Below are 72,089 nucleotides of genomic sequence, written 5' to 3'. Positions count from 1 at the left end.
TAGAAGTAGACGATATTCTCGTCGAATCTCGTAAATTTGGTGCGTTCTCTCCTTTATTGTTTTTATTCGGTTTTTTCATTGTGTTTCAATATCAACAGTTTGATGGTCCACTGTGCAACCTTTGGTGGTTTTAATCTTGACATTTTAGGTCAATTTTGAAACTACGTTTGTGTGGGAAACAACCTGGTTTCCCCAACACAAAGAGCATTGCAAACACGCAGCGAAGGTAACAACAGTATATACTCAGGATCTTTGGCGAATGATACCATGTTGAGAAGTTGAATAAGAAGAAATGAATAACATTTGTTTTACTATTCTCCACTGTAACTATAGCACAACTAGCTTATATAATAGTCATGACTTCAAGCTTACTCAATCTCACTACTACCTATAATAACATCCATAACAAACTTCATACGTCACTATTCTTAACAACCTTAACAACTCACACACAGAGTAAAGCTCACTCAATGCACACTCCAATAGACATCAATCTAAAATAAATTAATTAATTAATACAAGTCGGCTTACCCCGAACATGAGCTTGGAGAGGTGAAATTCTTTTTATTAAGCTCGAATTTCTGGGTGCACACCAATTATAATCAAAGACTTCATAATACTCGTTTAACCTAACGATGCCTTCTTTCACGTAATAGTTTCCAGTAAGTGTCCACAGGGCCCAATCTACCCCAAAGAAGCAGTTCAAGTACCTATTGCCATTGACATTGGCTCCTGTTTTATCGAACTTGAACTCACTAATGAGAAAAAGTATCCTTGATCAACCAAATAACCTGACGTCTTCAACATGTACGTCGCAACTCTGCCACAAACTTCATTTGGTTTTCCGGTCACTCACGTCTGTGGCCTATCGGAGAATCCATACCAATGAGACTAGAATACTAGTTTCCCACTAAACATGAGCTTTACGGGTTGAGTCTTGATGAATGACAAGTCTCTGTCGAAATCAAATCCTGACAGTATAACGAGAACATCCAAGTTTGCCGAGTGCACTTCTTCGGCTCCTTTCTGTATGTACTTGTACCAGTCGTTTACGTTCTATTTCGGGTACCTTAGCTCGTTCTTCAAGCTCATGTCGACCACGTCGGTGACACCATTGAATAAGGTGGCCATCTGAGTCACCCCGTTGATCCATTGATCCGAGTTGAAGTACTTGTCGCCGAAGAAACTATTGTCGTCTAATTTATTGCAACACCAATCGGGTTTGCTTATGTGATTATCAAGTATGACCATCAAATTGTTTTCCCCTAAGCTTCACACCACTGCCTGAAATATAAATACCAATCGATAAATTAATCAATGTTGTAAATTAAGTTTGAGCCATGTTATTTATTCAATGCTAATAGGAGAAAACAAGGACATGGAAAATCTATCATACCTGGTAAGCTTTGATGAGGGGGACATCGATGATCGAAGGGTTGTTGGCTTGGATTCCCGCGATGGATTCAATGAAGCCGAGTCGTTGAAACGATTGTCTAACCGTGAAGGATGCCAAAGTGTCATTGGTGACTAAATAGACTGGCCAAATGTAACTAATGCAATTGAACCCCATTGACACAATCCGTTTGGCGATTGTATCCATAGGCTACTTGCTAAGCCCCTCAGCAACCATCAATTCCAAGTGAGATGACCAATTCACACATGTCAGTTTCACGCGTCGTAGTCCCTCACCAACAATCCATCGAGAATTTGTCGATAGTGGGAGGGGCATGACGATGGGAAAGAATAGGAAGAGTAGGAGAATAGACGATGAAACGGAACATGCCATACTTTTGTTTTGACTTAAAGGAGGATAAGCAACTTTGAAGGTGAACTTACTTAAGTGGCTTATTTATACAGTGGTGCAAGTATAAGTCATTGTCCATCACCAAAGCAAACACACAAATCCTATTCTAATTACACTTGTTAATTTTAATCATATCTTTAACTCCCAACATATTTTATTTATATTTATTGAGCATAGCATAAGAGAATTCTACGGGCATGGGATTGTTTGAATCATATTCTACTTATAATTCTTAAATTTTATTATTTGTAATTACAAAATATGAATTTTATAAATTAACTTTGCCTTGAAATATATATTTTATTATATAAATTTTAATTTGAAACAATTATATCTGTAATACTTTGGTTGTGGTTCTAATATATTCGTTGCTTTTTAATTTTAATTCAATTATACACATTTAAAGAAATAAACAATTTTTTCTTGTTAAATAAATATAATTATTTGTACACTTAACATGTAAACATCAAACGGTATTACATCAACAATAGTGTTACGTGTTTGTTAAAGTTTAACCAAATTAAAGGTTTATGTACATAATTGTACAAAAATTCAAAATTTACGTACAATATTATAAACAATTTACATTCGGGCAATATTATATTCTACTAAACCCTATGAAATTCCAAACATTCTACTTCTCGATTTAATATGTAGACCCGTTATTTTATATTAATGTAATATATTAAGCATGCATCTAACATATTAGTATACTGTATGTGGACAATAAGCACCTAACCACCAGAATCGAAAATCCACAAGAGGGTTTAGAACATTTCTCATGAATTCCAATCTTACGAGGCAACAAAAGGAAATGTGTGTTAGAAATATAATATAATATAATATAATATAATATAATATAATATAATATAATATAATATAATATATATAATATAATATAATAATATAATATAATATAATATAATATAATATAATATAATATATAATATAATATAATATATATAATATAATATATATATAATATAATATAATATAATATAATATAATATAATATAATATAATAATATAATATAATTAGTTGGTATTGGGTTAGTTATAATTAGTTGAGTTTGTTAGAAGTTGAGTTGTTATGGATTGAACTACTTTTAATTCATTAATATTTTCATTATATTTCCTTTCCTTGTTATGCTCTAATGCACAAAACTAAGTCGAAGACAACTTTCGCCACTCGGAACGAAATATTGTCCCCCTATTGCTTCTCTTGATCGGAATGAAAGTGTTGTCCAAAAGCTCACCAGAGACACTTCCAATGCAAATAGGGTGTGGAAGGTTGTTCACGGAGAGTGTGAACAAGGTTTTCGCCTGCTCACCCATACTAGGCTAATTAATATGAAATAAATTTTGTGTTTGGTTTTCGCCTCTGTGGACGAATTAACGTTGGATTATTGACGAGGAAGGACGACGCGTGAAGTTGGCGTGTGTGAACTGGTCATCTCACTCAGAACTGATGCTTGTCGAAGGACTCACCAAGTAGCCACTGATATGATCGCCAAACGGATTGTGTCAATGGGGTTCAACTGCGATGGATTCAACGTAACTGAATCATTTAGCTTAATAAAATCATCTTACAAAGGAAAAAAATGTTGGATCCCTCCTTAATTGGAGAGATTCTAGAAAATTCTAGAGTTTTCTGGAGAAATGTAGAATTTTCTAGAACATTTCGGAGAACTCTAGAGAAGTGTAGAACTCTCTAGAAGCTTGTGGAAGAGTTTGGAATCCTCTGGAGATGTTTAGCCTTATGGAAGAGTATGGAAGAATATGGAAGGGATTGGAATAGTGTAGAGCTTCTTAGAGTGTGTAAAGCATTCTAGATAATTAAACTCCACCCATGGATGTAAGTAATCTACACCATTCATTGTGGAGGTGGAGTATTATAAATAGGGGTGAGAAACTTCATTCTTAACTATCCAATCCAAAATCCAAAAAACACTAAGAGAGTCCACTTCTTAGAGTGAGAAACTAGAGAGTTAGAGAGCCTCTTTGAGAGAGAAGAAATATAGCTTGGGAAGTCTTTATCCTCAAGCTTGAGTGAGCTACCAAGTGTGAGTCAAATTTTGTGAACATATCCTTGTAATCCTACTATTTTTTTGTATAGTGGAAGAATATCCAAATTGAAGAATTATACTCTTGTGCTCTCTTTACTATTCTTTAATCTCTAAGTACCTATCTTAACTTCACGAAGCGGGAAAGACCGTTATTCCCAACAAAAAAAATAGTGGAAATATTTGAAGAAGAAATTAATTTTCCCTAAATTTCATACCAGTATAATTACTTAAAGGTAGGTTTTTATATGTTTAGATGTCTTGCATTAATTCTAATCTGAACACTAGAAAAACAATAAATTTCATTGTAGGGCAGCCTTTTCTAAGAAATTTCCATTATGTCTAGAAATTTTAATCTGGAAACTGCAATGGCCCTAAGCTCTGAATGAACATGATCATTTATCTCAAGAGGCCTTCCAAAATTGAAAAGCTTAACATCTGCAAGAGCATTTGTTAGATATCAGATTCTTTGGAAACATTGTTAATTATCGCACTCCACCATATCGGTCTTATTAGCTTTTTGAAGTTCTACTTTATAGCTTCTCTTTTGATTTTATTATGTAAGTTACAACATTCCGATTTAATTTGTTCTTTCTTTTTACAAAAATAATAAGTTTATCTCGATTTAAAATTTTTGACTTGGCCTTGTCTTTAACTCTAGAATTGTGTTTTACTTTCTTCCGCTGATATTAGTCGATATATGCACTATAAGACCCTTTTTTTGGGACTTTGATCCAACTACAAGATGTTTTATCATTTCATATGAGGGTATGTTATCATACACTTCTCCATAAGTAATTAAGTGTTTCATGACTCTACATGATTGTAATGCCCCAAAAATTTATTTAAGGATTAAATTGAAATGATTTAAAAATATGAGGATTTATTAAATTAAATAATGAAAGACGAGGATGAATAGGATTCATAGCTTAGACTAAATTGTATGAAAGGATGATTAAAAGGATATTATGGTCATTTGGATTAAATTGAATTTAATATTCAATTAGTGGGGAATTATGATAAGAGATAAGATGAAGAGGGGAATAGGAAGTCAACCCTTTCATCTTCTTCTCTTCTTGCCGTGGAAAACTCTCCCCTTCAGCTCAAAGGTATGTTTTCAATTTAATGGTTATTTCCTTCGATTTTTATAGGGATTGAAGCTTTGTATATTATGGAAGCTAAATGAAGGTATAAATGAGATTAAAACTAAGTTATTGATGAGATATTAGAGATTAAAGAAAATGGGTTTTTGAGTAACATGATGAAATATGAAGGTTTATGAATGTTTTACGTTAGATTTGACTTGTCATCAACTTAATTAAGAGATGTGAAGTGTTAGAATTGTATTTAGAATATGTTGAAAATTGGGTATGATTCTTGAATCTCATGTAGAAGAAAAGATCTTGAGGTTAAGGATGTAGCAAAAATGTATAAATGATTTTAGATGAAGGTATTGGAGTTAAGGGTATGAAAGGGGTTGGAATATGGAGCATTTGAGCTGGAATTAAGTGATTTTCGTGCTCAAAATATAAATCATGGACAAAGTGCATCGATGCACACTTAAATAAATAAACATTGAATGCAGATAGTGCATCGATGCATAGGCTGTGTATCGATGCACCAGTGAGAGGATGCATCGATACACTATAAAATGCACCGATGCATACATTAAATAAATAAATGAAAATAGCCTTTCTTTTAGTTTAAGAAATGAAAGATTTCAATATACTAATAAGTGATATTGAATGTGTCTTTAATGGATGCTTGAGTAGATCGAAATCAAGCTCACGAGTCTAGCAAAATGAAAGGTAAAGACAAAGTAGCTGAGTAATCATAATTGCGTATTGGAAATAATAGCAAGGCGAATCAGGTGAGTGCATTTAATTATGTACGTACATGTGGTAATAGTTAAAATAGCATAATCTATTGATGTATGCATAGTGATTACCGAATGGCACTTTGTGTGCTAAATTGATAAGGAAACCATATTGAGTGTATGGATTTCCATATAGAGCACTGAGTGTGCTAAATTATAAGGAAATCATATTGAAAATATGGATTTCCAAATAGGGCATATTATGTGCTAAAATGGTAAGGGAGTCATATTGAAAATATGGATTTCCATATATGACATTTTATGTGCTAAAATGGTAAGGGAATCATACTGAGTGTATGGATTTCCAGATAAAGCACTAAGGGTGCTATAAAGATAAGGAAATCATACTAATGGTATGGATTTTCACATAGGGCATATCAGGTGCTAAAATGGTAACAAAACCATACTAAATGTATGAATTTTTGAATAGGGCACTTCGTGTGCTAAAACGAAAGGGGAAGCATACTAAGCGTATGATTTTCTAGATAGAGCACTGAGAGTGCTAATATTAAAAGGAAATTACATGAATTGTATGAATTTCCTAGGGAATGTATGGATTCTAATAATGTTTGATAAATGAGGTTAATGGCATCGGTAATGTAGATTATAGTATATGCATTGGAATTAAAGATTCCTTGGAGATTAATTATCAAAATATAACTTGTACGTAGAAATGTTATTTGTGATTAATTATGCCTCACTAAGTAATACTTAACATGTGTTTATTTCACGCGTAGGTTGAATACAACTTGTAAGGAGATACTGGGACATTCAGTTAAGGTCACCTCATCAGTAACCGTATGACATAATGAACTGATTTAGTTATATTTTAGTCGACATGTAATAGATTTTAAATAAAATGTTTTAAATAAATTTAAATGTATTTATGTAAATGGTAGTTGTATAGTGATGCACGGTTAAATTTTTATGAGTTTTATACATGTTTGCCGAAGTTACTGTAGCAGTGCATCGATACACATTTTTGATTCGAAATTTGGTGCATCAATGCACTATTCACGTTACTGTAGCAGTGTATCGGTATACGGTTCACTGTTCACGATACTGTTCATATGTATAGTATTGTTCATGAAAATGTATTTTTTTCAAATTTGTTATAACAAACATAATTCATCAACACATACTCGTATTTTATTAAAATAAGTTCAAAGGTGTTGTTATTTTGTAAGAACATTGTATTAAAAAGTCAATGTGATATCTCGAACTCTTATCCAGGTCGGGTATGGGTTGGGGTGTTACAGTTAATGGTATCAGAGCCATAGGTTTAGCTGATTCTCGACCAAAATCTATTGTATTTGATGTAAAAATAGTTTACATGCCACTAAAATGTCAAGGTTACTGATAGGTTATAGAAAGAATATAATAGATGTTTCTCCTTACTAACTTAAGTAATATTTGCATGTATGTTATAATAGATGTCGGATTCTACGAATTTGAGAAGAGCAGCTGGACAAGAGATTAGAGATGGATCCGGTAGCGAAAGTTATGAAGAGAATAGTGAACATCCGATTCCATCGAAGAATGCAAGCGCACATGTACCTTAGGGTATGCCTGTTTAGGAGTTTAGAGCTTTTATGCAAGCTCTAGATGCTATCCTAGCATGACTCCAACCTTATCCGACCCCTCCTGCTCCTTTAGTACCGAGGATGCTAATCCCAAAAGAGTTAAAAAGTTTTGGAGCTCCTGAGTTTAAGGGAGAAGAAAGTGAAGGTCCGATGGACGCAGACTTATGGTTGAATGATGTTAAGGCAATGATGGAAAGTCTGCAGTGCTCCGATCATGAAAAGTTAGGTGGAGCAGTATCATTACTCAGAGGATCAACCCGAGTATGGTAGACAAACACAATGATGTATGCGTCGCCAGAACAAGTGAACTGACAGTTCTTTTTGGACGAATTTAAAAACAAGTATATTGGGGAGCAGTTTATGAGATTGATGTTGTTGAAGTTTTTAAACTTAAAACAAGGTGATCGAGCAGTGCATGAGTATGAAGTTGAATACAACAAACTTTTATGATATGCTACTGAGGTAGTACCTAATGAAAAAGCTCGTCGGGATTGGTTTATTGAGGGTTTGAGGCCTAAGTTGAAAGAAATGATGTTGGCCTTAAACTTGTCCAATTTACAAGAGGTTATAAACAGCGAAAAGGTCATTGAAAGAGCTCAAGAGGAGACGTTAGCAACAGATCAGAGTATTCAGATGGGAAAAAGAATCGAAACGTCTTCATTTGCACAGTATACAAAAAGGGGCAAGGGCTTAGGTTCTCAATTCACAAATAGAACTGATTATTCTGCAGCTTCACGAAAAACTAAGTAGTCTCATTCCTATGTTGTTAGCTCAAGAGGAGCTCATAGAGAGAAACCTTTATGTCAAACGTATGGGAAGTCACACGGGGGAGCATGTAGGTTATTTTCTGGTACTTGTTTCAGTTGTGGTGAATATGGTCACTTTGCTCGAAATTGCCCGAAGAAGTATGATGATAAATCCGTACAGTCAGAGAGATCTGTGGCAACACCTAATAGAAGCAGAGGGAGAGGAAAATTAGGTGGTCAATCTGAGGCTAGCCAGAGAATAGAAACTTGGGGAGTGGCCCGAGCATATAATATAAAGACTAAAGATGATCAAGATGATCCGAAGATTATAACAGGTACATTTCATATTTTCGATGATCCTGTTTTTGTTCTAGTTGACCCTGGTTCGACACACTCATATATTAGTACCAGGTTGATTAAAACTAGAGAAATTCCTTTAAAACCAATCTATAGTGAAATGATAGCAGTAAACCCTCTGGGGCATAGTGCAAGGGTAACTCGAGTATGTAAAAAATGTCCAATTAAGATTCAAGGGGTTGTGTTCTTAGCAAACTTAATGGAGTTGCCTTTTGATGAATTTGAATTCATTCTGGGCATGGATTGGTTGTTTTCGTATCATGGATGGGTGGATTGTCGTAAGAAGTGATTATTTATGAAGGATGTGAAAGGTTCTGAAATAGTAGTGATTGCTGAAATAGCGAAATCGCCCTCCAGTGTGATATCAGGCATGACAGCTAAGAAAATGATGGAAAAAGGTTGTGTAGCTTTTCTAGCTAATATGGTAGATACTCGAATACCAAAAGTGGTGTTAAAGGACATTCTTACAGTTAAGGAATTTTCAGAGGTATTTCCGAAAGAGTTACCGGGTTTACCTCCAGTTCGCGAAATGGAATTTAGAATATAGGTTTATCCGGGTACTGAACCTGTTTCTATGGCTCCGTATAGAATGACTCCAACAGAGTTAAAGGAATTAAAAGCACAATTGCAAGAGTTTCTAGATAAGGGATTTATCAGACCCAGTGTTTCTCTTTGGGGAGCACCTGTGTTATTTGTGAAAAAGAAAGATGGTTCTATGAGGTTATGTATTGACTATCGTCAATTAAAAAGGGTAATGATAAAGAATAAGTATCCTCTTCCGAGAATTGATGACTTGTTTGATAAATTAAAAGGCGTATTATTATTCTCAAAGATAGATATGAGATCGGGGTATCATCATTTAAAGATTGAAAGAGAGGATATCTCTAAGACGGCTTTTCGGACTCGGTACGGATATGATGAATTTGTGGTAATGCCGTTTGGATTGACGAATGCTCCTGCAGCATTTATGGACTTAATGAACAGATTGTTTCAACCATTTTTGGATCAATTTGTAGTAGTGTTTATAGATGACATCTTGGATTATTCCAAATCAAAGGAAGATCATGATATTCATCTTCGAGTAGTCCTTCAGATACTTCGTGATAAGAAGTTATATGCCAAATTGTCCAATTTTGGTTATCTGAGATTTCTTTTCTCGGTCATATAGTGTCGGCAAAAGGCATTAAAGTGGATCATAAGAAGATTCAAGCCATAGTAGATTGGCAATCCCCAAAGAATATTACAGAAGTCCAGAGTTTCATAGGACTTGTGGGTTATTACAGAAGATTTGTGAAGAATTTTTCAATGTTATCTTTGCCGCTAACCAAACTGTTGCGAAAAGATGTACCATTTGTTTGGACAGAAAAGTGCCAAGAAACCTTTGAGATGTTAAAGAAAATTTTAACCGAGGTTCCAGTGCTTGTGCAATCTGAGTCGGGTAAAGAATATGTAGTTTATAGTGATGCATCCTATAATGGGTTGGGTTGTGTGTTGATGCAAGAATGAAAGGTTGTGGCTTATGCCTCTAGACAATTGCAGAATCATGAGCGAAATTACCTGACGCATGATTTAGAATTGGCTGCAGTAATTTTTACTCTAAATATTTGGTGACATTATCTGTATGGTGAGCGTTGCCATGTTTACACGGACCATAAAATTCTAAAATATTTGTTGACTCAAAAAGAGCTGAATTCAAGACAATGAAAATGGATTGAGCTCTTAAAGGATTATGATTTAGTTATTGACTATCATCCGAGAAAAGCTAATATAGTAGCAGATGCGCTTAGTCGAAAGACTTTTGCAGCTCTAAGGGCTTTAGATACACATGTGTTATTTAATAATGATGGTGTTTTAATTGTTGAATTAAAATTAAAGCCGATATTTCTAGATCGAGTTAAAGAGCTACAAGGTCAAGATAAGAAATACTTAATGAGGTTGAAGCAAGTTGAAAATGAGGAAATTAGAGACTTTGAAATAAGGGATAATGGATGTTTATATTATCGAGGAAGACTTTGTATTCCCGATGATGAGGAATTGAGGAAAGAAATTCTTTGTGAGGCGCATTACAGTCCGTTGACGATGCATCCCAATGGAAATAAGATGTATCAAGACTTAAAGAGTCGTTATTGGTGGCTAGGTATAAAAAGAGCTGTAACCGAGTTTGTAGCAAAATGTTTGACATGCCAGCAAGTGAAAGCTGAACATCAAGTACCTTCCGGATTACTACAACTAATTACTATTCTTGAATGGAAGTGGGAGCGAGTCATAATGGATTTTGTTTTGGGGCTACCTTTGTCACCAGGTAAAAAGGACTCGATATGGGTAATTGTAGATCGATTGACCAAAATAGCTCATTTTATTCCAGTTCGAGTAGATTACTCGATAGATAAGTATGCTGAGATATATATATAAGAAATAGTTAGATTGCATGGAGTGCCGATATTGATAGTGTCTGATCGAGACCCAAGGTTCACCTCAAGATTCTGGAAATCTTTACATGGGGCATTGGGTACTCGATTGAATTTTAGTACAACTTTTCATCCGCAGACAGATGGGCAATCAGAGAGAGCTATTCAAATACTAGAGGATATGCTGAGGGCATGTGTAATTGAGTTTATGGGATTATGAAAAATATTTGCCTTTAGCGGAATTTGCGTATAACAATAGTTATCAATCAAGTATTAACATGACTCCATATGAAGCTCTGTATGGGAGAAAATACAGAACACCATTAAATTGGTTTGAATTAAAAGATCGAGATCTGTTTGGGCCGGATTTGATGGAAGATATGGAGGATAAAGTGAAAATTATCCATAGCAATCTAAAGATAGCTTCGAATCGACTGAAGTCCTATGCAGATTTGAAAAAGAAAGAAATAGAACATCAAGTGGGAGACAAAGTGTTTTTGAAAGTATCACCTTGGAAGAAAGTATTATGTTTTGGGCGAAAAGGAAAACTGAGTCCGAGATTTATTGGACCGTACGAGATATTGAAAAATGTTGGACCTGTGGCTTATCAATTGGCCTTACCTCCAGACATGGATAAGATCCATAATGTTTTTCATGTATCAATGCTTAGAAGGTACAGATCATATCCTGCGCATATTATCACTCCTGATGAGATAGAGATTCGACCAGACTTGATTTATGAGGAAGAACCGGTAAAACTTTTGGCTAAGGAAATCAAGGAATTACGTAACAAAAGGATTCCTCTAGTCAAAGTGCTTTGGCATAATCACAAGGTGGAAGAGGCTGCTTGGGAAAGGGAGGAGGATATGGAAAAACTGTTTCCACATCTTTTTAATTCAGGTACTCCTTTAAAATTCGAGGAAAAATTTTATTAAGGGGGAGAATTGTAATGCCCCCAAAATTTATTTAAGGATTAAATTGAAATGATTTAAAAATATGAGGATTTATTAAATTAAATAATGAAAGACTAGGATGAATAGGATTCATAGCTTAGACTAAATTGTATGAAAGCATGATTAAAAGGATATTATGGTCATTTGGATTAAATTGAATTTAATATTCAATTAATGGGGAATTAAGTTAAGAGATAAGATGAAGAGGGGAATAGGAAGTCAACCCTTTCATCTTCTTCTCTTCTTGTCGTGGAAAACTCTCCCTTTCAACTCAAAGGTAAGTTTTCAATTTAATGGTTATTTCCTTTTATTTTTTATAGGGATTGAAGCTTTGTATATTATGGAAGCTAAATGAAGGTTTAAATGAGATTAAAACTAAGTTATTGATGAGATATTAGAGATTAAAGAAAATGGGTTTTTGAGTGACATGATGAAATATGAAGGTTTATGAATGTTTTATGGTATATTTGACTTGTCATCGACTTAATTAAGAGATATGAAGTGTTAGAATTGGATTTAGAACATGTTGAAAATTGGGTATGATTCTTGAATCTCATGTAAAAGAAAATATCTTGAGGTTAATGATGTAGTAAAAATGTATAAATGAGTTTAGATGAAGGTATTGGAGTTAAGGGTATGAAAGAGGTTGAAATATGGAGCATTTGAGCTGGAATTAAGTGATTTTCGTGCTCAAAATGTAAATTCTGGACAAAGTGCATCGATGCACAATGAGTGAACCGATGCACACTTAAATAAATAAACATCGAATGTAGATAGTGCATCGATGCATAGGCTGTGTACCGATGCACCAGTGAGAGGATGCATCGATACACTATAAAATGTACCGATGCATACATTAAATAAATAAATGAAAATAGTCTTTCTTTTAGTTTAAGAAATGAAAGATTTCAATATACTAATAAGTGATATTGAATGTGTCTTTAATAGATGCTTGAGTAGATCGAAATCAAGCTCCCGAGTCTAGCAAAACGAAAGGAAAAGACAAAGTAGCTAAGTAATCAAAATTGCGTATTGGAAATAATAACAAGGCGAATCAGGTGAGTGCATTTAATTATGTACGTACATGTGGTAATAGTTAAAATAGCATAATCTATTGATGTATGCATAGTGATTACCGAATGGCACTTTGTATGCTAAAATGATAAGGAAATCATACTGAGTATGGATTTCCATGTAGAGCACTGAGTGTGCTAAACGATAAGGAAATCATATTGAAAATATGGATTTCCATATAGGGCATATTATGTGCTAAAATGGTAAGGGAATCATATTGAAAATATGGATTTCCAGATATGGCATTTTATGTTCTAAAATGGTAAGGGAATCATACTGAGTGTATGGATTTCCAGATAAAGCACTAAGGGTGCTACAAAGATAAGGAAATCATACTAATGGTATGGATTTTCACATAGGGCATATAAGGTGCTAAAATGGTAACAAAATCATACTAAATGTATGAATTTTTGAATAGAGCACTTTGTGTGCTAAAACGAAAGGGAAAGCATACTAAGTGTATGATTTTCCAAATAAAGGATTGAGAGTGCTAATATTAAAAGGAAATTACATGAATTGTATGAATTTTCTATGGAATGTATGGATTCCAATAATGTTTCATAAGTGAGGTTAATTGCATCAGTAATGTAGATTATAGTATATGCATTGGAATTAAAGATTCCTTGGAGATTAAATATCAAAATATAACTTGTACGTAGAAATGTTATTTGTGATTAATTATGCCTCACTAAGTAATTCTTAACGTGTGTTTATTTCACGCGTAGGTTGAATACGGCTTGTAAGGAGATACTGGGACATTCAATTAAGGTCGCCTCATCAGTAATCGTATGACATAATGAATTGATTTAGTTATATTTTAGTCGGTATGTAATAGATTTTAAATAAAATGTTTTAAATAAATTTAAACGTTTTTATGTAAATGGTAGTTGTACAGTGATGCACGGTTAAATTTTTATGTGTTTTATACATGTTTGCCGAAGTTACTATAGCAGTGCATCGATACACATTTTTTATTCGAAATTTGGTGCATCGATGCACTATTCACGTTACTATAATAGTGCATCGGTACACTGTTCACTGTTCACGGGTATTGTTCATCACTGTTCACGGTTCTGTTCATACATATAGTACTGTTCATGAAAAAGTATTTTTTTCAAATTTGTTATAACAAACATAATTCATCAACACATACTTGTATTTTATTAATATAAGTTCAAAGGTGTTGTTATTTTGTAAGAACGTTGTATTAAAAAGTCAATGTGATATCTCGGACTCGTATCCGGGTTGGATATGGGTTGGGGTGTTACAATGATGGTGTCTCTGAAGGACTAATAAAGTACATCTTGAACAAAGGAGAATTAATCTTATGTCTTCTAAGTCATATTTCACATTTATAGTCTTTAGATCAGATATGATCTCCTTGAATAAAGTCATGTAATCTTCAAGTGACGAACTATTAGAGTAATAGAAACCTTGTTTGTTTTCTAAAAAAGGTAATCTAATGGTTTAGACAGGCTCCAAGACCTGGTAGAATGCCTTTAAGGAGTTTTTCACGACCAAGTTGTGGTTTCTTGGGCTAAAGGTTGATTATTCCCTTTTCATTTGGAATGGTTTTGAGTCCAAAATCTTGCTAAAAGTTTATGTCGATGATGTAATTATAACATGCAACATCCCTAATAAAGTTGATAGTGTAGTTAATCAGAGTTATCTATAGTTTATGTTCAAGGACATGGGGCAAGCTGAGTTCCAGCAGCATCCTGATAGGCTATTACTAACTGAAAAATGTTATGTTACTGAGTTATTGGCCAAAGCTGATTTATTTATAGCAAATCCTACTCCAACAACTATGGTGGTTTCTCCAAGCTAATTGAAGATGAGGGAGTTGTCTTTTAGACATTTATTTGTATCGCATTTTTGTTGGAGGACTGCAATATGTTACCTTGACAATACTTGATATAGCCCTTGTTGTTGATCAAGTGTAAATGTATTGTGTTGTGGCATGCAATTCTTATGCAAGTATACACAATCGATACAAGTAATACAATAATGAGTGAGTATCATCTCCATAGGGATTGGAGGGAACTTTTTAAGAAGGCTATAGTGAGGGGGTGTCACAAACTAAATCTAAGTGTGTATATATATATATAATGCTCCTAAATTATCTTTAGCAAGGAACCTGCCAAACTAATGCTATGATAATAGCTCTCACCATGAACTGCAACACTAGTCTATCAAATAAGTCATATCCCTTTTAGTCCTTAAAACCCTCTCCTTATCTCTAAGATGGGTTAGGACCTCACCATCCCAGTTTAGTTCCCTTGCTCATGTAGATCAAAGCTAGCACTCTTGATAATAAGTATATATGCTTAGAAAATCACAACCTCTCAAAAACTCTTACAAGACTAAGCTTCTACGCAATAACAAATGGCAATCTCTCAAAACCTCTTACAATGCTAAGCGTAAAAAATGAAAACAATGAGCAAAACAACACTTAAACATATAAACATTGAACCATTCATTCACATAAAATATAAACAACCAAAACAAATTCTAATGCCAAATAAGTTAGTCCATGGCGTGGCTAAGTTCATCAAATAAGATAAGAAATAAAAAACACAAGGAGAATAACACTCTTAAATGAGATGTTGTTGTGACACTTAGCTCCACCTCCATGCACCGCCATACATCGCCTTAGCAAGCTAGCCTCTCTCGAGGGCCTAGCTGGTACCCCTTTAAAGCTCGGCTATAGAGGATACCACAAAAAAGTATTAAAAGAAAGGAAAATGGAGGTTGGTTGCAGCCACCATTCTCTCTTAGGTCACATTCCAAAAGTTGCTCAAAATGTAGGGTATCTTTGGTATTTATAGAAGGAATTTTTCTAGAGTTTTGGGCCCTAAATTCCCTTTGTACCCTAGGTGTCATCATCTTCATGTAAATGGGAGGTTAATGTGGTAGGTTGTCCCAAAAATAGCAGCAAAAGCATTGAGTCACGTGTGGCTGGACAACTTAGTAAAGGTATTTTTTCTATTTTGTCTTTTCTACTCAAGATTTTGTTCTCAAATCTTCGCTACAACAAGTATTTCTCCTCTATGCTACAACATCCATCCAACAATGGATGTGGTATTTCGTTCAGCTTTCCTTCTCCAAATTACTATAGTGACCACATCTTCTCCTTAAACTTTTCTCACCTGCACAACACCTTTCCCTCAGTAGCAATGGTTTTCAACAACTAAATGTTGCAACAAGACATTACCACCAAAATTAACTACATGACCTAAATACAATCTAAATGTTATGACACAAGCTTTAAAACAAACAATAACATAAGTAAAAAGGCACAAAAATATAACATTTTTACAGGGTTATCACCCCTAAACTTAAGCTATCGCTTCTCCTCAAGCAATGGATAATTATTAGCAGAAAATAATGTAATGGTAGAAGTTGAGTAAAGGTAGTAATGTTCGGATAAAATTTCAGCCCTAAAATTTGTGAACTTCGATATGTTAGACATGTCAAGATATGAAGAATATTTCCCTAGAGCAAGACCCTTTGCATATATGTGTGGGTGATTATATACAGTCTATGCTTAACAATGTTAGAAAATTTCTAAGGAAGTTCCCTATTATGCTTTAGCATTTCTTTACCAGTTAAGCACAAAATTACTCTCATTTCCACTAAGTTCACATAATTTAATTTTTTAACACTACTACGAGGGGAGTTAGTTTATCACAACTACCATCCCACACTTTAGATGAATTGGAGAAAACTTTTCATCCCCGATCTAGTCAGGCAAAGTCATCCCATAACTACTTTCATTCACTCATATGCTACAGGTGTCATTTATTAAAATGTAGTATGTAGGCATTGTTATAGCAAAGAGGAGTGTCCCTCTATAGTTATGCCGAAGCATTTATTCACAATTCATAAACATAAGGGAGTTTCATTAAGAATTTATCAATTAAGTTCATTACTCAACAAATTATGTTGCAACATGTAAGAGTTCTTTCATAAAAAAAAACTATAAGTTCTTTCAACATAGAAGAATATAATCGTGTATCAAGGATCTTAAAGAATCAAGCTCTAAAGTTGGTCTTATCAATCCTAACAGTCATTAACATTCAATCACAACCAAAGCAAAAATTTATCATCATCGGTCATCCTTAACTTTTTCACGAAAAAACTAACTCAACCTAACTATTGCCATAGCAAAATTCTACTAACACTATGAATGCAAATGCTTAACTATAGACAATACCTCCCCCAAAATTAAAGGTTGCATTATCCTCAATGCATGAAAACTAAAGTGACTAAACTAAACTACATGAATGCAAATGAAAATGCAAAGAGTGGTTCTTCTTTGTGGAGGTGGTGTCTTGTCCCTAAAATGCTTGGTACATCTCTTCTTAGGGGTTGGTCATTCTAGTTCATTTTCTTAGTGGTCTTCATTTGTGTTGTGTCTTCAGATGCCATGAAAGATTTTTCATTTGTGATGTAGGTTATGGGAGGGCATGTAGGCTACGACAGAACAGGTGATGGATAATTTTCTCAACATATTCTAGTATTGCTTTCTCATCGATCTGGTCGGCTTCATCTCAAAGGGTATGACTTTGCTGTTATGGAAAAATATTCTTCATCCTCAGCATCAGATAACGGGCAAGTGTTGATAGGCTCAGCATTGAAGGGCTCTGTGGCACTAAATTGGTCATTGCCATCGGGTTGTTCTTTGTCAACAAGTGGGGTCTCCATTTGTCTGGCTTCTGTGTTGTGATACATGGGTCTCGTTCAGTAAATATTAATGCAGTAGTTCTCTCCTTCAGAATTTCATCAGGGAAATGAGGGAAGTTTTCGGTTGTCAAGGGCTACATATCCTTGAAAAAAGAGGACATGACCTCATCTCTTTGCCTCACATAGTCAAATAATGTATGCATTTTCCTCTCCAGCTTCTCTAATCTCTCATTCGTTCCTAAAAAAGATGCCACTATAGTCGCATTTCTTTCCACGGCAATAGTTTTTGTAGCTCTTTCAAGAGTCTCTTTCAAGTGTCTTCTCCTTAGTTATGCTTGCCTTCGTTGGGATTCTTCCCAATGCTGCCACGTGTCCTTAGATGAACTAAAGGAAAAAATTAAAGATAAAATCAAACTAAAGAAATAAAGGAAACGGTTAAGTTAAAACAAATTATTTATATACAAACTATAGAAATAAAATATTGTAGAAAAAATTTAAAGGGTAGGTGGTGCAAACTCTGAAACGCCATGAAGGAGAAGTGTTCCTTGTCTTGCAAGATTGGGGCTCTACTATACACCTTGAGGAGTTTACCATTCACCTTAAAAAATTGATCCATCGTCCAGGTTCTTGATGTCAACTACATCATGGGGGTACACGTGATGAACGAGGAAGGGTCCAAACCATCGAGACTTGAGTTTTCCTGGGAAACGTTTTAGCCTTGAGTTATATGCAAGGACTTGTTGACCTTCATAAAATTTTCACGACAGAAGATTTCTATCGTTCCATTGTTTGGTCTTCTCTTTGTACATGCGGGCATTCTCATAAGCTTGGGCACGAAATTCTTCTATTTCGTTTAGTTTTAGTAATCTTTTCTCACCAGCTAGTTGGGTATCCATTTTGAGATTCTTAATCACCCAATAGGCCTTATGCTCTAGTTCAACAGGAAGATCGCACGCCTTGTCATAAACTAGCTCAAAGGGTGACACGCCATGCAGAGTCTTAAATGTTGTACGATAAGCCTAGAGTGCTTCATCTAGCTTGGGAGATCAGTCTTTCCTCTTCGAGTTCACCACTTTTTCTAGGATTTCAGTGATTTCTCGATTAGACACTTCAGCTTATCTATTGGTTTGTGGGTGATAAGATGTAGTAATTTTTTGTCACACCTCATACCTCTGCAATACCTTAGCAATCAACTTGTTGTCAAAATAGGTGCCTTCATCGTTCATAATGACTCTCGGTGCTCCAAATCATGTGAAAATGTTCTTATAGAGGAACTTGAGCATGGTTTAAGAGTCATTTCTTGGTGTTGCTATGGTTTCTACCCATTTGGACACGTAGTACACAACTAGAAGTATATAAAGATCACTAAATGATGATGGGTAGGGTCTCATGAAATATATACCCCACACATCTAAGAGTTTTATCTCTAGAATGTTTTGTAATGTCATTTCATGTCTCTTCAAAATATTTACAGTGTGTTGTCATCGATCACACGCCTTGTATAACTCGTGTGCGACTTTGAAAAGTATAGGCCAATAAAATCTATATTGTAGGACCTTAGCAGCAGTCTTAATTCCTCTGAAATGGCCTCCTCATGGGGTATTGTGGCAATAGAATAGAATTTCCTTTTGTTATTCCTCAGGGACACACTTTCGTATTACTTGATTAGTACATTGCTTGAATAAATATGGCTCATCCCACTAGTAATGTCGTGCATCATGTCTGAACTTCCTTATGCCTTGTCAATTTAAATCAAGAGGCAAAACACCGCTAACAAGAAAGTTAACTATATCAGCATACCACGAATATGCCATGACAAATAAAATTTTCTTATCAAGGAATTCCTCATTGATTTCTAAATTATCATGGCATTCAATTATGTTATCTAGCCTAGATAGATGATCAGCAACCTGATTTTCAGTTCATTTCCTGTATTTAACCTCTAAGTCAAATTCTTATAATAGAAAAATCCATCTAATAAGTCTAGGTTTGTCATCTTTCTTGTTCACTAAGTATTTAATGGCCAAGTGATCGTTGTGCACAATGACCTTAGTGCTTATTAAATATACCTAAAACCTATTGAATGCAAATACTACAACAAGTATTTTTTTCTCTGTGATAGTGTAATTTATATGTGCTTTGTTCAATGTACAACTAACATAATAAATGACATGGAAAAATTTACCTCGTCTTTGCCCTAGCACTACTCTCATGGCATAGTCACTTGTATTGTACATTAGTTCAAATGGAGCAGTCCAATCAGCTGTAAAAACTATCGGTGTTGTAATAAGCTTTTCCTTCAATTCTGTGAATGCACTGTAGCAATCTTTGTCAAACACAAACAGTTGATTTTGATGTAGTAGAAGACAGAGAGGCTTTGAAATCTTTGAAAAGTCTTTGATGAAGCACCTGTAGAATCATGCATGCCCCAATAAACTTCTTATGCCTTTCACGGTGGTGGGTAGAGGTAATTTCTCGATCACTTCAACCTTGTCCTTGTCCACCTCTATTCCCTTGTGTGAAATCTTATGTCTTAGAAAAATTCCTTTGGTCACCATAAAGTGACACTTTCCCTAATTCAGCATTAGGTTCGCCTCTTCACATCTCTTCAATACCTTCGGTAAGTTGCCAAGGCATTTCTCGAAATCATCGTCCCAAATGGAGAAACCATCCATAAAGATTTCCAAGAAGTCTTCCACCATATCTGAAAAGATGGCTAACATACACCTCTGAAAGGTTGATGGATCATTACAAAGTCCGAATAGCATCCTTCTTAAGGTATAAGTGTCATATGGAAATGTGAAGGTTGTCTTCTCTTGGTCTTCTAGTGTTATGGAAATCTGATTATACCTTGAATATTTATCAAAGAAACAATAAAAGGACTTGTTCGCCAATCGATCTAGCATATGATTGATGAATGAGAAGGGAAATGGTCATTTTTAGTCGCATTGTTGAGCTTTTGGTAGTCCATACAAATCTTCCAAACTGTGATGGTCCTTGTAGGTAAGAGTTTAGTTTCCTCATTGGTCACCATGGTCATGCCTCCTTTATTCGGCACACACTGCACTGGGCTGACCCATTAACTATTAGAGATAGGGTGGATCACACCAGCATCAAGCCACTTGAAATTTCTTTCATCGCCACTTTTCTTTATTATAGGGTTAAATCTACTTTGGGGTTTGACAGGATTGATATGGCATTCGTTGATATGGATCTTGTGCATACAAATTGTAGGGCTTATTCCCTTTAAATCAGTCATAGTCCAACCTAGAGCTTTATTACACTATGCTAAGACTAGCAAATATTATAACAGGAAAAGTATCATCACTACCTATATTAGTATATATTAAATATGATGGAAAAGGTTTAAGTTCCAAGGTAGGTGCATGTTGTAGTGAATGTTTAGAGGGACCAAATTCATCAAAATCAAGAGGTTTGAATCACGTACCTGGTCTAGCCACAAACAAACTAGACTATTACACCTCTGATGAAAAACCTTTAGAATCCGCAATAGCTTCGTCTTTAATAGGTCTCTCATAGTTCTCCAGTTGTAAAAAAGTTACTGCAGCAAAATTCTTCAGCCTCCTGTTATACCATCGAGTCCATGTCCAACACACATTGGTATTCCTCTGAATCATCCATATACTTGATTGTGTTGAAGACATTGATAGTTATACTCTGATCAACCACTCACATGGTGAATTGTCCTCTCTCACAATCAATGAGAATATGACCAGTGGCTAAAAAGGGATGCCCCAAAATAATGGGCGCATTGTTGTCAGCCTCACAGTCAAGAATGAGAAAATCTGTTGGGGACACAAACTTGTCCACTTTCACTATGATATCTTCAATTTTTCCCTTAGGATGAACATGAGATCGGTTAGCTAATTGTAGGATCATGATGGTCGGTCGAGCATTACCCATTCCAAACTTCAAGAACACGGACTTGGGCATCAAATTTACACTTAACACAAGGTCACACAAGGATCTGCCTACATAGTTATCATTGAAAACACATGGAATAAAAAAGTTGCCATGATCTTTTAGCTTCAACAGAAGTTTACTTAATGCCAAACAATATTTTTCTGTTGTGACAATTGTTTCAAACCTCTCAACCTTCCTCTTCTTTATGACATGTACTTGAGAACTTTAGCATAGGTAGGTATATGATCAATGGCCTCTAGAAGTGGGACATTGATATATAGATGATCAAGGACGTCAATAAACTTCTTGAATTGAATATCATCAATATGTTTCTTCAGTCTTTGCGGGAAGGGTGGTGGGGGTCTGACTGCTTCCACTGCATGTGGGGCAATAACTTTTGCTGTGACATTTGTTTGTCCTCCCTCAATAGATTGACTTATTGAACCCTCATCTTTGTCCTTATCCATAGATATTCTTGCACTTCAAGTTTTGTTTGTGCAATGTTAGGGCGAGAATCGTCTTGCTTCTTCCTTCCAAACTTATCTTCTTGATTGAGTTAGGTACCATTCATCAGTGTGAGCGAACTGCATTGCTCCATTCTATGAGACTTAGCGTCTTCAGTATCACTTGGGAGACTACCTTGTGGGTGAGCATGCAATGCTATAGCCATTTGGCCCACTTGGTTCTCCAATGCTCGCAAAGATGAGTTATTACTTTACAACAATGCTACTAGGCTTTGCAATAGTGTGCCTTGGCTCTTAATAGTTTATGAATGTTTGTGCAGTAAAGCCATTGTAGAAGCCATAAAATCATGAATAGTAGCTTCAAGAGAATTAGTATTTGATGAAGATGTTGAACATTTGTTAACATTTTTCCACGTCATCTGTTGATACTGAAAACCTGAAGGTTCAATAATATCCGTTGCGGCATATTCGAGTTGATTGCATTGTTGTTGTTGTTAGTCCCTTGATTACCCCAAAAAAACTTAGATGTTGATGTTATCCTAGGTTGTAGGTGTTAGAATAGGGGTTGTTGTTACCTCGGTTGAAATTTCCCATGTAATTAATGGAATCTTGATTTTCAGGTCATTCACTATCATAATGATTGCCACGACATAAGATACATACTGAGTTGGCCACCTTTACTTCTTTTACCTTGCTGAAACATTGCAAATTCTTCAACATGTTTATTATAGCAGAAAGTTGTGCAAACATTGAATCCTTTATTTATAATTCGAATGTCCTAGGTGGCTTTCTCCCAGTTCCAAGCCTTGAAGAGGGAAACTGATAATTGTTGTTGGTTATCCTGCCAAGGATATCAAAGGCCTCTTCGAGTTATTTATCAAGCAAATTACCATTTGCTGAAGCATTTAGCACCATGTGAGTAGGTACATTTACTCCATTATAGAACATCACGACTTGCGTCCAATCGTGGAATCCGTGGTTGGTGTACTTGCGAAGTAATCCTTTATATCGATCTCAATACTCATACATTGATTCGTCATCAGCTTGATGAAAAACTTGCTATGTCATTTCTTAATTGAGTTTTCATGTTGGGTGGATTATATCGTAGTAAAAAACTTTTACAGAGATCAACCCAGTAATCCATCGAATCGAATGGAACTCCACTAAGCCAAGCTTTTGTCTGGTCATGCAAATAATGGGGAACAACTTTTTCTTTAGCACATCCTCATGCACTCTTTGCTGCCTGAAAGAGTCGTAAACTTCCATGAAAGCACGGATATATTGCATTGCATCTTCGTGAGGCATGCACCCAAATTGTCAGATCGAGTTCAACATGTTGAACATCGTTGGTTTAAGTTCAAAGTAGGCTGCATGAATCTCAGGTTCCACAATACCAGGGTTGAGATCATCCAAAATAGGATCTATGTGATCTCTAATAGCTCTCGGTCGAGGTACAAGTCCATTCTTTTGAAATGCTGCAACATTTAGATCTACAGGATCTTGAACTCGTTGAACTCCTTGGTTTGGATTGTTCATGGCTCTATTAGCATGTTGAGCATGTCATCTCTAAAATAATAGATGTTTGATCTTTGAAACTAAAGGATAAAGTGGTTCTTTGATATACCTTCGGGTCAAGCAATAGCAAAACATGAAAAAGAAATAAAGAAAACTAACAAGTAAAACTATAAACAGAAATAAACACAAACTTATGTTATAGCTAAACTAAAAAAGTTTCACCAATTTCCAATCCCAGCAACGGCATCAAAAACTTGTTCGCGTGTAAATGTATTGTGTCCATAGGATTGGAGGGAACTTTTCAGGAAGACTATAGCAAGGGGTGTCACAAACTAAATCTAAGTGTATATATATATATATAATGGTATAAACAAATAAATAAGATGTTGTGGCAGATGGTATGTATAAGGTGTGTGGAATTGTTGAGGAAAGTATGGAGTGAAGAATGCTATGGTGAAAGTTTAACAAAATTGTAAAAGTATGCTAAGGAAAAAGTTAAAGTAATTTGCAAAAGTTTGCAAAAACAAAAGTAAATTGAACTCTGGAAAATGATATAAGATTGACAACCTCACATAATCAAGCTTCTATAGGGGTAATTGGATGGATTTACTATAGTAATTAATATTATATACCTAGAATGGTCTCTACTCCTATGAGTATGTTGCCCGATAGGATTTGCTAAAAATGCTTCTACACTATCTCTAGCAAGGAATTTGAAAAACTAATGATACGACAATACCTCTCAGTGTAAACTGCAACATTAGCCTATCGAGTAAGTCATGTCTCTTTTAGTCATTTAAAACCCTCTCTTTATCTCTAAGGCGGGATAAAATCTCACCATCCCAATTTAGTTCCCTTTCTCACGTAGATCTAACCTAGCTCTCTCGATACAAGGTATATATGCTTAGAAAATGGCAATATTTTTAAAATGACAATCTCTCAAAAGCTCTTACAATGCTAAGCATGAGAAATGAAAACAATGAGCAAAATAACACTTAAACATAAAACATCGAACCATCATTCGCATAAAATATAAACAACCAAAACAAATTCCAACGCCAAATAAGTTAGTCCATGGTGTGGCTAAGTTCATCAAAGATCATTCAAGTTTAGTACAAGCCTAAACAAGATAAGAATGAAGAGCACAAGGAGAAGAATACTCCTAAATGAGATGTTTTCGTGACACTTAGCTCTATCGCCATGTATCGCCTTAGCAAGCTAGCTTCTCTCGATGGCATATCTGCTACCCCTTTAAAGCTTGTATATAAAGGACACCATGAAAAATGGATGAAAATGAGGGAAAATTGAGGTTGGTTGCAGCCACCATTCTCTCTTAGGTCATATTCCAAAAGTTGCTCAAAATTTAGGGTACCTTTGGTATTTATAGAGGGAATTTTTCTAGGGTTTTGGGCCCTAAATTCTCTTTGTACCCTAGGTGTCATTATCCTCACGTTAATGGGCGATTAGTGTGGCAGATGGTCCCAAAATTAACAGCAAGGGAAGTGAGTTACGCGTGGTTGGACAGCATGGCAAAGATATTTTTGCTATTTTGTCTTCTCTGCTCTAGATTATGCTATCCAATTTTTACTGCGGCAAGTCTTTCTTCTCTACACTACAACATTCATCCAACAATCGCTAGGTATTTCTTTCAGCTTTCCTTCTCCAAATTGCTATGGTAGCCACATCTTCTCCTTAAACTTCTCTTGCCTACACAACACCACAAGAGCAAGACCTTTCCCTCAATAGTACCGGTTTTCAACAATTAAATGTTGCAGCAAGACATTGCCACCAAATGCAACTACATGACCTAAATGCAATATAAATGTTATGACATAAGATTTAAAACAAACAATAACCTAAGTAAAAAGGCACAAAAATACAGCCTTTTTACGGGATTATCAGCTGTCAATAAGTTTAGTCAATATATGAATAGTCCATATGAAGCACATTGGCGTGATGTCAAACGAATTCTCGGGTATTTGTGCGGTACCTTGTATTATGAACTCTATTTTCAGCAATTTGGAGCTCTTGATCTTGTTTGTTATGCTGATGTTGACTGGGCCACATCAGTTGAAGATAGGAGTTATACTTCATGTAATTGCATTTTTCTTGGTGGCAATCATGTGTCCCGGTGTTCCAAGAAATAACTTGTGGTTTCTAGGTCCACTTCGGAGGCCGAATATCATAGGCTAGCCAATGGTGTTTCGAAAGTTGTTTGGTTTGAGTTGTTATTGAATGAAATTAGTTTGTATCTTGTTATCAAACTGATAGTTTGGTGTGACAACTCATCTACGGTCTCCATGGAAGCCAATTCTAGTCATCTTGCTTGAGTTAAGTATGTTGAGATAGATATACATTTTGTTCGAGAAAGAGTTTTAGTAAGACAGTGTTTGGTTAATTTTGTTACTTCAGCTGAACAAATTGTTGACATTTTGACAAAGCCTACACCTCTACCTCTTTTTCGTCCGATGAGGCATCGCCTTGGAGTTCGTTCGTTGCTCGAGGTTCAAGAGACGAAGAGAACCAGGAAAATGTTAAAATAATATAAGTAAGCTGACATGGCTTGGGTTGTTAATCAGTTTCGAATAGTCTGTTACACTCGTTGGGCTTTGTATTTTTGTATTTGGGCTATGTAAAGGGACTAATACTTTGTATTGAATTAGGCTTTTAATGAAAAGTAAATTTTCCTATATATGTGTTTACTTTCTATTTCCTTAGTTACTGTTTTGGTGGTTCTGGAGACTTAACCGTCTTCTTTACTGTTCTGTTCACGGTGGTTGTAGATCATTTTAGTTTTGGTTTCTATTATTAACCTCTTGCCAACTTATGTGAGTAGAAATGTTGCTTTAGGTGCAACTTGCGAATCAATTTTTTTTTTTTGCATAATTGCTTCAATTTTGTCCACAAAGAAGCAATCTTAATTTATTTTAATATATCTTATAAAATTTGATATAATAAGCGTAGACGAATTTAAGATATATTAGTTCGATTCTTAAATGTTTTTCGTTCGTCTAATCTGATAATGCATATTGGACATTAGGCTTTAGGTATATTGTAATGAATTTTTTTGTATAATTAAAGCTTTGATTTTTCGTATTGATTGACGTTGATGTGGATGTCGCAGCTGTCTTAATTTGTTTAAGGTAAATTTAAGTGATATATGTTTTAAAGTTAGATTTTCAAAGGGATAATTTAATTCCAAAACGGGCCAAGCAGTCAGCTTAATAAACATATACGGGGAAGCTAAGCAAAACATAGTATTAGATAGTCAAACTGAAAATCTTCAGAACACGAAAAATAAGGATGATAATGAAAACCCTAAATCAAAGCCCGAAAAATATTACAGCTCAGTGACGGAACTTCATGGGAGCCAAGGGGAGCTGTTAAGAATAATAATGGAACTAAGGATGCACGTGATAGACTTGAAAGATTACCTCATTATTATTCAATATACAATAAGTTTACAGTAGCGTATATATATACAATATGTCTAAGCTAATTGTTGTACAACTGCTCTTCTAACTGCCTAACAAACATAAGAACCTACTAATCATATTTATTCTCTACTAGCCTTGACCTCCACAAATTATTTTTAAGTATTAATTAATATTAAAAAGATATACATTTAAAAAAATAAAGAAAAATTTATTAAACTCCCTAATTGAAAAGTTTGTATTTATGAAAAATAAAAAAATATTTTAATAAATTCTTAGTTTTGCCCCTTTTACAATCGGAACAAATATTTAAATATCCTAAAAAATACAAACAAAAGACAGAAAACCAACACAACTACTCAACTAACAAAACAACTAGTTCGTATATGTACATCCAAGAACTGATGCTCTTCGAACTGCAAAGAGCTTGCTGAAAAAGTCGAGAAAATGCATGATGATAGTTCTTTAGTTGACCAAAGAAAATCAATACAAAGAACATATTAACTCTAATCATGACGAAATTCAATTAGCTTTGTTTTTCTAAGACGTAACAGTTTATATCAATTTAATTGATCAATTACCTTTCGTCTGGGTGGGGCATGATTATATTCTAAGCCCGAAAATCACGCAAACAAGTCACTAACCATGGCAGAGTTGTATTATTATTCAATGGCTATTTTGGTGCCTATTGATTATACAAGTGACTGGTTTTTCATTGGAACAACCAGGGGCGGAGCTCCATTATGGCCCTACCCTGTAAAATTATTTTATGTTCGATAGATTTTGATCTAATTATATTTTAATTAACGTAAAACTAATTATTTAAATTAAGAAATATAAGAATTTATTAGATATTTAATCAAGTAGGGGTGAACTAAAGAATGATAATCCAATACCAACAATCAGTTGGTTTAGCGGGATGAGCCACTAGATCTCTTAAGTAAGGTCAGGTGTTCGCATCGTAGCGATTGCGAAAGGAGCAAACTGGGTTGGGAGGGTCGCCCTTGTCTCATTTAATTATTAGACAAAGTAAACATTTTTTTTTTCTGAATTGTGAGTTTAAATACCTAATAAAAAGTTTAATATTTCGGCCTCTCTCTATATCTAATCCTGGCTCCGCCAATCATGTTTTCCATGCACAGGCTCTGATAAGTTCATATATGATATATACATAATCATTTAAAATTAACCTAACTGAACGAGTCAATAGACTTCTGAATCAGTCCATTTTAGTTGATTAATGGAGTTTTACTTTCATTAAATTCAAATGATACTCTATGAGTTTGAATCATTGACTTTTGAATGTATATTTTCATAGTGATTGGATTTTCTAAAATTTTGGTACACATTTTTCTCGTCTATTTTCAACTTTCAGTTTCAATCATCATTTTCTAAAATGTTTCGTTTTTACGTGAATGATTATAGTAAGTTTTAAAATTGTTAATAATAAGTTCGATAATATTAATTTTGGACCGATCATCCACAGTTGACTTTTTATTCTTTTATTTTCATTCTCCTCTCCTCTCCCTGATCTGATTTGTGTTATTTTATGTGTGTAATAATCAGTTTTTCATTTTCGTACGAAAATTATGGATAGTTTTCTTTGTTCTTATAGAACGTTTCTTTTTTTTCCATAGGATTAGATTTGACATTGTTTCTCTAGATCTAAGTGATATTTATTTGATTATCATGTTGATTTATCTCTGTTTTCAACTCTCGAGTTGAATATTGGAAGAATCTCACAGTCACGGAAGATAGCTCAAAATTGAGTTATGGTCAGTTCGTTAAAGAACCATAATTGTTATATGTATTTTTATGTTAATGTTGATGGTGTTTATTCTTCATCACCGACAATAGTGTTTGTTTGTATATATTATTTATTTTTTCTCTATTTAATAAAATTAATTATTAACATTAATTCAAAAACTAATGTTTATAATATAAAGAAAATCATTAAAAATTTAAACTTGAAATTTAAACGATAAGTAAAAATAGTACATCTTCAAAATGAGCAATATATATCCTTTCTCTTTGTCTAAATTAAATCATATGAGTAATTAAAAATTATCAAATAAATTATTTACAATAGGGGTGTTCAAATCCAGATACCCAAATTTTCGAATACCCAATGTTTTAGTATCCGGGTCTTCGGGTAGTTGATTGACCGGCCTATATCCTGACCCAGATGTTACGAGTATCCAGATTTTACAAGTCAGGTACCCGGTTCCTAACATAAAAATTTTCATTTCCACTGCGACTAATCTGCCTGTAGAATCTAAAGCTCCATGGGCACTGAATTTAAAACGCAAACTTCACCCAAAAACGAAAAGGCATAGTAGTAGAAATTAAGCAAGCAAAAATATTGTATCTTCAAAGTTGCAGAAATTTCCTACTGCAATTGAAAAATAAGAATTCCCAGAAATATCCAAGTTCAAGGAAGAGAAAGCAGCCAAGGCAAGGACCGGAGCAAGCAAAAGATAAATCCAAGAAACAAACAACGCCAACAACTAAAAAGATAAAAACAACCCATAATTCCAAACTAAGAACTTTACTGGAATCAAATACAAGAAAAGAGAAAAGCATGATCAAAGAATTGCAGTTCTGGTAGAAAATATCTTCATTTGTACAGAAACAATTTGGAAAGACAAAAGGATATAACCGGGTATTCGGGTAACGGTACCCGAAAAAATGTTATTTTGTGACCTTAGCCCGACCCGAAAAATGTCGGATTGGATACCCGACCCAATCGAATATTTTTTAAAAATAATTACCTGGTTCTTTTAATTCGGGTCGATTGGTCAACATGGCCGGGTATTTTTTAACGCCCCTTATTTATAACTCATGTACTAAAACATAAAAAAAATACTCCTACCAAGTATAGCATTAATAGGATAAAAGATTATGCAAAATGATATGTGTTTATATTATTCGATATAAAATTAATTTATAATATATAATAAACCATTAGATGTGATCATCTTATTAATTAAGATGCAAACATGACCATACAATTCACTAACAATATCAATGTGTATACATATGCCTTGATATTGACATAACATCAAATATAAATCACATATCAACCTTTTAATCAAAGGGTTTAATCTAAAGATTAGGCTTTTTTTTTTTTTGCAATGAGAGATTAAAAAGTTAACATTACGACAATAAAAACGATGATCCGATCGTACAAACATGTGGACATGTTTTTTCGTTGGATGGTTTTTCAATGGTAATAGTTGGAGGATAGATACATTCATCACATAAAAACAATGAGATGAGAATGACCTACACTAATAGTAATCCATATTAGGCGTGAACAAAATTCGACTAAATTCGAAAAACCGATTTTTTCGATTCGATTCGACTTGAAAAAACTCGATTTGAATTGAGTTCGGGTTGTAAAATACAACTCGAATAACTCGAATTTTTTAGTAATTATTAGATTGATTTTCAAGTTTGAGTCGAATCCCTCGACTATGTATGGTACACGTGAATCATACATGAAAAATACGAAAAAAATATATATGTATTGTATATGGTTATAAAATATATGATTAATTAATTAATTATTGTTAGATATATAGGAATATTAATTTTGCATATTAATTTGTTTATATAGAGGTGCATTATTTTTCTGTGTATAGAACGATGTTGCTATTGAGTTATAGACATTTGATCTACCATTTAACGATCGCAAATCACATCATTAGCGGTTGTTGATAAATTTGATTGATGAACTAATCCACTTAAAGCCACTATATGTGGTTCAAAAATAAATTGTTTCTTTGATCGGACACTAACTGTAATTTTCAATAATATTGGAATAGTATTATTAATTCAATAATCCAACAATGCTAGTAGACACTTTTATTATGATTGTGGCACATAAAAGGATTAAAACCATGATCTTCCCCTGCTACCGTTTAATTAGAGGTGTCAGCTTCATCCTAAAAATTCAATCAGAAAAATCTGAATTTGAATTCGTTTATATTCGATTTGATAAAAAAAATTAGAGGCCGGATTCATTGATCAGAAGATCAACATAGTTTGGTTTCCAATCAATCCAATGATTAAAAATGGTGGCTCAAAAGGATTTAACTTTTTAGTTTCGATTAGGATTTGAGAAGATTAGAAGGTTATCTAACGAGTGTAAACCAAAGAAAAGAAAGAGAATAAGAAAAAGATGAGAAGTTTGGTTATCTTTTCAACTAAAAAACCATCAAACTAAAATACAAGGAAATGACATGATGGTCTAATAGAAACTAAACGTTAAAATTTTATGATATGTTATTGTTAATCAGAAATGACCATCCAGTTCAGTTGGTAGAGCACAAGGTTCTTAACCTTGAGGTCGTGAGATCGAGTCCCACGGAGGGTATTTCATAATTCGTAGGTCTCTTACGGAAGCTACTCTCAACCTGGTGTTGGGGGTAGCCTACTATCTTACCTCCCCCTTACTCCCAATATATATTGGAAAAAGGGACAACCATTTTTATTGTTAATCATCCAATCAACTAGAAATTAAAATATTTTTATCTTCTGGTTAAATGGAGCCTTTCCATCATTGGGATTGATTGGCGACCACTTCATTCATTGAAAACTTTAGCTTTTGTGACGACTGTCAAATTTGGAAAATTAGATTTTTTTTAGGGAAAGATTTTAACATGTTGTCGCAACAGTACCTCGGGTGGTTACAAGTTCACGTTTCGAATTGGATCGTGTGTGATGGAGTCGTCGTCGGTTTTTTAGATTAGGTAGTTCGGACACCTTAAACCTACCATTTTACTGGTCTACGTCTTACCATAGAATTGTCAAATTTAGGAGTCGATTACAAATGAGTAAGGATGATCACCCTCGAATTGCCTTTTCGATACCAACACGATTATAGGATATCTTAATTGTGAAAATTTGAGGTTTAGGCAAAAATTTAAAGATTGATCCAAATTACTTAACTTTAAGAATTTGTTACATTAAGAAAAAGTAAATTACGACAAAAAGAACTTGTTTAAGTCTAGTATACATTAGCAATGCAAAAGAGTTGCATATACCAAATAAAATAGCAATAAAATTAAAACATAGTAAATATGTGTGTGTGTATATACAAAAAAATAAAATTACTGCAAATAATTAAAAATTAAAGAAAGAAAAATATTAATTTTTTTAAGAAGAAAAAGATATTCCGTATTACGCTGAATAAAAAATGAAAAGATAATTGAAATCTAAAAAAATTAAGAAAAAAAGTAAAAAAAAAATAGAAAAGAATCAATGGCGTGCTTCAACGGAATTAAATATTTAACTTATGACAAAAGTGGGAAAAAATCAAAGTGAAATAAAATAGGGTAAACTACATACAAGACCTAAGGATATGATTTAGGGATTTTAGGTATTTTGGAGTTTTTTTATAATTTTTGAGATATTATGGTTTTTTTATAAATATAATAATATTTTTTTAAAAATAAATTTCAAAATCACCATATTGTAACACGTGTTACTTGACGGAGGAAATTACCGTCGTTGACGGCCCGAGTTTGAAACGTTAGGCACCTGGATTGGTCAAAAAATAGTTTAGACACCTATTCGAGAATTTAAGTATAATTTAGACCCTTATTGGTAATAAGCCTAATATAATTTACCCTTTAATTTAAATCAAATTAATTCCAAAATTTAAATCAAACAACATGACGTATAACGGTATTATCCCAGGTTGACATATTCCACAATTTGCCTTGCAACATAGCGACAAATAAAGCTTTAAAAGTAATATAGGTCTCTCTTTATGTAGCAACGTAGCTTTTGAATTTTTTTTTTCATATCAACAAAGCAACCTTTCCAGAACGAACTGAAATAAATAATTAAAAATTAGATTATGTCGTACTGATGGTATAATGAAAAAAAATATTTTATATTTTCAAATTTTATTTCATAATAATCGTTTAAAAAATAAAAAAAATTGTGTACAAATTTATAGTAGGAACATATGTAATCATCATGGAATTGTATAATAGTTTTTATACGAATTAAATTAAAACCTAAACAAAAAATTGTTCAATATAATAATTTCTTTTTCTTCTTGTTTTGTATTCGTTGAATGGGGTCGTCTTCATTTAAAAATAAAAAATTAAAATCCTGAGAAAATGGGGTTGTTTCCGGAAAGGCGGACTAATATACAGTTAATATACGGTGTTACTAAATACATTAAAATATATTTGATAAATTCGGTTTAGCGTTACTGGAAATATTGAGTAATAATAATGTAATAGGTGTAAATCATGAAGAAATATTAAAAAATTTGGCAACCGGCAAACTTAGCTTGTCGGTTTGTGTCGATACTTTATAAAAATATATTGATCCATAATAATATAATTGGTAAAAAATAACAAAACCGGCCTATAAATGACAAAACAGGTAAAGAGCTACCGGATATATTGAAAGTGTCAATACTTTATAAAAATATATTGATCCATAATAATATAACAGGTAAAAAAATGACAAAACCGATCTATAAATGACAAAATAGGTAAAGCGCTACCGGATATATTGAAAGTGTCGATACTTTATAAAAATGTATCGATCCATAACAATATAACAGGTAAAAAAATAACAAAATCGGTCTATAAATGACAAAACAGGTAAAGCGCTACCAGATATATTGAAAGTGTCGATACTTTATAAAAATGTATCGATCTATAACAATATAACAGGTAAACAAATGACAAAACCGGTCTATAAATGAAAAAGCAGGTAAAGCGCTACCTGATATGTTGATAGTGTCGATACTTTATTATAAGTATCGACACTTTTAGAATTTAAAAGAGAATAAGTTATAGCGCTAATAAAGTGTCGATACTTTATAAAAATGTATCGATCCATAATAATATAATAGGTAAAAATATGACAAAACTGGTCTCGAAATGACAAAACCGGTAAAGCGCTACCGGATATGTTGAAAGTGTCGATACTTTATTATAAGTATTGACACTTTTAAAATTTAAAAGAAAAGAAGTTATAGCGCCAATAAAGTGTCCATACTTTATAAAAATGTATCGATCCCTAACAATATAACAGGTAAAAATATGACAAAACCGGTCTCGAAATGACAAAACCGGTAAAGAACTACTAGATATGTTGAAAGTGTTGATACTTTATTATAAGTATCGACACTTTTGGAATTTAAAAGAGAATAAGTTATAGCACCGATAAAGTGTCGATACTTTATAAAAAATGTACCGATCTATAACAATATAACAAGTAAAAATATGACAAAATCGGTCTCGAAATGACAAAATCGGTAATAAAAAAATGTGCTTGTGTGGTCATTTTTATTTCAGAATTTTCATTTTTTAATACAAAAAGTTGGATATTTTAAGCAAAACTCAATAAGAAATCCACCATGTTATAAGTTTCTCAAAGAACAAAAACCCAAAAACAAACATCTCTCAACGCAAACTTATGATATACTCTTATTATCTCTATAGGATAAAGTTAGGTCAGTTTTAGTTTTATTTTTTTGTTGGGATTTTGTGTCATTGAAAATGTTGATTGAAGAACTCAAACTGGTGCACGCATAAGTGTCGATGCATTTATGAAAAGTATCGATCCAAAAAACATCGAAATCAATAATTATTATGTAACAGGTAAATTTACAATGTAACCGGTAAAAATATACTAGTTAATTAGCAAATAGGTTTACATTATGTATCGACACTCTTTAAATATGTGTCGATACTTTTTTCCCAAAATGAAAGCACAACGAGGTGCACGCATAAAGTATCGATACATTTAAAATTGTATCAATCCCAAAAACATCAAAACCGATAATTATAATGTAATAGGTAAATTTGTAATGTTACCGATTTAAATATATCTGTTTAGTTAGAAAATATGTCAATATAAGCGTTACCTATTATATTATATAAGCGCTACCTAATATATTATTGTACTTGATAATGTTAAATGATATAACATAACCGGTCTAAATTTTAATCGGTTACTTGTTTAACATGTCACACCGTTTTTTAACCGTTTTTAAGCGTCGTATAACAGAAGTTCTCTAGAAAATGAGGTTTGACTAAACTAATATTATTCATCTGTGATAGATTAAATAATAATGAATTCTAGAAGAATAAAATTGTCGTGTTTTTTTGCCGAATGTTATTAACAACTTTGGCTTCTTCACCTGCCTTTAATGTTAGTGCACATGGAGGGGTCTTCCATTGCAGCCCTTTTTCTGAAAATATTATTTAATAATATTTAAATATTAATTGAATGTCGATAAAAGTATTTAACAGGAATCAAATCTAGATGACATAAATATATAATATCACAATTATTCATATATTATTATCTAGTTTTAAAATATTTTTTTAGTGTTAAGAAATAAAAAAAAAACATAATTAATCCCTATCTCCTACATGCGGGGAGGTACGGGTGACAACCCTAATATATTTCATTATTTAAAAGTATAAAATTTAAATAAAATTTGAAGTCCTTAATTAGTGTGATGTGAATCTCTTGAGACATTGTTTATAATGGACCAATACATGCAATTCTGTCACCAAGAGTACATGCCACGTCAACTACCTAAACACTATTATCGCGTCACTAGCAGGACCACTAGTTCCTTGGTGCTTCCCGGCCATAATAAACAAATAATTAGGCGTAAGCTTCACGTATTTATATTTAATAAACTTAATATACACACACGTTTATACCTGATTAGTGAAACTGATAAATTACTCTTACAATATGCATATTGGTTTCATCAACAAACATTGAGAAGCTAATACGAATTCATTGTCACTCAATCATAAAAGAAAATATAATTCTTTTCCAAAATCTGATTGGTATATAAAATAAAAATAGTTCTGAAAATATTTATCTTAAATTACTTTATATTATTGAAAAACACTGATAAGTTAACATATTAACATAGAATTTTGTTTGTGCATAGAGAGAGAGAGACGATGAAATTAACAAAAAATAGCTAACCAACATTGACAAAGGAACTAAACACAACCCTCTTTTCTTCATCCCAATATCAATTTTAAGTTCCTTTTCTTCTTCTTCTTCAACAATCTGATTCTGGGAATAGCTTTTTGAACCATTAATTTCCTTCACCTATAAAATCAGCAATTTCCGGTATCAATAAGTTAGGTCAACTTTCTAACAAAAGAAAACACTAATAAATATTCTTTTAAATATATAAGTATAATTACCAGGGAACTATGCATTTGATCTTCTTCTTCCTCTCTTTTTCTAGGATTCATATCATTTGATTTGAAGTTACTTCTAACCTACTAAAAAAATTATGAGACCACTACTTTTAAGCATCAAATCAAGATAAAAGCAATATCGAAGTTTAAAAAATGCAGAAAAACGTGTGTTATTGGCACCTGCGGACTATTAACAGGAGAACTAGCAGTATCCTCCAAAGAATCATCCTCACAGATTTTCTTGGTTCCTGTTTTCTTGAACCTCAATTTGTTGGGAACTGTCGAAGGGCAGGCCAACACACGACGGTCTTCGTGGCATATTATACGCGGCGCGACAGCCGTCGTGGCGGCATCGGAGATCAAGGAAGAGCCGCAACTGAAACCAGGAGAGTAGGTTTTTGGATGATGAGAATGATTGGAGAAATCTTGAAAGTAAGCAGTCCACCCACTTTCTTCGGCTGACTCCTTGGTTGTTGCAGTTGTTGTTCCTTTGGAAGCAACGGATTTGTGTGTTGATGAAGTAATAGATTTATTCTCCATTAATCTAACAAGACTAGAGATTAGAGATTTTAGGTTTAGTTTCTTGGGGAAGAAAAGATGGAGAGGCTCTTAATCATGGGTGTGTGTATATATATATATATATATATATAGATTAATTCTGAAAATAATATAGAGAAAATGGAACCCACAATGCAGAAGAATCTTGGTGTAGCCAAGGTGGGCCGATGGAAGTCAAAAGCAGCGGTTACAACACAATATTACAATTTATAACTCATAGTTTCCTCAAACAATATTTAATGTATCAACGGTTTATGATTTTATACATTATTAACGATTCACCATCATAAAAGTTTAATAAATGCACGAATTATCTTATCTCAGTGAGTAAAAGAATTGTTGTTGTTCCTAGAGGTTATGTATTTGAGCACCAACCATTGTAACTAGGTGATTGAGCGTTCATTGTCAAATAGTTGAGAGGATTTAGAAGATATAATGCTTTGCAATCACCTTAATTTGTTGAAGATTTATAAAATTATGTCATGAACTCATTGAGTAACCTAAGTGGTAAATGAAATGTTATTCTCCTTAAAGGACCTAGGTTCGAGCAATTGCGTCTGCATGGTGTGTGATATCAATAGTTAAGACAAATTATGAATAGATATTATCTTGTATTCATTCAATTTTGGAAATAATGTGTTTGATTGAGCCAAATTCAATTAATGTTGGGTTTTTTATACCAATAATGCTGAAAGTTGGACTTAAGATCAAAAGGTTTGAACTAATAAAGCAAACCCCACCTAATGTTTAGTGGATAACATTTGCTTGCTCTTTCTCTCCTTTGATTAGATGTAATTGTACATACTTGTGCATGATTAAATGTAAACATAATTTTCTGGGTGATGTAGTACTAACTGGTTCGATGACAAGAACTTTTTCTTCCTTTCTCTCATATACGTTGATCGTGCTTATAATTTTAAAGGTGCGTGATCTAAAATTATTGAGTGTTCTCAGAAATAAAAGAGATGTTGTTTACTCTAAAGATCTTGAATTCAAATAGTTGTATGTGTATATAAGACGAATATATTATCAATTATTAATAAAAATCCTGCACACGTATATCTCTTAAGAATCTAAATATGCCGGCAAACTTGACAGAATTTTTGGGTTGTCTCTAGGGGTGTTTGCGCCTCTTGATCATGAGAGGTATTTGGGCTTGCTGTCCTTGGTATGTCATAGTAAAAAGGTGATTTATTAAAACACGCTAGTATTATTAAAAATAAAAGTATTTAAAATTATAATAAGAGTTTATAATTATCTTTGTAAACTAAATATATAATTTGGACATTTTTCTATAACATTGAAACTAGTCACTTTAGATCATATAAGGACCACAAATGAAAAAAGTTAAAAATCCAACCAAAGGACTCAAACAAAAAAATAGATATAAACTAATTTGATTGCATCGGCAAACGAACCATGAAAGGAAATTATGCTATTGAAAGACCATCAAGAATCGCAAATCAGAGTTGAGCGTCTTGAGAAACTATTCACGAACGTAAAATCGTGCATCCAAATTCAATCTGAGGGTCCATAACATGAAAGATCAACAGGATTACAAATTGGCATAATTTTGATCAGTCGTGACATCGTCAAATCTAACCATGACAAAACATAAAGAAAACGAAAAATATGTCACAAAGGGAGAGAAAAACGCGCCACAAAGACAAAATTATTTTTATTAAAAAACTAAAAAATGAAATAAAGAAAAAAAGAAGAACCAACGGTCGACAACCAGCATCAATACTGGTATCTGGTATCGTCGTTGACTAAACAAATTTCTAAAGAAATTTGAAACTTTTAGTCCAAAATGATTAGGGGTTTTATGATTTTGTTGCATAGTTTTGATATTTATTTCGAAGTTTCAATTTAGAGGTGTTAAAGTGTTTTTAAAATTGATTTGAGATTGTGATGCTATTACTTAAAAGTGAACGAATCTTGTATCTTTAAATCATATTTAAAAGTCATCTAACGATTAAATCTACATTCATTGTGATTTACAAATAAATTCTTTAACACTCAACTATTAATCATACTAAAAAATTCTAAAAAATGCATTAAATATTTCATTCTATCCCCTGTATCATATATATCAAAATCCAATAAACATAAATCCAGTTTAAAATCCATAATTCATATTGGGATGAATTGATGTTGGGCTGTGTCCATCAAACATAGTTAAGTGGTGGTTTTTTTGCCTCAATATCCCAAAATAAAAATAAAAATAGTCCAATAGGGCATGTGAAAGTTTATTTTGGGATCAACAGCATTTGCTACGGTGATTAAAAACTCATCACGTCGAGGTGATGAATTTTAATAAAAAATATTTTTTTATTTAAACTTTTATTCTATTGTGATAAAATTTAATAAAAAATTATATTTTATTAAAATTAATCACATTGACGTGACGAGTTTTATGAATACCATAAAAAAATATTGTAGAGCCCAAAATAAAATTGTCTTTGCCTTACTTTGTCAATTTTTTTTGGATTGTGTTATTGGACCCAAAAAAACCTAGTTTAGTGCACCAAATTTTGATATGTGATATTGGGCTTGATTTATTAATGACAGTGACGTAGTACGCTTGATTTATTAATGACAGTGACATGTACATGTTCAATGGGCTGCGATCAGTAATTCAATTTCGCTATGCCCAATTTTTATATAAAGTTTGGACCAGCAGATTTTATGCACAACTTAATATGCATATATATTATGTTGTATTATGCCAATAATTATAGTCTCTAGGCTTGATTTCTGTATTCGAAGACTAACAATTTTATTTTACTCTAAAAAAATTATAAGATAGTATATGTTCAAAATTTTCTTTAATTATTGGTAAAACGTATATACCCTACAAAGATCGTTGCTCGAATCTAGAATATCTAAAAAGAATAATATACTTTTAACCACTAAGATCACTTGATGATTTATTTTTATTAATTGTATGATAAATATATATATACACGTTGAGAAAATTTATGAAATTTAGGTTGTACAAATTCAAGAAAACCTGGAATTCAATCGAAGTTGCCAGGGAGGAAAGTTTCAACTTGGAAGCAAACAAAAGGAAATAACTTAGGGTTGACTAGTTAATTATTTTAGGCGGCTAAATAAAGAAGAAAAAAAGGCATTTTTCAATAGCATCGGTTGACTGTTATTGACTTGAAACCAATACAACCCATAATAAATTTAGGGTTTTAATGTATTGACCTCCAAGCCTCATCATTTTCTCCTCTTTCTTTTTTCACGTTCTAATATTTAATGGGCAATACTGAAGGTGTAGGACTTGAGCCAACTTGTCTTTGGTATTGGCATAGCCTTCGATGAAAGCAACAACGTGACCCCATGAATGATACTGCTCCGGCACCATCTGCAAGCTCGCCACTGGCCCTACACCCTTACCTTGCGTTTCTTTTTTATTACGACTTCCCTTCTTCATATTAATACATACATAATTTGTTATTATCATGGTTATCAAAATCGGACCGGACCGGCCGGTTCAACCAGTTAAACCGAGAACTAATTACCTGTCCGGTCTGATCAGCTTTCAAAATCAGTTTTGTAATAAGCCGACAGAAAATCGGTAAAACCGGTGTGAACTTGCTGAAAACTGGCAAAACCAATGTGAATCGCTGTTTTTTTTTCTTTTTAAAAGAATTAAATCAAACGATGTCGTTTGTTAAACAAGCTGAATCGAACTCGAGTATTGCTAAGCTCAACTCGAACTCGAAAACTTTAAAAGTAAGCTCAACTCGACTAAAAAACTCACGAGCTAAAAATTATCAAGCTCAGCTGAAACTCGAACTCGAAAAGGCTCGAACTCAAAAAAAATTCAGAAGCTCGATTGAAGCCTGAAATTCGAGTTCGATTGAAGCGAAAGAATAGTTCGCTCTATGCTCAACACAAGGCTCCATGATTTTGAATGCCAAATTACCTCTATTATTTATAGAAGTCAGTTGGGATGCTCTTCTATATTTCTTAGCCATGTGAGATTGTTTTGTTCTCTTATTTTTTCTCTTCTATGCTCTTTAGACGTTTTTCTGTAGTTCTGTGTATATTAATATTACTTTGAATATTATGTAAAATTTAAAAAAATATTATTTTATATAAACTGGTTAAACCACGGTTAAACCAGTGAACTAGAGAACCATTACCTTCACCGGTTTAAGGTTCGGTCCGGTTTTAAAAACACTGGTTATTATCATTATGCTAGTCCACAACTGAATTAAGGAAAATGTTGAAAGAAAACAAAACCAATCGGAAAAAATAAGTATTCTCAAGATTAAATAGGAATATACTAGGGTATTTTCAAGATTAATTAAGAAGATGGGTAGGGATACATATACAATTTTGTGGATTTCGAACCGTACATTTTTTAATTTGAGCGGATATAGGTAAAAGTTTAGTGGACAGTGGACGGGTGTAGATGTAAAAAGTCATATCTGTCATGGGTAAGTGAGCAGTTTAAGACCTTATCCTCCCACATTCGCTCGTCCACTAACTACCTACCATATAAATTTTGGACAATTATGAATTTATATATAATTTTAGAGACTATTATGTTAATCTTAAGATTTTATAGGACATTACTTGTAATTTAACCAAATGTTAGGGTATGAACATTTTAGAATTGAAGATCATCGTTTTTCCTATCTCAATTTAACAGATATGAGCAAATATAGACGAGTACGAAATGAATAGTAAATATCTAGTTGGATAGTGGGGGTGGAGTTGATTTGAGAATGTACCTGCATGGACAGATGTGGAATTAAAATTTTACCTGTCTTAAATGATGGGTAGATGATGAACATGAAAATATTAGATGGGTATAGAAATGGGAAAGGAGAAATCTACACCCGCCCACCCATTTACCATCCTTAAGATGGGGTGATTTACATAATAATCAGTAAGTAATTTTTTTAGATTTTTTTTAAAGTTACCATCTAAATTAGTTGATGACATCACTACAACAAAATGGGTTTATAACGGCATTTTTAGCGACGTTTTTAGAATAAATTCCGCTAAAAACTATATTTCAGTGGCATTTTTATACAAACGCCGCTATAAACTCGTAGTTTTTATACAAACGCAGCTATAGACTCGTACTTTAGTGGCATTTTTATACAAACGCCGCTAAATACTCGTACTTTAGTGGCGTTTTTATACAAACACTGCTATAGACTCGTACTTTAGTGACGTTTTTATTCAAATATCGCTATAGACTCGTGATTTAGTGGCGTTTTTATACAAACGCCGCTAAAGAGTTTTTTAGGAGAAAATAACTTCAATGACCGAAAATGCCTTATAATATACGATTTAACGAACTTTTTTTGGATTTGCGAAAATGACCAACAAATTCGCAACGCGAACTCCAATTTCGCAACTCAGTTTCCAAATTCGCATTGCGATTTTTCAAATTCGCAACACTGAATTTCAAATTCGCAACTCGATTTCTGAATTCGCAACGCGAATTTTGTTTTCGCAACTCAATTTTCGAATTCGCAACACGAATTTTAATTTCGCAACAGGTTTTAGTTTCACAACACAAATGTTTTGGGTATATAACTATGCAGCAACAACAACTCATAACCTAAATCCCTAAATCGCAACTCATTCCATCTCCATCTATCACTCTTTCCGGCGACATCCGTTCCTATATCTAACGACATCCTTCCCAATCTCTAATTTTTTTTACATAATTTTATTTCTATATAATTTTTCAATGATTTCTCTCCCAAATTATCAACTATCAACTTAATAAAGGTATGATTTTCTCTAAGTTAGTGATGATATGTAGTTTATAGCTCATTTTTTTTAGTAAATTAATTTACAATTTGTAGAATAAAATCATCTAACGTCGATCATGTTTGGATAGATTTGTGTTTTGGAGGGTCATGGGAGAATGTTCATGGTGTTTTACAATATATGCATTTACCCATGAATCTTCAACTAAAACTGTCATTAAAAAAGTTAACTTATGAAACTCTAATGTTATGTGTTGCAAAGAAATTGAATTTAGAGCCTCTAAGTGGATTTAGGCTATCTTATCAGAGAAAAGGTAAAGTTTATTTGTTAACCGATAATGAAGATGTTGAACGATTCATTGCTTACATTAGTGTTTCACAAGAAGATGATGTTACATTGTATGTTGTTGAACCTAGAAGTAGTGAAGATGGGTCAGTAGCGGGTAGTAATCAACTAAGTTCTTCAACCCCAGTTTATAGAGCTCACAATGTACAACGTTGTTATTAACCTCAAAATTTAATGGTTCCACCACAATTTCATCACCAAGAAAATTTTGTTTCACCACATTTCCAATACCAAACACAATCTCAAAACCCACAACCTTTTCTTAATCCAAATCCCAATCAACTTTCAGCACCAAATTTCGGTTTTCGTATTGACCAGTTAGACGATTATGAGCCAACAGAAAAAATTATGAGTACTAGTCAGTATTCGAAATTTGATCTTGGTCAATACCCGGACTTTGATCTTGGTCAATAATTGGATTTTGATGATGTTTCAAAAGAAGAAACAGACCCTGCATGAAATGATTTTGATATTGGTCAATACCCGAATTTTGATGATGAAACAGCCGCTGCCGAGGAAGATGTTGTTGATAATAATGAGGAGGAAGTTACGACTGTGAATGAACATATTGAACATCCATTATGTAATTCATATAACCCTGAAGAAGAAAAATAAGAAGAAGAAGAAGTCCCCGAAGAAAAGAAAAATAAGAAAATGCCACGGGAGTATAACTGGAATATGCCAGAATTACTTCAGCTACAGGAAGAAGAGTTGGTAAAAATAGCAGTTGATTGTTACACAAAAGTTATTCGTATCAAGAAAGATGATTTTTTGATACAAATGAAGACTTGAAGATAGCTTAGTATACGAAATGTGTGGAAGATGGCTATCAACTAAAAGTTAACAAATCAAGCAAAGATCGTTTCGAAACAAATTATATGATTGACAAAAACTGTACGTGGCTTATGATTGCAAAGAGGATAAAAGATTGAGAAATGTTTCAAGTTAAGACTTTTATTGATAAACATACATGTTCAAGAACCCATGTTTTTCCTCACCATAGACAGGCAAACAAAACGGTGTTGGGTGGTTTTCTGGCTGAGTTAATTTTTTGAATGATAGGGTATATCGGGGACATGAAATTATGACTGACATGAATGCTCGGTTCAAGATTAGTATCTCATATTCTCAAGCTTGGAGAGCCAAATGTTATGCCTTGGAATTGTTAAGGGGGTCTCCAGAGGCATCGTTTGCCCAACTGCAAGCTTATTGTCACAATTTAAAGTTAAAAAATCCTGGGTCGGTAACTCATATCAAAACAGATAGAGATGGACGCTTTGAGTTGTTGTTTATCGCCATTGGTGATGCGGTTAGTAAATCAATATAATTTTGTTGACTCATTTTTGTTAGCATTTTTGTTAGTTACATGCATTTCACATTTAAATGATTATATCTTGTGTATATTATTTTGTAGATTCGTTCGTTTATTAATTGCATGTGCCCAGTTATTGTAGTTGACAGAGCACATTTGAAAGGTCGATACCTTGGAGTAAACTTATTAGCAATAGCCATGAATGCTAACAATGGGATATTGCCAATAGCTTACGGGGTTGGCAAATCTGAAACCTCTTATTCATGGACATGGTTTATGGGGTATCTTAGGGATTACATAGGTCCTATTAGCAATCTGGCAATCATATCCGATAGGGCAAACTCAATTGACAACGCTGTTAGAAGGTGTTTCCCATATGCTTTTCATGGACTTTATGTTGTTCATTTGTACAGAAATCTAAAATCAAGGTCTGTTGGTATAAAAAATCACAAATGAACATACTGGAAGGTTGTAAAAGCTTATCGGGAAGTGGATTTTAATAAGCATATAAATTGTTTAAGACTTGTTTTGCCTCAATGTGCTCAAACACTAGAAGATGTCGGGTTTGAAAGATGGTCAAGAGTACATCAACTTGGAGCAAGATATGGTTTCATGACGTCTAATAGTGCAGAATAAATCAACGCTCTAAGTCGTCATTCCCGGAAATTACCCATTACTATGTTAATGGAGTTTTTTCGAGCCTCTATTCAACAGTGGTACTACAAGAAAAGAAACCATGTAGGTATTATTTCTTTAAATTTGTAACTTATCATATATTTTACTAAGTATTATTTATTTAAATTTACATGATGGACTGAAAAAAAGATAACGAAACGTGTTGTGAAGTCAACGTCATGGAGAGTTGAACTATGTTCAAACACTTTGTTTGAAGTATTGGATAATAACTTAAATTGTCTTGTCGATCTAAATGCAAAGACGTGTAGTTGTATGAAATGGCAAACATCTGGTTATCCGTGTGGCCATGTTATAAAAGTTGCTCTTCATCTAAACCAAGATGATTTAAGCGCATACGCTATGGATATTGCTACACTACATAAGTATATCGACAGACTTGTGCCGAGATTGTCTACCCTATTCCACATCCTTCTGAGTGGGACATACCGATAACTTACAAACAGTTTTACCACCAGTCATGGATAGCATGCTACCTGGCCGACCAAATAATCACGATCGTATACCGTCTAAGGGTAAAGAGAAGAGGATATCGATATGTAGTCGGTGCAAGGAAAGTGGTCATACAAGGTTGACCTGTGGATCACCAGTGCCATCACAATCATCTTTTCCTCTACCAAAATATGGATCCTCATCAAAATCCAAAGCTCATATGGTGCCAAGCAAAAGGAAATCAAAATTCCAATCAAAATCCCAATCACAACCGGCTTCACCTTTTGAGACTTATTAACTTAGGTGATTTTTAAATGCAAACGTTGTATTATGTGTATTTTATGTGTGAATGCATACATTTCAGTTAGACATTCATTAGTAACTTGAGTTTGAACATTGCTATGATCTGTTCAGTTGTTATCACTTATCAGATTGTTGTCTGTTATCTTTTTTAAGGTTTTTTCCTTGAATTCGCAACGCGAAAGTCAAATTCACGTTGTGATTTTTTGTTGCGATTGTTGCGAAAGTCAAATTTGCAACGCGAAAGTCAAATTCGCAATATGAAAGTCAAATTCGCAACGTGAAAGTCAAATTCGAAACGCGAAATCGCAACGCGAATTTGATTTTCGCAACCATCGCAACGTGAATTTGACTTCCGCGTTGCGAATTTGATTTTTTGCATTACGAAAGTGTACCTTCAACAGGCGTTTTTTGCCTTCAACATAATGCAGATTGAAATTTAAAACAACAAATCAACTTTTACAAATCAATTAAACAAACAAAAAATAAGAATTATTTACACATCAATTAAACAAATCAACTTTTACAAATCAACTTTTACAAATCAACTAAACAAGCAAAAAATAATTCTTATTTCCTTATCAATTAAACAAATCAATTTTTACAAATCAACTTTTACAAATCAATTAAACAAGCAAAAAAAGCGTACCCCAGACAGTTGTTTATGCACAAATACATCAATTTCACACAGCTCACTTCAGGATTAACCTAGAGAAACCAAACATTTGCTCAAACAACACTTTCTACACATCTAAAACCAACAAACAGCAAATTATTGAATTCTAGGTACTTAACCAAACATTTTCAAACCATCAAAGAGTATATATGTTAACAACACTTGCTCAAACTTACCAATTGTTTATGCACACTTTCAGCACGCGAATGCAGATAGGCAACATCTCACATATATCGCTCTAGCCATAAAATGCCGAAACCACAAGCCTACTGCACCTCTATCTCTATCTGTGGGAGGTAGAAACTGTTTACTTCCTATCGTCAAACGTTTCAAGCACATGCATACGAGAGGACCACAATCCCCTCTGGCTCCCTCCGTTTGTTGTGGCGCGGTCTCGTCTCTGATCATTGTAACTTTGAACTTCTTTGGCTTCTTGTTTCCAGAATTAGTCCAATAATCAATCGTATCCAAGTATTTAGCCAAATGAGCTCTCCATCCCCTACAAATAATATCTCTCAAATCAGACAATAGTATATAATTCAACATGCTGTCATATACTATCATCTTTAAGGATGGGAGCTGAAGCTCGATGAGAAGCCAATGACGACGTTTCAAAACAGGGATAAACACCTACAATCATAAATAATAATTCAATTGCGAACATCAAATTTTTATTTATGAACAGCTTTAAAATATTCAAAAATAAATACTAACCTTATCGACCTCCCACCACGCAGGATAAAGTTTAGCTTTTCCATTACCCAACACATATGAAGTGTCTCTCTGATCCTTCAAGTGAGCTACGTGAAAAGACGTTGGCATAATAGTCCATCGCATATTTTTTATTTTCTTCAATTTCCTTATTATCAGAAGACGTGACACCCATGCATCAATATGTTGTTTTATAAAAAAATACATATATTAGTGAATTTCATAAATTTTAAAAAAAAAATTAATCAAAATGCAATATAAGAAGAATATAAGACTTACCCCCCCATTCGAAATAGCCATTGTCTTCAACCCCTAATAACACACCCCACCAAGACCGATCAAGAAACAAATGCATATCATCGTCAAGTTTGCATATGTCAGCGTAACACCCCTGGCTCCGCTCATGTAGATAAAAATCAGCCTCTATGGGTGTCAGCCTCTGTAATGGATAGTTGGCCTCCTAACAATATAAAAGCTCAAACAAAGTTAAACATCTACTAGTAATAACTTGTTTATATATGGTAGTATTTGTGTTAACTTACATCATTCATCGTCGTATATGGTAGTAACTCTTCCCAATCCAACAACCGGATCCTCCTCCAGGAAATAGCCCTAGGAATATCATTTGAATTTTTGATTGCATATGTCCGCATACTGGGAAAAGCCTTAAATATCCAAATATACAAACAATATAATACACAAACATTAGTAATTATTAAATAATTAATTATAATTTTGGAAACATTATATAGAAATTCTTACCTTAAAAGCCCAAATAAAGCCTGCCAAAGTGTATTTGGAACCATGGCCATGCAAACTTTTTCGGTCCTCAAAGGCATACGACAACTTTTTCCAGGTAGCTTTCCATAGATATGAACCCCATGGAAACAGGTTCCATGCATTTAGGTCCTCTACCAATAATATTAGGTCCTCAGAAATAGGTTGTCTGGCCTCTTTACCTAAAAAGTCGGCATGCAAAAGTAATAAAAGGCATACTCGGACAACATCGATGTCATCCATCCGAGTAAAACCATCTTTAACAAATAATCTTTTCAAGTCACCGACGTGTAAACTCGGCTTCGCCTTTGCCAGCTCGGGAAAAACCCGAGATAACCATGATGGGCGGGCGACATGACTAGTGTATCGACCTACATCATCGTGTCCAAAGCATAGACCAGTGATTAAGCAAAACACCTCCCGCCCAAAACAAGTATACGCCGGAGGAAAATGAAACCATATCTCTTCATCACCATGATGTATCCTCTCGGGTAGATCGTTAGTCATGGTCTGAAGAAACAAATGGGTCAACATAGCATCTCCACCCGGATGTTGTACTTTCAGCCATGGCCCGAAGCAAGTATCCTCAAACAATTTTCTTTGTACATGTATAAGCGTCGACGCAATTGTAGTGGCTTGGCTTAATTTATTCCTTAAGGTCAATGAAGCCGAAAAATTTTTCTACAAAAACAATAAACATATCAAGTTTGTAACCCTCTAGACCCGGTCTGTAAGTTAGACCCAATGGTCACATGTCCCATTCAGAGGGTTTTTTTTTTCTTAACAACTTATAGAACATTAAATATAATATAGAACAAAATATTAATAATACATATATATATCCAAAACGATAGAAAATACATGTCACCAAATATAACCGAAAAAACATATAGAGATATATATGTTCATACAAAATAAGTAATTGATCTCTCCTGATGCCAAATCTGCTAGCTTACGGTCTGCTGTTATCTGAAAAAGGTAAAAACTACAGAATGAGCTAAAAAGCCTAGTGTGCTCCAAACATTGTATTAAAAATATACGAATAAAATATTCCAGTAAAACCGATTATCAAACATGTTTTAAAATATGAACACTACCCCCATCCGTCAAGTCCAAAATGTATAGGTTCCCCAGAACCATACACCCACCAACAAGTCCAGTAAGGCCCTGAGCACACAGCAGAGGAGCCGGTAAGTAAGGCCTTGAGCACACAGCAGAGGAGCCTCCAGGTATACTTCCTCCATCATTACCCCCAAATAAATCATGTTCCGCTTATAACGGATATATATATTAAAAATATTAAAACATAAATCAGGTCAGATAACAAATCAGAATCCATGTCAAGTATCATATAAAAATTCAGGTCAGGTAACAGATCAGAATCCATGTCAAGTATCATATAAAAATTCAGGTCAAATATCATATCATATAACTATTCATATGATAGTTTAATCCAGTAAGATAACACTGTCAGGAAACACACCTGTAACAGTCTGGGAATCAGATAGGGAACTGGGTTTGTCGATCACGCTCTGCTGCAGCGCTAGATCATACGAATTGAAAAAATCCATATTGGAATCCTAATATATATAAAAAATCTTAATCTTTATTTAAATCATATACGGAAACCTACGAGTAATTCTTGTATTACGCGGTTCGGACTGATATGATGAACGGACAACACCGGACCTGACTGATCCTCGCTCAGGTGAAACACGAGTACCTTCATAAAATATCTTACTTAATCAATTCCTTAACCATATCTCAAATAAATAATCAAAATACTAAAATACTAAGCCTATTTGGGTTCACAAGCTCGATTCGGGAATTTCAGGTCAGAATTTGACAAAACGGACTTCGGAATCAGATTCAGGACGTCGAAAAACATAAAGTATGACCTCCCAAAAGTTTGAATTATTGGTCAAAATCAAAGTCAACGAGTTTGACTGATGATTTGGAGACTTTCGGGTTTGAATTTTGTGAAACGAACCCCAAAAACGGATTCGGGACGTCAAAAAATATCAGGATAGGTATTCTCGGAAAAGATTAACGGCTGTTTAATATCTGGTCAAAGCCGGTCAAAGTTATAGTCAAAGTGGTTAACCATTTTACGAAATTATTTATTTATTTATTTACAAAATTACGAAAATAGCACCATTTTAAAATTAATTACCAATATAGCACCATTTTCAAAATATTTACTAAACTTTTATTTTTCAAAATTACGAAAATAGCTTTTTTAAAAAAAATTACAAAAATAGCACCCTTTTCGAATTAATTCCCAATATGTCATCAGTTTCAAAATAATTACTCAAATGTCACTCGGTCAATGGTCAACGGGTCAGGTCGGGTTGTAACTGGTCAAACCGATTAAAAACCGGTCAAACCGGTCATTTTGACCTTCCCTACGCGCAGTGGCGGCGCGTGGAGGCGCGTGGGACGTCTTACGGCAGCGTTAAATTCACGGAAAAATTTCTAAAAATTATTTTAAGCGATTTCGAGATACTTACAAAGCTCGGTTCAAATTTTTGAACGGTAGAGAGATCGATTTCATCAAATCGAAAACTTTGACTGCTTCACCACCACACGTGCCGCCGCTGCCGGAGAAAAGGAGGACACTGGTGGACTCGGAACGGCACAAGGAACACGATGGTGTAGGAGGTGTCGTAAACGGAGCAACGATCGGCGATGAATTTAAGATTTCCTCGGCGATGGAGCTAAAAAAACGTCGAGACTTTGACTTGAATTTCACGACGTTTGGCAGCGTTTCACTTCAATTAATTTAAGGGATTTGTTCCTCGCTCGATGATGAACACGGTGGTGTTTTCAAATCAACGATCAGAGGTCGGACGGCGTCGGGATCGTGGTTGGAAGATGGGCGTTGGGAAAGGAATTTTGGGAATGGTTTTCTGTTTTTGAAACAGAAAACCACGTATATAACATGGTTTTTAGACATTTCTTGGGTAAATTCAGGGCTTGGTCCCTGAATTTTATTTAACTCTAAAACAAGCTACAATTTTTAAAATCTTTCAATTTAGTCCCCAAAATTTATCAATTTTCACAATTAAAAACTCAAATTTCAATTAAATATTATTTTCAAATTTCTTGGTTGTTACAATTCTCCCCCTCTACAAGAAATTTCGTCCTCGAAATTTTCCTTATGAAAATAGATGCGGAAATTGAAACTCCATTGACTCCAATGTTTCCCAAGTAGCTTCTGAGGGGCTACGATTACTCCACTGAACTTTGACCATTGGAATACGCCTATTCCGAAGAACTCGCTCATCCCTCTCTAAAACCTGAACAGGCTCCTCCTCATATGTCAAATCAGGTCTCAGTTCTACCTCATCAACGTGAATGATGTGATCTGGATCTGGACGAAATCGCCTCAACATAGACACATGAAAAACATCATGAATACGACTGAGCTGGGGAGGCAACTCGAGCTGATAAGCAACAGGTCCAACTTTCTTCAAAATACGATACTGCCCAATAAATCGCGGACTCAGTTTACCCTTACGTCCAAATCTCAATACCTTCTTCCATGGAGATACCTTGAGAAAAACCTGATCTCCAACCTCAAACTCGATATCATTACGTCGCTTATTTGCGTATGACTTCCGCCTATCGAATGCCTCTTTTAAGCAATCAGGGATCAATCTGACAGTATATTCAGTCTCTCAAACCAAGTTTGGACCCAAAGTTTTTCTATCATGCAACTTTGTCCAACATATAGGAGTACGACATCTACGTCCATACAGAGCCTCGTACGGTGCCATGCAAATACTTGCCTGATAACTATTATTGTAAGCAAACTCAGCTAATGGCAAGAAATCTTCCCAACTACCACGAAAATCAATCACACAACCCCGTAACATATCCTCCAACACCTGAATAACTCGCTCAGACTGTCCATCAGTCTGAGGATGAAAAGCTGTACTGAAATTCAAACGAGTGCCCAGAGCCTCGTGCAAAGCTTTCCAGAACCCGAAAGTGAATCTCGGATCTCGATCAGATATGATAGATAATGGAACACCATGAAGTCTAACGATCTCAGAAATATACAACTTAGCCAGTTTATCCAGAGAATAATTAATCCGAATAGGGATAAAGTGCGCTGACTTGGTGAGTCGATCAACAATCACCCAGATAGAATCCTTTTTGGAAAGAGTCAGAGGAAGACTAGTAATGAAGTCCATCGTAATGCGCTCCCATTTCCACTCAGGAATCTTAATTGACTGTAACAATCCAGATGGATGTTGGTGTTCTTCTTTAACCCGTTGACAAGTCAAACACCTCGCCACAAAATCTGAAATATTCTTTTTCATACCAGTCCAGAAGTAACACTCTTTGAGATTATTGTACATTTTGTTCCCGCCAGGATGCATAGCATAAGGACTACTATGAGCCTCCTGAGGAATAACCCGTCTCAACTCATCATTTTTAGGGACACAGTAACGATCATGAAAACATAAAATACCATCCTGATCCACAGTATACTCTGAACTCAATCCCTGCTTAACTTGTTCAATAATGGGGAGCAATGAGCTGTCCAGAAGTTGTTTGGCCTTAATTTCCTCGGCCAAAGTGGGTTTAACCTTCAACTCTGCTAACAGACTGTTATCATTAAATAAACTCAAATTGGCGAATAAGTCTCTGAGATCTGATATCACCTTACGGCTTAAGGCGTCTGCCACCACATTAGCCTTCCCTGGATGATATTCTATCTCTATATCATAGTCCTTTAGAAGCTCCAACCAGCGACGCTATCTCAAATTCAATTCTTTCTGAGTAAGTAGATACTTCAGACTCTTATGATCAGTATAAATATAACATTTTTCTCTGTATAGGTAGTATCTCCAGATCTTTAAAGAAAAAACCACGATAGCTAACTCCAGATCGTGAATAGGATAGTTACGTTCAAGCGGCTTTAACTGACGCGAAGCATAAGCGACAACCTTCCCATCTTGCATTAAAACACATCCTAATCCGAAGTGAGAAGCATCACTGTAGACAGAAAAATCTTTCCCAGATTCAGGCTGAATCAGTACTGGGGCTTGAGTCAGAACAGTCTTCAATTTCTCAAAGTTAGCTTGTTGGTTCTCAGACCAGACAAATAGAACATCTTTCCTTAATAGTTTCGTCAGAGGAGTTGCAATAAGGGAGAACCCCTCTACGAAACGACGGTAGTAACCAGCTAAGCCCAAGAAACTACGGATCTCATAAATGTTCCTAGGTTACTTCCAGTTCAAAATAGCCTCCACTTTGCTTGGATCCACCCGAATACCATCAGCAGAAATGATATGTCCAAGAAAAGTCACTTCGCTGAGCCAGAATTCACACTTGCTCAATTTAGCGTGTAACTTATTCTCTCTTAGTGTATGTAGAACAATCTTTAGATGCTCCTCATGTTCTGCCTCACTTCTAGAATATACCAGTATGTCATCAATGAATACAACTACAAACTGGTCCAAATAAGGTCGAAACACCCTATGCATCAGATCCATAAAAGCAGCAGGGGCATTTGCTAACCCGAATGACATCACTAAAAACTCATAATGCCCATACCGAGTACGAAAAATAGTCTTCGGAATATCCGAGTCTTTCACTTTGAGTTGATAATAACCAGACCTCAAGTCTATTTTTGAAAAGATAGAAGCCCCTCGAAATTGGTCAAATAGATCATCGATCCTGGGTAGAGGTTGTTCAATTTCCTATAATCAATCCAGAGTCTCAATGTCCCATCTTTCTTCTTGACAAAGAGAACTGGGGCTCCCCACGGTGATACACTGGGTCGGATAAATCCCCTGTCCAACAACTCTTGGAGTTGAACTTTTAGTTCCTTAAGCTCCTTTGGGGCCATACGATAAGGATCCATTGAAACCGGAGTAGAATCAGAATAGACTTCAATCTCAAACTCGACTTCTCTATCTGGAGGTAATCCAGGCAACTCCTCGGGAAAAACATCGGGAAATTCCTTGACAATCCGGATACCTTCAATATCAGGATGAGAACTCCTAGTATCCAATATATAAGCAAGAAACGCCTCGAAACCTTTCCTGATCATCTTCTCAGCTACCAAAGAAGACACAACATTCGTCAGAAATCCATGGCGTTCACCGATCATTACAATCTTTCGATTATCCGGGGTCTTTAAAACAACTCACTTAGTCTCAAAATCAATATTTACTCGATGTTTGTCCAACCAATCTACGCCGAGAATCAAATCAAACTCTTCTAAAGGTAACTCCATCAGGTTAGCCAGAAAAATCTCCCCATTGATCTCTATAGGACACTCTCTAAAAATACGATCCAATACAATGGACTTGCCTAAGGGACTTTGAACTATCATAGAATGCTCAGTATTCTCAACAGGAATATTTAAACCCTCAGAAATGGAATGCGATACATAGGAATTGGTAGAGCCACTATCAAACAATGCAAAGTATGTAACTAAATGAATAGTAACAGTACCTGCAGTAACATTAGGCCCATCACGATCTTGTCGAAGTCTGGCAGTGTAAACCAATACAGGCTGTCTGGCCTCAGATCTGACTGGACCCCTACTCTGAGATGCTCGGCCTCTGCTAGCCGATTCAGGTGCTCTCTCCTAAGTACGACCTTGTGCTGGAGTCTGGACTGTACTATGAGAACTAGCGGGAGTACGAGCTGGTGTCTGAAATGAACGATTTAGCTCTGGATAGTCTTTCAAAAAATGATCACCAGAACCACATTTATAACATGTGCCCAATTTCATCCTGCATTCTCCAAGATGTTGTTTTCCACAGTAATCACATGTCTTCAAAGGTTGTAACCCAGATGATCCACCATGTCTAGAAGAATGTACACCTGAAGAACCAGATGTAACAGATCTGACACTCGTACCGCCTCTCTGAAATGACTCACCCTGCCTCTCTTGCTAGGGTGTGTAGAAGAATCAACAAAACCAGAAGGCCTCCTGAATCGGGTTTGAGCTCGATCACTATTTCTCTTGTGCTCCATACCCAGTCGCTCTATTTCCTCAGCAGTCTTGGCTATCTCAACCAAAGCATTAAAATTTCTTTCTCGGTGGGTAGTAACTCGACTCCTGATCTTATACCTGAGTCCATTCTCGAACCTCAAGCATCGATCTGTCTCCGTGTCAATAAGTCCAGGAGCATAACAGCTCAATCGGATGAACTCAACCTCGTAGTCCATAACAGACATGCTACCCTGCTCCAGATTCTGAAACTCCTGACGACGCTCCTGCAGGTATCTCTCTCCGATGTAGCGACTCCGGAAGCGCGTCTTGAAAAGATCCCATGTTAACTGGTTTCTCAGAATACTACCAGAAATTGATTGCCACCATCTGAAGCTCTCTTTTTCAACATAGTTAGGCCCCCCTTCAAATTCTGTTCAGGTCTGAGGTCCATCTCATCCATAATCCTCTTTGTGTCCTCCAGCCAATACTCAACATCTGTCGGAGGTCCACTAGTAATACCCTCAAATGGAACTACACCAGCAGCAACCAGAGAATTTGAAATCTCAACCGCAGTCATATTATTAGGGGCTCTAACAGCTCTCTGAAACATGTGGAATATAGCTCTAATAATGGCATCTTCGTTCATGTCAGTATCCTCATCTCCAGAGACGGGAGGATCTCTCACAGGAGTAAACTGGTCATCATGAGAAAGGGTCGGATCTACTTGCGGAACAGGAGGATCACGTGGAGACATCGGTTGTCGATCGTAACAGAAGGTCAAGCGACTCGCCCTTGACCCCGACCACGTCCTGTCCTACGACCTCTAGCGGCACTCATCGTTGGATCTATAAGGCTCTACAGAAAGAGTTTGAAACATATGTCACATTAGCATCAGAGATCTCGAGAAAATTTTAAATCATAAAATAAGGTGACACATTTTTTTTTCTTCAAAATTTCTTAAAAATCCAAAGTTTAGGACCCATATACAGTCCGAGTGTTTAAAACTGAAAGCTCTGATATCACCAAATGTAACCCTCCAGACCCGGTCTGTAAGTTAGACCCAAACCTAAGTGGTCACATGTCCCATTCAGAGGTTTTTTTTTCCTTAACAACTTATAGAACATTAAATATAATATAGAACAAAATATTAATAATACAGATATATCCAAAACGATAGCAAATACATGTCACCAAATATAACCGAAAAACATAAAGAGATATATGTTCGTACAAAATAAGTAGTTGATCTCTCCTGATCCCAAATCTGCTAGCTTACGGTATGCTGTTATCTAAAAAGGTAAAAACTATAGAATGAGCTAAAAAGCCCAGTGTGCTCCAAACAGTGTATTAAAAACATGCGAATAAAATATTCCAGTAAAACCGATTATCAAACATGTTTTAAAATATGAACACTACCCTCATCCGTCAAGTCCAAAATGTGTAGGTTCCCCAGAACCATACACCCACCAACAAGTCCAATAAGGCCCTGAGCACACAGCAGAGGAGCCTCCATGTATACTTCCTTTATCATTACCCCCAAATAAATCATGTTCCGCTCATAACGGATATATATATTATAAAAAATTAAAACATAAATCAGGTCAGGTAACAGATCATAATCCATGTCAAGTATCATATAAAAATTCAAGTCAGGTAACAAATCAGAATCCATGTCAAGTATCATATAAAAATTCAGGTCAAATATCATATCAGATAACTATTCATATGATAGTTTAAACCAGCAAGATAACACTGTCTGGAAACAGACCTGTAACAGTCTGGGAATCAGATAGGGAAGCCTACTACTGGGTTTGTCGATCATGCTCTGCTGCAGCGCTAGATCCTACGAATTGGAAAAATCCATATTGGAATCCTAATATATAAAAAAAATCTTAATCTTTATTTAAATCATATACGGAAACCTACGAGTAATTCTTGTATTACGCGGTTCGGACTGATCTGATGAACGGACAACACCGGACCTGACTGATCCTCGCTCAGGTGAAACACGAGTACCTTCATAAAATATCTTACTTAATCAATTCCTTAACCATATCTCAAATAAATAATCAAAATACTAAAATACTAAGCCTATTTGGGTTCACAAGCTCGATTCGTGAATTTCGGGTCAGAATTTGACAAAACAGACTTCGGAATCAGATTCAGGACGTCGAAAAACATAAAGTATGACCTCCCGAAATTCTGAATTATTGGTCAAAATCAAAGTCAACGGGTTTGACTGACGATTTGGAGACTTTCGGGTTTGAATTTTGTGAAACGGGCCCCAAAAACGGATTCGAGATGTCAAAAAATATCATGATAGATATTCTCGAAAAAGATTAACGGCTGTTTAATATCTGGTCAAAGCCGGTCAAAGTTATAGTCAAAAGTGGTCAACCATTTTAAGAAATTATTATTTATTTATTTATTTATTTACAAAATTACAAAAATAGCACCATTTTAAAATTAATTACCAATATAGCATCATTTTCAAAATATTTACTAAAATGTCATTTTTCAAAAATTACGAAAATAGCATTTTTAAAAAAATTACAAAAATAACACCCTTTTTGAATTAATTCTTAATATGTCACCAGTTTCAAAATAATTACTAAAATGTCACTAGGTCAACGGTCAACGTGTCGGGTCAGGTCGGGTCAGGGCGGGTCAACGAGTCGGGTCGGTTCGGGTTGTAACTGGTCAAACCGGTCATTTTGACCTTCCCCACGCGTAGTGGCGGCACGTGGGACGTCTTACAGAAGCGTAAAATTCACGGAAAAATTTCTAAAAATTATTTTGAGCGATTTCGAGATACTTACAAAGATGGCTTCAAATTTTTGAACGGCGGATAGCTCGATTTCATCAAATCGAAAACTTTGACCGCTTCACCACCACACGCGCCGCCGTCGCCGGAGAAAAGAAGGACATCGGTGGAATCGGAACGACACAAGGAACACGATGGTGTAGGAGGTGTCGTAAACGGAGCAACGATCGACGATGAATTTAAGATTTCCTCGGCGATGGAGCTAAAAAAAAGTCGAGACTTTGACTTGAATTTCACGGCGTATGGCAGCGTTTCACTTCAATTAATTTAAGGGATTTGTTCATTGCTCGATGATGAACACGGTGGTGTTTTCAAATCAACGATCAGAGGTCGGACGGCGTCGGGATCGTGGTTGGAAGATGGGCGTTGGGAAGGGAATTTTGGGAATGGTTTTCTGTTTTTGAAACAGAAAACCACGTATATAACATGGTTTTCAGACACTTCCTGGGTAAATTCGGGGCTTGGTCCCTGAATTTTCTTTAACTCTAAAACAAACTACAAATTTTAAAATCTTTCAATTTAGTCCCAAAATTTATCAATTTTCACAATTAAAAACTCAAATTTCAATTAAATATTATTTTCAAATTTCCGGGTTGTTACAAAGTTAGATATACCAAAAACTACAAATTATACACTATAAACAGACATGATATTAAACAGTGAAAACAAAGCCAAATATGTTTCAAACTTGCACAGTATTCACCCAAGTCATTATTCTATCATAGTTTACAAAATGCATCAAATAACATTCCAGAAGTAAGCACTTATATAAACATTTTAAAGGACAACATATAGGTTTAGTGCTGGTTCAAAGACAACATAAAGAGTAATAGTTTATTCTTAAAACTTAAATTCGCAACACTGTGAAGTTAGTATTTGTCTTTATTTTTTGGTTGAAGTAATCCAATTCATTCAAGTTTCAATTTGCAGAAGAAGAATAGTTTCTGAAACTTAAAATCGCAACGCGAAATGAAACTTGAATGAATTGCATTACTTCAACCAAAAGACAAAACAAAGACAAATACTAACTTCACAGGGTTAAAGACTAAACAGTTTAGCAATATTGGAAGCAACCGAATGAATTTACTAAGCAATCTAAGTGAAATGGTTAATCTATTATTGAAATTACCAGTAAATTTATCATCAATTTAAATATGAAAAATCTAATAATAATACAAAAAATTTAAAATAAAACTAATTAAAAAAACTAACCCTCGGTGGTTGATTTTCTATTTCTGACCGTGAATGGTTGTGCGGGTAGCTCTGAGAGATAGAGATAGACGGATTTCGCCGGAGATGGGGATGTATGTTGTCGTAGAGAGTGAGAGATGGAGATGGGACTGAGTTGTGATTTAGGGTTTTAGGTTATGATTTGCGATTATACTGTTTACATTTGTGTTGTGAAATTAATATTGTGTTTCGAATTCGAAAATAAAATTCGCGTTGCGAAAATAAACGCGCTTTGCGAATTTGACTTATGTGTTGCGAATTTGACTTCTGTGTTGTGAATTACAAATTCGCGTTGCGATTTATAGATTCGCGTTGCGATTTGAAGAAGTTCATCCAGCTCTGGATATCTAATCCTTTCGTTCTTAATGTTCATTCACTCTCCTTCTTCTGTGACTATCTCGAAAGGTATTTTGAATTTTCAATCTCTGGTTTCATGTGGCGCAAAAATCTTTCACATTGTCTTCCCATCGTAAAGAAGACCAACGAAATCTCCATTCAGCTACAAGTCCAAATTACTAAGTACAATGGTTCTTTTCATTCTGTTGCTTGCTGATTTCCTGCTCGCTCATCCGTGGCTTCATGCTTTTCTGCTTAGGCATGATCTCCCTCTTCACTCGACACCTGGTGTATGATGTCCAGCGGTACTCCCAACGACTTATGAAATGAAAATCCTATTTCAGATTGGTAAAAAGTAGTTCAAACCCAAAACAAAGAAGGAAACTTTATTTGCATTTATGTGATTAAATTTTTTGAAATTTTCTGCATTTTTCCCCAACATTTTTTTATGACTCTAGTTTTGATGCAAATGATGTAGCAGGGAATTAATAAAGGGTCGATTGATATATGGAAATCTGATTATGCAAACTACTTCTATGGATGAAGCCAAAGAAGTCATAATTTTCCTGGTACGTAGTATATATTATCTTCGAATTCATTTGTATAGAAGCTTTTATGTTCTTTACTTAAGTTAAAACTGGATTACAAAAGACGTTTGAATCTTAATAGGATTTTTTTCTTTGATCTAATATGTTAGTTTTATCTGCAATCCAATGCTCGTTTTCTGTATTTAGTTGATTACAATTGCCAAAAATAGTTGCTTTATATGTTTATGTTAGTTTACTTTCTATGCGAAGTACATATTTTTCTTATTGGAATATCTAAATTCCCTACATCTCTTTTAACTTTGTGGTTTTAGATTTAGGGTCTTTTGATGGTGATTGGTAAATTGTTTTGGTTGTGAGGTTAGCAAAGGAGCATTAGATTATAATACTCATTTTTATATTAGTTGTTGATAATGTTGAAATGGATGTGTCCTTAATACATCAGACTGTTAATATTTACTACAATGTTTAACTATTTCTTTATTGATTGCTTCTTTTGCTTAGATTGATTTCAAACTTTGAATTTCCAATGTTTATCAGGAGAGAATTTTGTGTTAACTTTGAAGATTAAAACTTAATTATCGATGATTTCTCCCAGTAGTGAAATCATATGGAATTAGCTCATTCTGTGTAATTTGATGGTGCTTGCTTCTTATTTCATTTTAGCAACAGTGACAACAACCTCACACTTTGTTTCAAGAAGTTCTCATGTCACCAGCCACGGGGCAGACAACAATTTGATTGGCATCAAGAATAAAGCCGTTATTTCTCACAATGGCCTGAGGTTTTTTGAACAAGCTGGACAGGTTGCAAATGAGAAGCCAAACAAAGGTAGTTGCCAGGCAAGCTATATTTTTTTTTGCGGTAAAGGGATGAATTTAGTCTTTGTGGGAGCCGAGTGTGGTCCATGGAGCAAAACGGATGGACTCTGTGATGTCCTTGGTGGACTTTCTCCAGCAATGGCTGTAAGTATAGCTTTACACACTCATTTATAATTTGCAGCATGTATAACTTTAGATACTAATTGAACATTGAGCAGGCCAATGGACATCGAGTTATGACAGTGTTGTTGGATCATAAACTTGATCCATTATGGGATCCTAAACCCAAACCCAAACTAAATTGATGTCATTGCTTACATCATTTAAGTAAAGATGTCATTGCTTACATCATTTAAGTAATGATGCCATTGCTTACATCAATTTAGTTAGGTGAGAGTTAGGTATTTGTTGAATTTGTAATGGTTTAAATTAGTTTATTTGTGTGGTGTAGGATTGTTCTTGAGTAGTATAAATACCCTTCCTCATTTTAGTTTTAAGCATCAAGAAAAATTAAGAGCTTCTAAGTGAGTGAAGAAGCAAAGTCTTATAAGAGTGAGTTGTAGTTCTTGTTTTTGAGTGAAAGTGTTCTTGTTTTTGAGTGAAAGTGATCTTGTAATATTTTTTTTAGTTTCAATAAAAGTTGTTTGTGTGAGTGTTTTATTTCCAACAAAGTGGCATCAGAGCGAGTTGGAAAGATCGAAGGTCTCGAAGAGAGGAATCCGCCACCGCCAAAATTTTCTCAATCTGAGTTCTGATGCACCGCCGGAAGACTGCTGCCAGAAAATCGAGTTGACTCACCGAGTTGAGCCGAGTCAGCTGAGTTGGAGCCCCTTGACCAAGTTATCCAAGTCCCTCATAAGGTTTTTCGACGTTCCGGATTCATCCGTGCAATCGGATTTTACAAAATCTCATTCTATTGAGAGATATGGCAAATGGTATGGCACAATTCCAAGTTCCGACACTCAACAACAAAAACTACGACAATTGGAGTATCAAAATGACGGCACTTCTTGGATCACAAGATGTGTGGGATATCATAGAGAAAGACTATAACGAGATTGTGGATGATGTTGTTTTTGCTACTCTTACACCAGATCAAAAGACAACTTTGAAGGATTCAAGAAAGAGAGACAAGAAGGCTCTCTACCTCATCTATCAAGCATTAGATGATGATAGTTTTGAAAAGATTACAAGTGCAAGCTCTAGCAAGGAAGCATGGGAGAAGCTGTAAACCTCTTACAAATGATCCGAGCAAGTGAAGAAGGTTCATCTTCAAACATTAATAGGTGAATTTGAATCCTTACACATGAAAGCATCTGAGTCTATTTCAGATTATTTCTCAAGAGTAGTAGTTGTTTCTAATCAATTAAAAAGAAATGGTGAAAAGTTAGAAGATGTGAGGATAATAGAGAAGATACTCCGTTCGTTGGATCCCAAATTTGAGCACATTGTCGTGACGATTGAAGAAACTAAAGACTTGGAAAAATGATGATCGAGCAAATCCAAGAATCATTGCAAGAATACGAAGAGAAGCATAAGAAGAAGCATGATTTTACTGAGGAACTCCTCAAGCTGCATCTCAAGGATATACATGAGATCCAACGTAATGATAGAAACCAACGTGGCCAAGGCAAAGGTAGAGGTCATGGACGAGATGGAAGTCGAGGTCGTGGACGAGGCTGGAATTACAACAACAACAATTCCAACAACTATGAGAAAGGAGAAAGCTCAACACGAGGCCGTGGAAGAATCAATCCGAACTCAAGGCATGATAAATTTCAAGTTCGATGTTATAATTGTCAGAAGTTTGGGCATTAAGCTTCAGAATTTAGAGCTCCCAACAACAAAATTGAGGAGAAGGCCAATTACGTGGAGGAAAAGACAGATGGAAAAGAAACTCTTCTTCTAGCACGAAAGGAAACTGATTGTGGCCAAGCAAATTCCTGATACCTTGACAGTGGTGCAAGCAATCACATGTGTGGAAGGAAAGACATGTTCGTGGAGCTAGACGAGTCATTAAGTGGAAATGTTTCGTTTGGAGATGATTCCACAATAGCAGTGAAAGGGAGAGGTAACATTCTTATCCGTTTGAAAGATGGGAGACATCAATTTATTTCAAATGTCTACTATGTGCCCAATATGAAAAGTAACATCTTAAGTTTAGGGCAACTGGTTGAGAAAGGTTATGATATTCATATGAATAATTATAATCTTTCTATAAAAAATGATAAGAATAACTTCATTGCTAAAGTACTGATGTCAAAGAATAGAAGGTTCTTGATCAACATACAAAATGATGTTGCAAAGTGCCTGAAAGCTTGCTACAAAGATGCATCATGGCTTTGGCATCTTCGATTTGGGCATCTTAATTTTGGAGGTCTAGAGCTGTTATCTAAGAAGGAGATGGTGAAGGGACTACCTCGCATCAACCATCCTGACCAGCTTTGTGAAGGGTATCTAGTTGGGAAACAATTCAGGAAAAGCTTTCCAAAAGAGTCAGAGACAAGAGCCAAGAAGCCACTTGAGCTCATCCATACCGATGTGTGTGGACCGATCAAGCCAAGCTCTCTCGGTAACAGTAACTATTTTATTCTCTTCATTGATGATTTTTCAAGAAAAACCTGGGTATATTTCTTGAAACAGAAGTCAGAAGTTTTTGAAGTCTTCAAGAAGTTCAAAGCAGCAGTGGAGAGAGAAAGCGGTAGAAAGATCAAAGCCATGAGATCCGATCGAGGTGGAGAATTTACTTCCAGGGAGTTTTAAGAGTTCTGTGAAGCAAATGGAATTTGTCGACCAATTACAGTTCCTAGATCCCCCCAGCAAAATGGTGTGACAGAAAGAAAGAAAGAATAGAACAATCCTCGATATGGCACGAAGCATGCTCAAAATCAAGAAACTACCCAAAACATTTTATGCAGAAGCAGTAACGTGTGCAGTCTACTTGACAAACTGATCTCCAACAAGAAGTGTATGGGGAAAGACACCGCAAGAAGCATGGAGTAGAAGAAAGCATGGCATTTCCCACTTGATAACCTTTGGAAGTATCCCATGTTCACGTACCAGACGAGAGAAGAACGAAGCTTGATGATAAAAGCGAGAGTTTTATCTTCATCGGCTATGATACTAATTCGAAGGGCTACAAGTTGTACAATCCAAACAATAAGAAGTTTGTGATTAGTCGAGATGTGGTCTTCAACGAAGAAGGAGAATAGGATTTTAACTCTCATACAAATGACTTCAATTTTTTTCCTCAGTTTGAAGAAGATGAGCTGACAATGAGGGAACAACTAGATAAATCTCAACAAGAGCTTGCAACTCCACCCACTTCACCAACATCAACCACTCAATGAGACTCATCACCTTCATCATCGTCAAGTGGGAGTCAAAGTGAAAGAGTTGTGCAACGCACAAGAAGCCTTAGAGATCTCTATGAGGTAACTGAACAACAAGATAATCTTACATTATTTTGTCTGTTTGCCGATTGTGAACCAATGAGCTTTCAAGAAGCGGTACAAGAAAAGAAATGGAGAGATGTGATGGATGAAGAAATCAAGGCCATCGAGAAGAATAACACATGGGAACTTACGTCACTTCCCAAGGGACATAAGGCGATAGGTGTTTAATGGGTATACAAAACAAAACAAAACACTAAAGGAGAGATTAAAAGGCACAAGGCGAGGCTAGTTGCTAAAGGCTATAGTCAAAAGGCTGGAATTGACTATGATGAGGTATTTGCTCCTGTTGCTCAATTGGAGACTATCAGACTAATCATTTCTTTGGCATCTCAAAACAATTGGAAGATACAACAGATGGATGTAAAGTTTGCCTTCCTAAATGGATTTCTTGAAGAGGAAGTTTACATTCAGCAACCATCAGGCTATGAAGTCAAAGGGCATGAAGACAAGGTGTTGAAATTGAAGAAGGCTATTTACGGGCTAAAACAAGCACCAATGGCATGGAATAGCCGAATCGACAAGTACTTCCAAGAGAATGGCTTCAACAAATGTCCCTACGAGCATGCTCTATATATCAAGATCAAAGATGGAGATATTTTGATCGTGTGCCTCTACGTGGATGATTTGATCTTCACCGGAAGTAACCCAAGCATGTTTAATGAATTCAAGGATGTGATGATGAAAGAATTCGAGATGTCAGACATGGGGCTCATGGCGTACTACCTTGGCATTGAAGTTAAGCAACAAAATGATGAAATTTTCATTTCACAGGAAAGCTATACTAAGGAGATACTGAAGAAGTTCAAGATGGAGAACTGTAAACCAATAAGTACACCGACAGAATACGGGATCAAGATGTCCAAACATGAAGAAGGCGAAAGTGTAGATCCAACATTCTTCAAAAGTTTAGTGGGAAGTCTACGCTATCTAACTTACACAAGACTCGATATTCTTCACGCAGTTGGATTGATTAGTCGCTACATGGAATCTCCAACAACCACTCATTTTAAAGCTGCAAAGAGAATTCTTCGCTATCTGAAAGGTACAATTGACTTTGGCTTGTTCTATTCAGTTTCTAATGATTACAAGCTTGTTGGATAGAGCGACAGTGATTGGGGTGGAGACATAGATAATCGAAGGAGCACACTGGATTTCTATTTTTTATGGGAGATACTGTTTTCACATGGATGTCAAAGAAACAACCGATTGTCATATTGTCCACTTGTGAAGTGGAATATGTTGCTGCTACCTCATGCGTTTATCATGAAATTTGGCTTAGAAATCTATTGAATGAGATAGGTTTGATACAAGAATAGTCTACCAAGGTTTGTGTCGACAACAAGTCAGCCATTGCCTTAGAAAAAAATCCAGTATTCTATGATCGAAGCAAGCACATCGATATTCGCTACCACTATATAAGGGAGTGTGTTGCAAGAAATGATGTGGAAGTTGAATACATGAAGTCACAATATCAAGTTGCCGATATTTTTACCAAGCCACTGACAAGCGAAGACTTCATAAGATTAAGGAACTTACTAGGGGTCACAAGATCAAGTTTAAGGAGGGGTGTTGGATCATAAACTTGATCCATTATGGGAGCCTAAACCCAAACCCAAACTAAATTGATGTCATTGCTTACATCATTTAAGTAAAGATGTCATTGCTTACATCATTTAAGTAATGATGTCATTGCTTACATCAATTTAGTTAGGTGAGAGTTAGGTATTTGTTGAATTTGTAATGGTTTAAATTAGTTTATTTGTGTGGTGTAGGATTTTTCTTGAGTAATATAAATACCCCTCCCCATTTTAGTTTTAAGCATCAAGAAAAATTAAGAGCTTCTAAGTGAGTGAAGAAGCAAAGTCTTATAAGAGTGAGTTGTAGTTCTTGTTTTTGAGTGAAAGTGCTCTTGTAATATTTGTTTTAGTTTCAATAAAAGTTGTTTGTGTGAGTGTTTTATTTCCAACAAGTGTCTCCTCGATATGATCAATACATGGATGCATGGGACACCAGTTTCATAAGCGCTGTAAGGTTTTCGATTCTGTTATGTTCGGTTTGAATTCAATTAAACTGAACTTTCTTTGGATTATATTTCTTAAGAATCAGCTCTTAACTTGCATGTAAAAGTCAGTGAGAAAACTGTGACCCTTCCGTGTTTCGAGCATAGTTATTTCTGGCTTGATTATTTTAGTAAACAATCACACACACACAAATATAATATATATATATATATGAGATGGACTCTTGAACTGTTTGAAATAGTTGCACATCCAAGGCATGGCAATGAATGTGGTATATGTATCTATATGCTTTATGTTGTACCTAATATTGTCGATTATGCCATACTACACTTGAGTGTTTTAGTGTCAGACTAAGTGATCTTTCCAGTATACATATCAAAGCTAGTAGGTATTTACTTTGTCTTTTTCTTTTTTTCCAGGTGTAGACAATCATTTTCGTTCATTTTTTTATTTTTTTATTTTATACATATATATTTATATATATATTATATAGTTTGCAAACGGTTTTTGAAAATACGTATAATATATATATATTTTTAAAAACATTTTGGAAATGTATATAATATATAGTTTTTGAAAATATTTTTTAAAACTTATATAATATATAATTTTTGAAAACATTTTTAAAAACTTATATATAATATATAATTTTTAAAACATTTTAAAAATTATATGATTTTTTAAAGAACAATTTTATAAATTATATAGTTTTTTTTTAAAAAACAGTTTTGAAAATTTATATATAATATATAGTTTTTAAAAGGATATTTTTAAAAATTTATATTATATAGTTTTATATTATTATTTATTCATTTATTGTTAATTTTCATTTATTTTTTTGTTTTTTTTGTTTTAGGTCCAATGGTCCAATTTTTGGGTCTAACAGGAACTTTAGTAGGCATGATCCAGCCCGTCAGATTTAGGGTTTGGGAACCCTAAAATAGAAACAACACAGGCACCGCATAGCAAGTCAAACATCAAGCTCGAACCGGCCAGCCGGAAAAGTCGGGACTGCACCATCCCGAGAATCCCGGCCACGTGAACGTCAAGGGGAACCAACCCCGTCATCACCGAAAACAGCCCCGTTGGGGGGCTATATAAATACCAACGGACAAGAACAACAAAAAAAGACGATCGAGACATCAAACAATGAGTCCACAACCATCATCGAGCAACATAACAGACTCGAAAAACCAAACAAAACAGAGAACACAAGCCAACAACACAAAATCGAGAGCCACAGGACACCCAAAAGCAAATCAACGGTATACCAAACACAACCAAAGCCGAAGCCCTATAGAAAAATAAGTAAAAAATCAAAACAAAAACGAGGATATCGTCCAGAGAGGAGCCCGCTGGGAAGTCGAGAAGACTCATCGGAAAAGGTACAAGCCGAAGCTTTGAGCGTAGATCTACGCCGGTGGGGGGATTTCTTGAGAGTTTAAGTTTAAGTTTTGGCTTGGGGGCGTTGAGATGAGTGTTTCGGGGTGAGCTTTGATTTTTCGGCTGCCGCTCGGTGGCAGATTCGGCCGAGGAGCTGGTTGAGAGAGTTCTCTCTCGTTTGAGAGAGATGACTAATGAGGCAAAATGAGAGAATGAGGAGAAATGGGGTGTTTTAGCCCATTTTTATACGAGGGACTAAGTTACAATTAGGGGATAGTTTAATTCTTTCCACCGTCCCCCATATTCTGAAGCGCAATTCATTTTGGTCACTATATGTAATTTGACCCTTGGATTTTTGATTTATTCAATTTGGTCACCATTTACACTTTTTATATTTTGTGAATTAACCCCATGATTTTGTTTATTTTCTATTGCAATTCACTTTTAAAATTCATTTCGGTCCATAAATTCTAATCTCATTCAATTTGATTATTTTTTTGGTTTTTTATTATTTCTATTTTATTTCTCATTATTTTACTATTTCTACGTAAATTTCATTTTTTTTATCATTTGTTTTCATTGATTTTATTATTGCCAGTATATGTATTTTTTTATTTTATCTTTCTTCTAACTTTTTTTTTGTTCATTTTTTAATTATTTTTCTCATTTATTTATTTATTTTATATTTACTTATTTTTTTCCTTTTCTTTTTTTCTAACATTTTCGATTTTTCTTTTAGAAGAATTTCAACCAATCAGAGATAAGCAATTTGAATTGGATTTTTTAAATTTGAATTTAAATTTGTAATTTTCACAATTAAAGACAACCGACAAACTAATTGGTACCGAAAGGGCGGTTCAAGGGTGTTAATCATTCCTTGACCGTAACCAACTCTCGAACCCGACACGTTTCTGGTACACCGCAGATCAGGTAAGATGGTATCTGACCCATCTAAATTCATTTTTAAGTGGTCGGTGGCGACTCCAATTCATTTAATCCAAGTCGAAGCCCAATTTCGGGTCCAACTGAAAGATGGTTCCAACACCTAGTAATCTCTGTGCAGGAGTTGATGGCTTGGCACCAATATAAATCTTTTCAAATGATATCGTTGGTCGGTTCTTCTCTTATAGAGGCGCATGTGATGTTACTTTCAATGTTGATAGCCTGTTATATGAGACAAGTGAAGACCTTTATTATCTTTGTGTATCATGATTCCCTATGCAATACAAAATAACTTGCTTGTGTTTTGGGTTGTGAACCTGTACACTGTAAAACTTGCATTTTTTGAGCTTATAAAACTCCTTGTTGCTGCTGGTTATTAGGATCTCTGCTAGTCGAAGCATGTAATTTTGGGGCTCAAATAATGAGATTTTGGTCTCACTAACATTTTTCTCAATGATTTCAGATTTTTGAAAAGTTTCTATCTCTGGCTCTATACCCGAGCTCCGAACCCTTTTAAGTGGGGGTGAAAGCGACGCCTTCGTGAGAATTTATTCTCCGCACAGGCCTAGCAAGTAACCTTCGGGATTCTTATACCTTATGTCTTCGTGTGAATTTATTCATCGCATAAGCATAAGGGAATGTATCCTCTCGAGTTTAACTTAGTCCACAAAAGCTTGTAATGAGCTTAGGACTAAGGGTCTGGCAAGCCCAAGGGGGCACCAATAATGAGACCTCGAGTACCCTTTTTTTAGAACCTAAATCGAGAGGCTATGGAGAATTAAAGCCCACCCCAAAACCTCATTCCAAACCCTAGGCTGTTTTGTTTCTTGCTTTACTTTCTGTTCAAAGCATGCGAACTAGACAAATATGCGGCTAGGATTTGTTTGAAATTAGCATGCGGGATAGAAATCATGTTCGAGTTGGAATTAAAGTATGTGGGGTAGATATCATGTGGGGTAGGATTTTTATTTTCATGATTGTTTTCTTTTCCTCACTGGCTCTTTTCCTTTTTGTTCTCTTGCATTTTACTTTTCATCATTTGCATCATTAAAAAAGAGGTGTTGATCCACAAAAAACGTGTTCGTTAAACGTAAATAATCTGCATTAATGGACAAATGGGTTGTAATACAAGAGGTAAAAATACAGAGGCCCGACTATGGTCATAAAAGACTCAGATGGAAAAGGGAGGCACTCTACAAGGCAATTATCTGTCACGTTCAATCAAGAAGACGTGGTGCCCACAATCGAGGAGTATAACACTCCGTTGCATTGTGAAGGACTCGGAACGGTCCGGGATTTACACCGAGCACATCAAAGTCGACCTTTTGAGTTGGCGAAATTTGTAGGGGCAAGACGAGAAAAAAGGCTAATGACTTAGAGATTCCTTCAAAGACAACAAGAACAAAAATGGCGAAACGATAGCTGAAATTGGAGACCCTTGCTGACGAATTCAAGAAACATACAAATGAAATTCATACAGTTCCTATCAATTGAGGGCTCCAATGATGTATTCGTTGGGAACAGGTTCAGCAAAAGATAAATGCCGGAGGTTTAATCCTTCGAGACTTTTTTTGAGGCAAACAACTAGTCATTTGAATGGTTCATCCATAAAAACCAGAGCGGTTCGACAGGTTATTCAACCGGTGACAGACGAAGGCAGAAGACTAGTCAACATGTCAGAAGCTGTCAGGATATTTTTGTCTCTTAAAAGATAAAACACTTTTGTCCCCAATGAGGATTATTTATAATAACAGACACATTTTTGGATCAATTCCTCAAACATTGCATGCATCATACATTCCTGCATATTTCGCATTATTTTTCTTTATTACATTCACATGTCTCATAAAAAATGGGAACATTTCGATTCTATTCCCAGGATTTACAAGGAACTTTACAAACATCTTGTGACACCCATGTGGTGTCACCATATCCAGTGGAACCCATAAAGCCTCCATACCCCAAGTGGTATGACGAGAATGCTCATTATGAATACCACGATGGTGTCCCAGGGCACTCAATTGAGATCTGTTACGCTTTCAAGAAATACGTACAGAAGAGGCGTAACCAGAACTGGATCGACTTTAACAACTTGGGGGCATCCAAGTGAGGAAGATCATTTCATCATTTGAGGCATTCTGTTTGAATTTGTTTTTTTTTTCATTTTTTTCTCAAGTTTTTGTAAGGACTTTTAAAGATATTTATGTTGCTTTAAAGATGTTAAGCAATGAATCACATTTGCAAACTTGCAATTCTTTAAATATCAACTGAATTAAGAAACTCTGTAAATGGTTCAAAGTTACAAATCTTTAACAAAGTAACATCATCTAAAATAAGGACACTGACCTTACCCAAAATATACCCTCAAACACCGTACCTTGCTATTACAATTAGCCAATTTAACATTTTCCTTTCATAAGGTGCGGACAACATGGGGCATCCTTTTGCATATGACATTACTATGCTTTCTATTTAAGACGTTCAATGATGATGATGATCTTCACATATGGAACAGTCGAGTAGGTGAATCTAGTTTAGGGAAGTTGCTTGGAAATTGAGCTCTAAAGATGAAATCCTTGACTTTAAAAAACACCTAGATTATAACAGGTTCTTCTTGACAAACTTAAGAAATTGTATTTGTATATCCAGATTATAATATTATACATATACAATAAAGCTTGAGTTGTCCCTCTAGAGAAATTGGTTAAACGCCCTGGCTTTATGGATAATATTCAGCTAGCCTGATAAAGGTAATTATACTATACAATAAAGCTTGAGTTGTCCCTCTAAGGTAATTGGTTAAACGCCCCGGCTTTATGGATAAGATTCAGCTAACCTGATAAAGGTGCTTACATATTGAGTTGTCCCTCTAGAGTAATTGGTTAAACGCCCCGGCTTTATGGATTCAGCTAGCCAGACAATGGAAAATTTAAATAAGGAGTTTCAGTAAAATGGACTAAGGGAGTTAAGGAACACCTATTATAGTTAACATCACACGAGCACTCAGAAATTTCATTTTTAGACCGATATTTTTTACACTGCCTTTGTTAGAGGACCCTACAAAGCTTGAACAAATGGAAGATTTTAGAGGACCGAAATAAAATGTCTAGTAATTGATTATTCTAGTTACGTCATTTTTTCCGCAAAAGGGGAGTCATTCAATTTGGTTCAGACTCGCTCAAAGGAACCACCTGAAGGATCATGACCGGCTTAGACCCGTGAAAAGAAGCCATTTTTTGAAAAGAAACTATTTGCAGCATAACTCAAGGCTAGAAGGGTTGTCTGCCAACAAAAGATCTTCGAGTTCGACTACGCTGAGTTCAAAGGCACAAAATTTGCAGCATAGCTTAAATCGAGAAGGGCTATCTGCCAAAGACTCTCGAGTTCGACTACGCTCAGCTTCGAGGGCACATTATTTCCAGCATAACTTAAGTCGAGAAGGGTTATCTGCCAACCAAAGACCTTCGAGTTCGACTATGCTCAGCTCCAATGCGCATCATTTGCAACATAGCTTAAGTCGAGAAGGGCTATCTGCCAAAGACCCTCGAGTTAGACTACGCTCAGCTTCGAGGGCACATCATTTGTAGCATAACTTAAGTCGAGAAGGGTTATCTGCCAACCAAAGATCTTTGAGTTCGACTATGCTCAGCTCCAAGGCATATCATTTGCAGCATAGCTTAAGTCGAGAAAGGCTATCTGCCAAAGACCCTCAAGTTCGATTACACTCAGCTTCGAGGGCACATCATTTGTAGCATAACTTAAGTCGAGAAGGGTTATCTGCCAACTAAAGACCTTCGAGTTCGACTACGCTCAGCTCCAAGGCACATCATTTGAATCATAGCTTAAGTCGAGAAGGGCTATCTGCCAAAGATCCTCGAGTTAGATTACACTCAGCTTCGAGGACACATCATCTACATCAT

The 72,089-nt window shown here is 35.0% G+C and overlaps 1 protein-coding gene, 1 long non-coding RNA gene and 1 pseudogene across 2 annotated transcripts; 1 reads left to right on the top strand and 2 right to left on the bottom strand.

Annotated features, from left to right (window-relative positions):
* Positions 1–368: 368 nt before the first annotated feature.
* Positions 369–1,729, bottom strand: LOC120178967 (annotated as a pseudogene).
* A 27,503-nt stretch (positions 1,730–29,232) lies between these two features.
* Positions 29,233–36,690, bottom strand: LOC120178966 (vascular-related unknown protein 1-like). The gene is made up of 4 exons (XM_039184712.1): positions 36,280–36,690; positions 36,103–36,180; positions 35,816–36,004; positions 29,233–29,394 (listed from the first exon to the last, which is right to left on the bottom strand). The coding sequence occupies exons 1-4, from the start codon at positions 36,637–36,639 to the stop codon at positions 29,233–29,235; spliced, it is 789 nt and encodes a 262-aa protein (XP_039040643.1). The 5' UTR covers positions 36,640–36,690.
* Positions 36,691–59,264: 22,574 nt separating this feature from the next.
* LOC120178908 lies at positions 59,265–63,814 on the top strand. Its single transcript, XR_005521564.1, has 4 exons — positions 59,265–59,357; positions 59,484–59,571; positions 61,591–61,595; positions 63,803–63,814. It is a non-coding gene; the product is annotated as an uncharacterized LOC120178908 (long non-coding RNA).
* Positions 63,815–72,089: the final 8,275 nt, after the last annotated feature.

This window comes from Hibiscus syriacus, unplaced genomic scaffold, assembly GCF_006381635.1.
Source record: "Hibiscus syriacus cultivar Baekdansim isolate YM2019G1 unplaced genomic scaffold, ASM638163v2 tig00112383_pilon, whole genome shotgun sequence".
NCBI classification, from domain to species: Eukaryota; Viridiplantae; Streptophyta; class Magnoliopsida; order Malvales; family Malvaceae; genus Hibiscus; species Hibiscus syriacus.
The sequence above is the reverse complement of the archived record's forward strand: the minus strand, read 5'-3'. Positions and strand labels throughout refer to the sequence as shown.

Bases quoted from the DNA above. Each gene is read 5' to 3' on its own strand.
- LOC120178966 (XM_039184712.1), bottom strand. From the start codon at position 36,639: ATGGAGAATAAATCTATTACTTCATCAACACACAAATCCGTTGCTTCC. The intron at 36,005-36,102 runs GTAATTATACTT...CTGATTTTATAG, and splicing joins ATCAAATGCATAGTTCCCTG to GTGAAGGAAATTAATGGTTC. The intron at 29,395-35,815 runs GTTAATATGTTA...TTATCTTTTTAG, and splicing joins ATGCACAAACAAAATTCTAT to TTGTTGGCGTTGTTTGTTTC.